The following is a 67,137-nucleotide window of genomic DNA, read 5'->3' on the forward strand; positions in this document are numbered from 1 at the left end:
GCATGTCTCTCTCTATATCTTTCTCTTAGATAGATAGATAGATAGATAGATAGATAGACAGATAGATATACACATACATTTGGAGGCATATATATATATATATATATATGCACAATATCATGCAAACTTTTAAAACTTATTTCTAAACAATATTTATTTATAAAATGTATCCCTACAGAAAAGAATATTTAAAATACTGTTTCAGCAATCAACTTGACAATGCTTTTTAGACCTATAATAATTAGGGCTTTGGAAAGTAAACCCTTTGAGTAATGGGGCAAGTTTACTAGGCTGGATACCTTTCATTTACCCCTCCAGGTTCCATCCTGTTTTCTGCCTTGGGAGGTTAAAGTGTATGGATTACATTAACAGGATTTTGGGCTCTCTGGCTTCTATTTGGCAGGAGATCTGAAGAAGAGAGGAGAATAAAGTTAAGCGGATTATTTCCCTGGACCTTTCTCATGAGGTCAAATTAAGTGGGATGCATCCTTCAATCAAACTAACCTGAAAAGTCTCATCCCTGAATTCCCTTGTTTTCATTAATGGCATGCTTTCTTCAGCTATATCTAGTAACACTAGGTCCTGAATCCATAAGTTGCAATTTTTCTGGAACATAAATCTTCAATCTCATGCAAGGGAGGCATGAGAAGAGCCTGAGCATCGTATTCTAGCTGCAAGACCTGTGGAGAGGCAAACTAGAAATATTTTCCCCTGTTTTTCAGATTAATCTATAAATGGTATCTAATTTTCTCCAGATGTGTTGCCTTCCTGTAATTCTGTAGCAGTGTGACATTCAGGTTGTTTCTTAGTTTCTTCCCTGAAGCAGACTACAAGATAAAATCCTTAATCAAGATTTTCCCACTGGAGCCAAAGGAACGGTTGGATGTTCACAGAGGATGATAATATAGAATAATTATATCTTGGGGCACCAGAGTGGCTCTGTCGGGTAAGCATCTGACTCTTGACTCAACTCAGGTCATGGTGTCATGGTTCATGGTTTCGAGTCCCGGGACAGGCTCTGTGCTGACAGTGTGGAGCTTGCCTAGGATTCTCTCTCTCACCCTCTCTCTCTCTCTCTCTGTCCCTCTTCTGCTTGTGCTCCCCCCCCCCAAACTAAATAAACATTTAAAAAACATCTTTATATTTTGTTGAATGAGAGGTTGCAATTTCAAATTCCATTTCCGTACAGTTTGATAAACTCACAGCTCTAAATAACTTTGCCCTGTGTTAACAGCATGATTTCAAGACCTAGAAACAAAAAAGGAAGCATGTCATATATAGGTGATCATGTGGAAAATGATGAGTTTCAAATCAGTTTTTTCTATTTGGAAACAGAATTTTTACCACAGTCACCACTATTGGCCCAGGGCTTAAAAAAGTGATATAGATCTGGCTCTGGAAGGTAGAGGCTTCATTTAAGGAACAGAAGATATTCCAACTTTTCTTGGCTTCATGTTCTTTTCCCTTTGCCCTGACACAGGGAACATGTTCCTGCTGGTCTAATTTGCCCATGCAGTTCCAGGGGTACAAATAAATCACCTTTAAGTGAGGGTTTCTAATAAAAACACTGGAGCCATGAAATGGCATCCGTGTTATGCTTTTATAGCTGAAATTAAAAGCGAAAGTTAAAGAGCCTCCATTTACTACGCATAATTATTGGATAGTGTTCATTCCAGATTCCATGGATTTCCACAGGCTCTTTGTTTCCATCTATCTACCACCACAAGTAACAACAAAAAGCCTTCTCTTAAGCATTTAATACTCAAACTGGTAATAAATAGACTTTGTACAGCTAATTATCAACCTCATATAGCCCTACAGATTTCATCTTTTCTTCCTAATGCATAAGACAGATTATCTTGGTTGACTGAACAATATATAGAGGGAAATTTCCAGTAACCAATTTCTGTAGAAACAAACTCTGGGCCTCCAGTTCCTCAAGACAAGCATCTGGTAAGTGATTTATCAACTCTCTCTTTAGAGTGTCAATATTTTGTATAAAACTAAATTTAACAACTGAAAAATTAGAGAATTAGAAATGGAAAATTCTCATATGGATGTTTTGCTGTGAAATGGGAACTCTCTGGGGATTCTTAGGTCCAGATTTTCTATCATAAATTCCAAGCATTATTTTTCATATTTAAAATTGTGTTGTCTGCAGAGGTAGTCTGCTCTACTAATTTTAACTTTGTAAAGCTAAAACTAATTTTAAAGGTTATTAATCTTCCACCTCAGTATTTCTGTTTATCTCGAAGGAATATTTATCTCAAAGGAATATCTCAACTACTTGGTTGAATTCTTTAAAAATCTGTGTGTAAGAATATGGAAATCCGATCTAGGTAAAGATACAAGTCTGCTTTTTTGTACTTCTTGAAATTACCAAAGAATTGTATTGTATAGATGTTAGATAAATGCATTTTCCATTGATGACTGCCTTTATTTCCTTTTTCAAAAATAATTTGACTATATGGCATGTGTTTCACTACAATGCATATATGATCTTTTTTATCTTTAAATTAGAGAACCACTACAGTAATGTGTTCTTCAGTTTCTACAAATTTATTACTTTCCTAAAGGTTTTGAAACACGATTATTTTTTCATGCGCATTCTCCTACTGTCACTTTAATGAAAAACTACTTCAGAATGGTCTCTTCTATATCCCTTTGACTTTTACCTTAGATTTATTATTTAAGCAATATTCTAAAAACCCCACATTAGTACAGAAAACCTTAATAAATGAAGAGTCACTTGATATCACTAAATGTTTATTGTAGTAATGAGATTATTTAGCATTGTATTTTAACAACTGATGAAAAGAGCTTAATACATTTTAAACCTAAATATTTGAAATTAAAATGATTCTAGTAAGTCAGATTAATTTATTTGGGCTAATGCCTATGACCAGTCAATACAGGTTTTTTCAATGCATAAATGTTTACAATCACATTTTTTTAAAAAGAAAGATATAAATATTTTCTTCAAGATGTGAAAATTAGAAGCCAATGTTCTGAAAATGTTCCAAAATTATATTTTATTTTACACCATTAAAATAGATTTATTAGCTATCAACATGAATAAAGCTATACTGAACTTTAAAATCACTATATTCCCGACTGAAAATGGGGATAATATAGTTGAAGGCTGTACAATCATATGATACCTAAATTTCCAGATATACTAGAAGAGGTATTTTATATGGTAAAAAAAAAACTCATTTGGGGCACATGACTCATTTAGTGTTTCATGATGGCTCAGAGTATGCAGAGGGTATTTTCAGCAACAATTAGACCCTTTGTTTTCTCTGGAATGTTGGCAAGTGTATCCTTCTTCATTGCATCTAAGAACAACTTCCTGTTGTGTTCTGAAACTTGACAGAAATAAACTTGAAAGAGTTTGGAACTGATTTCAAAAGTCAATAGGAAGTAGCTATCCAAAGCCTTTAAAAGTTTGAACAATACTTTCAAGGGTGTGTGTCCGGGCAGAATCTAAGGCGTTGCAGTTGAAGATGCACACCTGAGTTAAAGTCATCTCCTTCTAGGAAAAATTAAAGCTTTATGAAACTTCACAACGCACACATCTAGCGCTCGCTTTGGCAGAACATACACAGGTACATTCATCTCATTGCATCTCATAGCACCACATCCTGAGAATAGATTTTAGAGAGGAGGAACAGTGGAATAACACTAATCTTTCCTAGAAAAGAGTAATTCTTTGTTTTGGAAAAGGTTTGGTGATAAGAGATCTGACATTGCCCAGGTAATTTTCTTTAGGTCTGATTCATCCCACTATAGGCCACTTTGCCTTTGTCAATGTGGGTTTAAGGCTTAATCTAACTCCAGTTTTGTCAAGTTAGCAGAAGTCAATGTTTTCAGCCTATATAAATATCATTATTTCTCAAAGACATTGAATTTTGTATCTTATTCTCCAAAGAAGGTTGTGCTAAAAGTTACAGTACCCATAGAAATTATAGATGGACAAGAAAGAAAGAAACATATTTTAAAGGAGAATAATGAAATACTTTTGTTAACAAAAGTGCTCAAATTGGTTTAAACATTAAAAGGGAATAAACATATGTGTGCATATATATATATATATATACACATATACACACACACATATGGATTTTTAAAAGGATGAATTGAGAAACAGAGAAAAAATATAGGCTAAGAAAAAGTAGTGTTATTGTCTAATAAGATAGATTCAAAACAAAAAAGATCAAGAGTTAGCTAAATCTATGTTAATAAATATTATATTCCATAATGAACACAATCACAGTTTTATAGTTCAGAGAGCATACTTTCAGAGTAAGAAGAAAAACTCATTTACTGTGTATGTTAAAAGTTTTGAGAGAAATTGATAGAAATAGATATGCAGAGGTAAATCTTACACAACATTAATCTATCTGAGAGGTATGAAAATATTTTGAAGATTCAAAAATATATTGACATTGAATATATTTGTATATATGCATATATAAATACACACATTTACATATATATACAGATTTATACATACACATATATACACTAAATATGGACACTAATAGATATACCAATAGATATAAAAACTACCAATAGATAATACAACTTGCCACAAAATGATCATTTTGATCATTTTGATCACAATCAAATGTAAAATATAAAATTTATGATGTTTGAATTCTCTAAACCAGCAAATTAACATAGAGAATCTAATTAAAAATTGTAAAATAAGACAAGTTAAATTTGCAAATTAAAGCCGAATCAAATACATTTTCTTTATAATAATCTATTGGGTTAGTAATCATATAATTAAATACAAATTATTTAGTAAATAATGAAAACTGGAAATATTTGAGCCTCTTGGATTTGGCCAAAACTGACCAGTGACAAATTCAAAGCCTTAAATGTTTTTGGGGTGCCTGAGTGGCTCAGTTGGTTAAGCAACCAACTCTTGATTTCAGCTCAGGTAATGATCTCTTGGTTTGTGAGACTGAACACCATATCGGGCTCTGTGCTGACAGCATGGAGCCTGCTTAAAATTCTCTCTCTCCCTCTCTATCTATGTCCCTCCCCCACTCTCTCTCTCTCCCTCACTTTCTCTCTCTCTCTCTCTCTCTCAAAATAAATAAACATTTAAAAAGTTATTTAAAAATCCTTAAATGTTTTCATATTAAATTAAAGACAATTATTCAACTGAAAAACAAACAAAAAAAACGAAAAACAAAGAAGGAACAGGATGGTGTCCAGAATCCATAAATCTGTGTATTATTTTTTTGAGTATAGATGACACACAGTGTTACATTAATTTATACACAGGTGTACAACTCAGTGATTTGACAAACTTGCACATTATGCTATGTTCACCATGTGTAGCTGCCATCTGTCCCATCACACCTCTATTAAAATGTCATTGCCTGTTTTCTTTATGCCATGCCTTTTACTCCCATGATATATTCATTCCATAACTAGAAGCCTCTATCTTCACCTCCCCTTCACTGTTTTGCCCAACCCTGCATCTCTCTCCCCTCTGGCAACCATCAGTTTGTTCTCAGTATTTATAGATCTGATTCTGCTTTTTGTTGTTTCTTCTTCTTTTTTATTTTAGATTCCACTTTTGAGTATAATCATATGATATTTGTCTTTCTCTGACATATTTCACTTAGCATAGAGCACTGTATGGTCCATCCATATTGTCTCAAATGGCACAATCTCATCCTTATTTATGGCTTAAAAATATGCCATTTTCTATTGATGGACACAGATTGCTTCCATATCTTGGCTGTTGTAAATAATGTTGCAATAAACATAGGAGGGGATAAGCATATGTCTTTTCAAACTAGTGTTTTCATTTTCTTTGGTAAAAGACTCAGTAGTGGAATTATTGGATCATTTTTAATTTTTTGAGGAAACTCCATATGGTTTTCCACAATGGATGCACCAGCAGTGCACAAGGTTCTTTCTTCTCCACATCCTCACCAACACTTGTTTCTTGTCATTTTGGCTTTAGCCATTCTAATTGGTGTGAAGTAATAGCTCTTGTGGTTTTGATTTGCATTTCTCTGATGATTAGTGAGGTTGAGTATCCTTTCATGTGTCTGTTGGCCATCTGTATGTCCTCCTGGGAAAAGCATTCAGGTCCTCTGCCCATTTTTTAATCAGTTGGTTTGTTTTTTAAGTATTAAGTTGTATAAATTCTTTATATATTTTGGATATTATATTTTATATATATATATTATACATATATTATATATATATATAAAATATTTATATATTTTGGATATTCAATATATTATTGAATATATCACTTGCAAATATCTTCTCCCATTCCATAGGTTGCCTTTTTGTTTTCTTGATGGTTTCCTTTATTGAGCAAACACTTTTTATTTTGATGTTGTCCCAATAGTTTATTTTTGCATTTATTTTCCTTGCCTAAGGAGATACATCTAGAAAAATGTTACCAGGGCTGATGTCAGAGAAATACTGCCTGGGGTTATGATCCTTCACTTCGTTATGTACATGTTGTTTGACTTTGGGAATTTCTCATAACATCTCCAACCCTCAGTTCCCTTTTCTGGAAAATAGGGGTAAATAATATCTATCTCATATATTGCTAGAAAGGTAAATTATTATTATAATTTTTTTGTGGTTAATATTTTATTGATCTTTACTCTGTGTCAAGCATTGTTCCAAGTACTTTACTCATTTAATTCTTACAAGTATCCAATGCGATGAGACATAAAATAATTCCCATTTTACAGATGAAGACAATATAGTCAAAAAAATTTACAAAAATTATTCAGAATCACACTTGAAAGGGCCTTTTGAAAACTGGCTCCAATCCATTGTGGGTGCTCCATAAATGTTTATTTACCCACCTTCTTCCATCTGCCTTTGCCTACTTTTGATCGTACAAAACAGGAAACATTTGCTCAACCTTCTAACCAACTCTGCCAAATATTGCCTTTTTCTCTGCAGGAGAAATCCAAAGCTCCTACTTTTTAGGTGAAGTCATACAGCACCATGGTGACAGAAAAGCCACATTTTAAAGAAAGAAAGACAAAATCAAGTTAAAGAAAAAAACAACCCACATTCAAACACAGACATACACAATTCTATTTTCAATGAAGATACATGCTTGTTATACTATTCCTAACATGTATATCATTTACACTTACAAACAAGAAGGCCCTATTATAAAGCAGAGTTGTATATACTTTCAGGAACTGAGATAGTGATCTCACCAATCTCTTCCATTGCTAGGTATTAGAGAGCTGTTTTCTGGATTTAACAAGGCCCTGGGGATGCCAGACGAAGAATATAATTACCTCTTTACCATAAAATACCTACCTTAAAAGACCCTGACAATAAGAGTGCCTGGTAGCAAATGGCATCCATTACTTCCTGACTATGTACAAAGAATTGCCTGAGGATATGAAATAATAGGGTACATTCATCTTGCGAATATCTGTATGAGATGGAGGAAACAGGTAATTGCAATTATCTCCACTTAAATACTAAAGTTGTTAAGCATTTTTAAAGCTAATGGCTTGCTTAAGACAAATTATAGCGGCATCTGAGTTGCTCAGTCAGTTAAGCATCTGAGTCTTGGCTTCAGCTCAGGTCATGATCTCACGGTTTGAGTTGGACCTCCACGTTGGGTTCTGTGCTGATAGCATGGAGTCTGCTTGGGGTTCTCTCTCTCCCTCTCTCCCTACTCTTCCCCAGCTCCAGCTCTCAAAAATAAACAAACAAACAAACAAACGTTTAAAAAAAGAGAGAGATTATAAAGCAGAGATTAAATATAAAAACTTAGACCATTATCTCTTTTTGTGGGACTGAATCAAAGATAGAGAATAGTTCTCTAGATGAAAGAGAATGTATTTTTTTTCTGGTTTGAGACAGTGTTAAAATTTTTAAAAAGCATGAATTTTGAGATTATGATGGTATAAATGGTGACCATATGGTAACACTTTTAGAAATACATGCCCGACAGTGTGCTGCATTTTCTTTTTCTTTTTCTTTTCTTCCAAGTTTTTATTTAAATTTAAGTTAGTTAACCTATAGTGTAGTATTGGTTTCAGGAGTAAAATTTGGAGATTCATCATTTACATAGAACACCCAGTAGCTTGATGCATTTTCATACACATTATTTCATTTATGATATTCTTTCAAGTTTTTATTTAAATTCTAGTTAGTTTCATTTATGAGCTTATGACAATGACATTGACACAATGACTATGATTCTATGAAATGGATGCTGTCTGGTCAGATGAAGAATTCTCTGCTCAAAAAATTTCACTTGCCCAAAGCTACATAGTTGGTAAGTTCTAGATTTTTCTAGCAGAGGCCTTTCCAGCAACAAAGCTGAGAGCTTTCACTGTTGGATGAGTTAATTTCCAGGATGTGAAATCTGATTACCATTTAGAAGTTTTGTGTTATAGGGCAGGTTGCATAAACTCTGAAAATTTCCAATGATATATCAATTTCAAAGCTATTATTAAGTCAAATGGAGATATATAATATGAAAATTATAATGACTATAAATGCTCATAAATATTAGTATTTTTCATGTATTATGCCTTGGTGTTAATCCATGCTATCTTAGCCAACTAAACTTGATAACATAAACTAAGATCATTTATAGGATACAGTGTGTGGGAAAAGAACATGGGCTCATTTCTATGTAGACAGCAAACAAACAAAAGACAACAGTCAAAAGGCACATAATTGGATAATTTATTACAGACATAAACTGCCAAAAGTCATGTGAAAAATTCAGAATATTGTATGTATTATTTTTGAGATTTTATAAATAAGAAGCTTTTATAAATGTACACTTTGAAGTTTGATAAAAGCAAAGCAGCATTTTAACTAGCAGTATCCTAACAGAATTTTTCAGCAAGAGGAGTGTTGTGGTAAACATGTTCCTTTCTTGTTTCTACTGTTATGACCTAAAACATATAGTTGGGGGGCACTGGGTGGCTCAGTAGATTAAGCCTCCGACTTCATTCAGCTCAGGTCATGATCTCACTGCCTGTGAGTTCAAGCCCCACATCAGGCTCTGTGCTGACAGCTGAGAGCCTGGAGCCTGCTTCAGATTCTGTGTCTCCCTCTCTCTCTGCCCCTCCCCTGCTAGACTCTGTCTCTCTCATAACTAAAATAAAAACATAAAAAAAAAATTTTTAAACATATAGTTGGTAACCAGAGAATATTCATTTTACTTAGAATTGGAGGATGTGATGGGGTACCTGGGTGGCTCAGTCGGTTGGGCGTCCGACTTCAGCTCAGGTCATGATCTCACGGTCTGTGAGTTCGAGCCCCGCGTCGGGCTCTGGGCTGATGGCTCAAAGCCTGGAGCCTGCTTCGGATTCTGTGTCTCCCTCTCTCTCTGCCCCTCCCCCGTTCATGCTCTGTCTCTCTCTGTCTCAAAAATAAAATAAACGTTAAAAAAAAAATTTAGAATTGGAGAATGTTAGGGGTGAAACAAACCAGAGTGACCATTTTGTGCATTTCCCATATTTTTTAGACAGGTAAAACTTGGCTCAGAAATAGGAGGTAAGTAACTCAGGTTTATACGGTTGGTTTGTGAAACAGCTCAAATGCCACACCTCAGATTCCCAATGCTGTGCTTTGAAAAGCCCCACAAATACAGCATTTCTATTGCTAAAATAGTTTAGTCTTTACACATTTAAAAAGGAGTTCATAAAACCTGTCCTGTTTAGGTGTGTTGAATATCGGGGCACCTGGGTGACTCAGTTGGTTAAGCGTCCAACTCTCAATTTCAGCTCAGGTCATGATCTCATGTTTGCTGAGTTCCAGCCCCATGTTGGGCTCCACATTGAGTGTGGAGCCAGCTTGGGATACTGTCTCTCTCCCTCTCTCTCTCCCTCTTTCCATCTCCTCTGTTTCCACTCTCTGTCTCAGAATAAACGCCTTTTAAAAAAGAATCTGAATATCAAAATATTATCACTTTCTAGGGGAATAATGTATTGATTATTGTGATTTTAATATTAACTTTTTTGTGATTAAGACACATCATATCCTTAGGTACAATATTTCATTATTTTAACTCATTAATAGGTATGAAAGCCAATGTTTGGTTTAGGTTAACATGGACTAACATTGACTTTTACCAGTGTGAAGAATATTAGGTAGTTTCCAAGGACTTATAATTATCTTCCAGAGGAAGTTATATTTCAAGGGACATTTTGTTTACATCTATTTAATTTATTTGTTATTAGTAATTATATTTGATTTAAAAAATTTTTAAAAAAGATTATGCCTGGGTGGCTCAGTCAGTTAAACGTCTGACTTCAGCTCAGGTCATGATCTCAGGGCTCCTGGGTTTGAGCCCCGAGTCAGACCCTCTGCTGACAGCTCAGAGCCTGAAACCTTCTTGACATTTTGTGTCTCCTTCTCTCTCTGCCCCTCCCCCAATCACGCTCTGTCTCCCTCTCCCTCTCTCAAAAATAAACATTTAAAATTAATAATTACATTTGAATTACCTACAAAAACTTCATTAAATATTAGACAAAGTCAGCCATTATTCCAGTCTATTCTTTTGGTGTAGTTGACAGACCTTGTAAGAGACAATATGAACTTATTTCACTAGTAAACCCAGGTGGAATTAAAGTTTTATATCTAACGCTGAAACGTCTAAAGACATGTCTGTTTCAATTAAAACATCAACCTTAAACTAACTTTTATATCAAATATTTTCCCAGACCATGTGAACTTAAAAAAAACATGTAGGTTAGTTTCTATCTTTCTGAGAGGTTTAGAAAACCAAATCCTTATAAGCACTTGTCTTCAAACCAACTAAATAGAACTCTTTCAGAAATTAGTTTTAGCAATACCATCCAGAGGTAGAAACATATCACATATTTACAACATATACGAGTGGACATACACCCAAACACACAGACACGTAGACCTTATTTCTTTTTTATTCTCAAGTTACTTAATGTACAGTGTAGTCTTGGCTTTAGGAGTAGAACCCAGTGATTTATCTCTTACATATGACACCCAGTGCTCATCCCGAAAAGTACCCTCCTTTATGCTGGTTCCCCATTTAACCCATCCATTACATTTTAAACGCACAATAAGAGGTATAAATTCAAAAGACAGAGAAAGAACCGATATTCTTCCAAGAAGCACTTTAATTTCTTAAGGCCAATGCTTTACAAGCCTTTAGAGATAAAAAGGGGAAGGCTTTTGTTTTGTTTTGTTTTTTCCTGGGAAACAAGGTTTTTATCTGTGGCTACAGCCACAACTGGGCAGCAGGGGCAGGTGGGAACACCCAGGCTGGTGAGTCAAGCCAAGCCACCCAGTCAAGTTGTCTCCCACCTTCAGCAAACAGAATACAAAGGTGTTCAGGGGTAGGCCAAGGGCATTGGTGGAGCAGTAAAAGCAGCAACACTCAACCTCAAGTGAGGTACCTGGAGGGTCATGGAAGGTCCCTGCAGGATGAGGGAGGACTAGAAACCCGGGGCTGGGACTCAGAAGCCTTAGGAACAGGGAAAGTTTTCCAATGGTAAAGGAATAGGTGAATTCTGAATCGCCTGCACAGCTGACTTTTGTTTTGCAAAAGGATTTGTGAGTTAAGGATAGTTTTTCTCAATCCCTCGAAGAATTGGGTGGTAACTTAATTGACATTATGGATTGATTCACCTATCCAATTATATTATCTTCAATTTGCTTCTTTCCCTCTGCGTACATAGTTTTAATTTTAAATATTTCTGGCAATATTGAATAACCTCCATCAGGTGTCAGATGGGTCCCTAAAGAGAATGAAAAAAAATATTACTTTCTCAAAATCCAGAGTCACTTATAAAATAAGAAAAAAGCAAAGCTAAGCAAAACAAAACCTTGCTGTAACAGGCAGGCAGAAAGCCAAGCACAGTTATGCAAAATGAGACCAGTGAGAAGGCCAAGGCTGTCCCTGGGACAGAAAGGTTCAAAAAGCAATGGGTTTGGATTTCGAAAGGAAGGGTCAATGTAACACTGCATTTTGCAATCTTTAGCGGGCACTACAGAGACTCGGAAGAACTGATTTTGGTAAGAATTTTTACCTTTGGCGGGCTTCTACTGGTTTTTCAAAGATCCTCTCTATTGGCTCTGGTATTTGCCAGAGTCTTCCCTTAGTTGTTTCAAGGAAAAAAGTAACCATTTACCTGAAAAATCTCTCAGTTTTGTCCTGTCTAGGAGGGGCCCATATACGAGCCATCCTTTGGAGGCAGATCTAGGGGTGTCTGTAAGGCCATCAGCTGAGATTTTTGTTTACAGTTACGTAGTCTCTTCAGGAGAAACAATTCAGACAGAGGATCACACTGGGGGAGCAGCAGGAGTTAAGTCAGTCATATAATCTTTTGTTTCAGGCACTTCTTACATCTTTAATTTATTGTTAGCCTTTTGTAATCTTTTAATGAAACTATTTTGAACTTTTTTAGCCTTGTGGAGGCTTCTGCTTGCCAATTAAAAGAGGTATTCAGTTCTGTTTGAGAACCCTTACTTTCAAGTGAGCTTCTTAAATCATCTTATCTGATCGGAACGATCCACGTATGGCCACTTTACTTCCACATTGTCTTTAGTAACATTTTTCCATCTTGCTAAACATCTGGAACATTCTGGAACTATAGTTCTTAGACATAAAATAAGCAGGTAAGCTGGAAGGAAGCACACTCAATTCTCTATATACAGAGGATCCCATTTCTTTCAGCTAGGTTTTGGGTTTCTTGGAGCCAAACTAATACTTAAGAGGGACTTGTCAAGGGGTTGGGATTTAGTGAGGTGTTTTGCAGTGTGCCTCATTGCATGGAAACTTTCTTGAGGTTGGTTGGTGACCTAGTGTCAACCTAACTCATTCTGTGACAAATTTATCCTAACACAGAGTCTTTGAGTCAGGCAGTGAGTGCTCTAACAGCTCTTAAATCCTCAACCTATGCCCACTAAGTTTTGTAGCTTTTTGGCCTCCAAGATCCATGCTACCAATAACTTTTATTTACATAAAACAAGACAAAAAAACATGTGCACCTTAATACACCTGCAGCAACCAAAACATGTCATTCTGGACTGGTCAAGAGAAGGCCCCATGCATAACACAAGCAAACCCCAACGTGGGCTTAACCAGCAGATGCCCTTCAGGAGACTATGGACAGGAAATTTGGAAAGGATTCAACCAGCAAACTCTAATAAATAAGGACCTTGGACTGGAACTGGGGAAGGGATTCCAACATGGACTTGTGGACTGAACCAAGAGCTAAGAACTGGTGTTCTGCTCTGTGAGAGCTTCCTGTCAGAAATCCAGTTAGATCAGTAGCTTGAATATAAGAACAGAGCTAAAACCAAGACTTACCAGGAGCCCTCAGAAAGGACAAGAAAAACAGTGGACTCAAAGGGCTTGTGGGGCATCATACCTATGTTTCTTGTTGCCCCCCAAATGCTATCAGAAGTTCACTCTGGATCCCATGGGGAGCCTGAATGGCTCAGTCAGTTAAGCATCTGACTCTTGATTTCCGCTCATGTCGTGATCTCATGGTTCGTGGGTGTGAGCCCCACATCGGACTATGTGCTAACAGTGCAAAGCCTGCTTTGGATTCTCTCCCTCCCTCTCTGTCTGCCCCTCCCCTGTTCATGTTCTGTCTCTTTCTCTCTCTCAAAATAAATAAATACACATGAAAAAATTACAAAACTAAAACTAAAAACTTAAAAATAAAAGGTTCACTTTGATCCCAATGCTACCACCAAATCGGTTAGGAAACAAAGTTCAACCGATAAATTTTAAGATCTAATTTGTTAAATGATTCATGAATTGGGCAGCATCCCATCTATAGCAAGTAGAGAGGAGCTTTCTCATGTTGTTATGTGTGAGTTTTCTAAGAAGATTTATAGTTAAGGTAGGGCCTAGATAACACAGTAGGGAAAACATATTTAGGAGGAAAGAAATGGCCTCAGATTTAAACGTTTTGAATTTGTCAAACAGTCAAGACATTCATAGAAATGTTCAGAATATATAAGTCTTTGTCAGCCTGGTGATGTTGACACTAATACGTGTAAATCACATATCGAGGGTGTTTACAGAGTAGATAACAATGCTGACACTAGATTTGAAGTTATCACATTTAAGGTGTGACCACTCATTTATCTGTCCTTTATGTATGGATTCTAGTTATCATTTTTCTCTTACTACTTAATTCTTCATTCCTTATCACTTTACCATGTTCTATTTTTCTTCTTGGTACTTATCTCCATATAGTATGTCTATTCTTATTTTATCAAACTCCACATTGGCTCCATAAGAGTAGATATTTCATTGAGAATGCTCTTGTAGTAGCCACAATATGTTGGATAGTACAATACAGACTCTACTGTGGTAGGGTCCCCTCCCTAAGGAAAGAAAAAAAAACAAAACCTCAAGGCAACCTTGCTACTTGACAAAGTCCCTCAAGACCTTGTAACATGAGATCACTTAATCAGACTACAAGTTTGTGTGTTTCCATATATGGGAGACAAAGAAGTAAAAAAGATATAAAAAAACTACACCACGTGGCGTTCTGGGCTCAGTTCTTCGGGTACGAACCCAACTGAGTGGTGCTGGCAGGAATAAAGTTGCTTCCTGGAAAGAAAAGCCTCAGTGTTAGGACGCTCTGTGCGAGAATCCTGCTCCATTACGTGTGGGCTCTCATCCAGGATTTGGAGATGGTGCGTTTCCACCTCCTTTGCCACTAGGGATGCGAACCTCAGGGCGCCTGGAGAGGGGGTTCACCAGGCACCAGAGGACTGCTCGATCCGCAGGAGACTAGCCCTCCCAGCGCACTAGCCCTCCCAGCGCACGGAAGCCAGGACCCTGTGTGGCCAATGGAACCCTTGAAGCCCAGGAACCAGTTCAGAGAATACCCGTCAGACTGGTAGGAACCCGGGTTCATTTTGTCAGACCTGCCCCTATGAGGCAGAAGGGGAGCCTGATCACCTCCCAGACTTGCTCTAGTAGTTCCACAAGGGAGGAGGAATGAAGCTGCAACTCTAAGGCTTTGGGCGCTGGGCAGCAGGTTGGAGTCACCATGTGACTATGTATGGGGACTTGTGTCTCCTTCATTTCCTGTGTCAATGACTATGATAATTAGAGCCAACAGTCTCTGGTTAGTCTACCTCAGAACGGAGACTTTAAGAAATATTCCCAAGCAGCTGCCGAAACTCCTTTTGTTTCAGGGAAGTTCCCTGTCTTCTCCGGACTGACATGGACTGCCTAATTCTACTGGTGAGAAACAAAACAAAAGAAACCTGGAGTCTGCTCCTCTGTCTGAGTTGACAAGATTTAAAACTGGGAATTCTCTTTCTCCGCCTTGTGCTGGCACCTTGTCTCTTCTGCCTTCCCTTCCCTCCCTCCTGCTTCTGCACCACCTAGGGGGAGGCCTGCATAACTGGCTCCTCAATACCTCAGGCACCATCAACTCCTCTTCCCACCCTAGATGTTGAGAAGTGAAGACCACCGAAGACAGATTTCCCCACTAACATTCCAGGTAAAAATTAACCATGGGGAACAAATTGTCTTAAGTGGACTCAAGTAAAGCATATTCAGTGTTTAAGCTAATTTAAATTTGTTGGTTTGAGATAGACAATGTTTAACAACATCAAAAAAAAATTATTCTACCTAGATTTGCTGTAGGTCAAATAAGCTCATGTTATCTCTGTTCCAATTTGTTAACAAAAGGATGACTGAAAGTGATGGTTAATTTTGTCTGTCTCAAAGTTTTCATGGGTAATTGTTAAGATAGCTTTCAAAGTCTTTAGTAACCTAAAACTTTAAAGCTTTGCATGATAAATTGAGATTGAATTCATTGGATATCTAATGAGATAAGAGGTGAAAGCACTAATTACCAGATGTAGGTTTGTGCTTCTGACTTGTTGCAGAAAAAAAAAAAACTAAGGATATTTGGAACTATTGAAAAGCATGCTTTCTACTTAATGGATTCATAAGTTTGCCATCTAAAAAAAAAGTTCTGATGTAACATAGAATTCACAATTGGTCAGTACTTAGTTCACTGGTACCAAGGTTTCTAGAAGTTAAAATTCTGCCACATGTAGTTAAAACTGGTAAAAATAAGACAAGCAACTCTACGTAGACAAGTAAGAGATGTAAAAGAAAGATATAAAAAATGAAAATATATATTTTTTGAAGGTAAAAGAAAGTAATTTTGTCCTAAACGAGACTGGCTATTTGGAGAAAAATGGCTTGAGACAAAATCTAAATGCAAAGAAAAGTTGTAGAAGGCTCGTGAAGGAAAATCTTTAAAAAGAAATTTTTTGTGTGGTCAGGATGGACTAAGGTTAAAATAAATGGATTTTAAAAGTACACAGGGTTAAGATTAAAATTCCTCCTTTGATCCAAAGAATGGAGAAATAATGGCAATACTCTTGGTGCCAGCCTCCAAATCCTCCACATTTGTGTTGTTTCTGTTTAACAGAGGAATGGATGCCTCTGCCATATGAGACATGGATAATATAAAGGGCTTTTACTAAGATACACGGGAGCCATTTTACTAAACTTAGCCCATTGTATGCCAAAAATGGATATCCACATGGCTGAAGCATATTTATGTGGGCATTGTTGGAAAAGGCAGGGGAATAGACCTTGACTTTGGCTCTTTAAGCCCCTCCCTCAACGGCAAAAATCGATATGTGAATTATTGTTGGGCCATAATAGACTTAATGCACCCTATGACAACCAAGAAAATCTTGCTTGGTCACAGTCCATATGCCCAAGGTCCTACAGGCAGGAAATAGGGTGGGGGGGGGAACCCTTTACATTACAAGGTTTAAGACAGATAAAAGGAGATCTAGGTAAACTTTCTGACTGGGTAAGTATATAAAGGCTTTTCAGAATATTACATATGTTTTTGAGTTGACCTGGAAAGATATAATGCTTTTGTTAAATCAGACTCTTAATGAGACAGATGGTTTGGAAAAAAAAAGGGGGGGGGGAATCTAAGACTTAGCCCTTAAATTATGCTAAATTAGCCACTATTTTACAAACATAAAATGGGGAGACCAATGGCCTTCCTACAGAAGTTGAGGGAGGCTCTCATTAAATATATGGGAATCCCCACGACACCCCTAAGGCTGAGATGATTTTAAAGGATAAATTTGTCACTCAATCAGCCCTAGGTATTCAGAGAAAATGCAAAAATTAGCTGTTGGACTTGAAGGGACTCTGAAGGAGCTCTTACGAGCTGCCAATTGGGCATATTACAAACAAAACAGAAAAGGAAGCTTTTAAAAAAAAAGAAAGAAAAGAAAAGAAATATGAAGCCTTAGTTGTGGCCTTACATACTATGTCAGACCGAACTTCCCGAGGTCCTGGCACCAAGTGCCATTTATATGGCCTTTCAGAACACTAAAATGGGAACATCCTCAGACGGGACAACCAAAATGAAAACCCCATAAGCCATGCCCCTTGTATGGAAACAATCACTGGAGATCTGAGTGCCCTCAGGGACCTCTATCTATGAGCTCAGATAACCAATGTCCCTCGAATGAACTAACCAGGTCCTGGAGCTCTTCACGGTGGCTCCCCTAAACCAACTGTCTATCAGAAACCCAGAACATTGGGTAACTCTGAATATAGAAGGAAAACTGGTTGATTTCCTTCTTGACACCAAAGCTACCTCTTCTGTCCTCCTTTCCACTCCAGGCCAGCTATCCAAAGGCAGCATGATAATTAGAGGCATCTTTGAAAAATTTCTAACCAAATTTTTCTCTCAGCCCCTGGGATGTATATGGGGAAACCTAATTTTTTCTCATTTTTTACTGATAATGCCAGAGAGCCTCACTCCCTTGCTAGAAAGGAACATTATAACTAAATCAGAGACTATGTGCTACTAACTCCAGGACAGATAAACAATTACGTGAGTTTTTGAAAATTACTGGATATTGTAGGCTGTAGATCCCAGGGTTCAAAAAAATAGTTTCCTGCTATATTAATTATTAAAGGGGACTCAATCCTACTAGTCTCCCCCACAAAAGTAAACTGGGGTCTGACTTCCAGACACTGTCTCCAGCCCTTGGAATGGTTACAAACAGAGCAGGGCAATTACTATTACCAAGCTCACAGAGCTAAAAGATTATTAAAGCACAGCATCAGGACTTTCATTTCGGGAGGGACAAAACTTATCAAATGGCCCAAAGAATGTTTACGAAAAGAAAAATTGTCAAGGACAGTTCTGCAAGTACTATCAGGCTGTAAAGTATGTCTTAAAAACAATCCTCTCGGGGCGCCTGGGTGGCGCAGTCGTTAAGCGTCCGACTTCAGCCAGGTCACAATCTCGCGGTCCGTGAGTTCGAGCCCCGCGTCAGGCTCTGGGCTGATGGCTCAGAGCCTGGAGCCTGTTTCTGATTCTGTGTCTCCCTCTCTCTCTGCCCCTCCCCCGTTCATGCTATGTCTCTCTCTGTCCCAAAAATAAATAAACGTTGAAAAAAAAAAATTAAAAAAAAAACAATCCTCTCAACCACAAACTTGCTTTCCCAGAAAATCAAGGAACTGGAGACTATCCAGTAAAGACTAACAGGTTTCACTCATCTGCCAAAGTCAAAAAAAAAAAAAAAAAAAAAAAAAAAAAAAATCCCAACATCTGTTTGTGCAGGTTAATGCTTTTACTCACTGGGTAAAGGCCTTCCCCTACAAGACAGAAAAGGCACATAAAGTAATAAAAATTCTGCTTTATAAAATAATACCCAGGTTTAGCTTATCTAAAAATTTACAAATTAATAATGGTAAATGGCTGCCTTGACTCTTTCTCTAGTAGAACTCCTGGTTCTTAAAGAAGTTTTACACATCAAAATAAAACAGACTGTCTGCTTATACTCAGCAAAACTCTTAATAACACCTGATAAGCATTAGATGCCTTAAATTTTTTTTAATTAAGTTAGGGCCAGACTCTTAGAAATAGAGCCACCATTGATTACTTATTGCCACCACTTCTCCATCACCTGGGTTATGAAATTGATTCCCTGACATATGTTGTTTACAAAGTCAGGGTCTCTCCTAGATTATTTGACAAGTTTGGGAACTGGGGGCATTATCTTAAGACGCCATCTTGTTGGTCAGTATGATCTTTACTGTGTGTTTTTCTTTTTATGTCTACTAATGTTTATGCCACTTCATGCCTGTCAGCCTTCCTGTAAAACCATGCTGTGGGCCACTCGACCGACCCTTGAGTAGACTCTGACTGCTGAACCCCTAAACCATCCCTTATCAGCTTGAAGAAGCCAGAGCAGTCATCATCCCTATTTTCTAACAGCAGTTACAGGCCCTATTCCAGGGAAGAAATAAATAGGGAAAGGGTTAACATTAGGCAGGGAGAGATAAGGGCCGTTCAGGAGGCAGACTGCAGCTACAAATGGGAGGCTGAAGAACTAGATGGGGTTTTCCCCTTACAAAATCCCTTATGGGCACCCTCTCCCCATTATCCAGTGCATATGGAGGGATCTAAATGAGGTAGACAACCTAAGCCAATCTAAGGCAACAGATGCGAGCCCTTGGCTGTACCCTAACCACCTTACTCCACTGGGTCAGGGAGCGATTCCCTCTGAATCTGACCACAGATGCTCACCCCTTTAAACCGGGAGATGCAATATAGATAAAGAAATAAACTGTCCACCTCCTAAAAGCTCCCTGGAAGGTCCCGTTCACTGTCATTTTGTCCACCCCTACTGCAGTAAGGTAGGCAAAGTGGGTCTCTGCATTCACTACAGCAGAGTGAAGCCAGCATCTCGAAACTGGGAGTGCATTCCTGATCCATCAATGCCATGCAAGCTGACCATACGGAAGAAGCAATCTGCAACTGTAGAGGCTCTGGGAGACTGCAGCCCTGCTTTAGTCACTCTGGAAGCTGACTAATCTACACATGGCAGAAGCTTGAGGAATCGACAGTCCAGTGGAACGAAAGACTGTCCTTATTTTCTATATCTGTTTCCTTACTCTGATGCACTGTCATGCCTTCTCACTATTATTTTGATTCTTGCTCTACTCTGTGCTGTAGGATCAGCAGAGTCTGGTCTGGCCGGCTGGAAATGTGGTGAGAGGTTTCTGTGAGCACTCACCTTCCTTTTGTGGATAGTATACTTTGTTGGTACCAACATGGGAAAACGATGGCCATAAGAGACTAGAAAAGTAGATCCCCACAAACCTTAGAGTAAAACAAAATACCCCAGTCCTACTGTCGGGGTTTGGCTTCTCAAAAGCTCAATTATTGGGGAAAAAAAAACTGTCTTGCCTAGTGGGGAAAAAGTTCATCATCGTCTCTGTTCAATACTTAACATGCCTAAGCCAAAGCTTTTATAAGTCAACTGCCTGAAAAACCCAATGGTGGGAGATCCCCGATCACCTTGAGCCAGATTCCCCAACCTTTGTCTAACTTCTCTCATCTCTGAGAGACCTGGGACAATGTCAACACAGCTATCAAATGGCAGGCCCCAGGTGGACTATACTAGATATGTGGGAGGACAGTGTATATAAACCTCTAAACCAAGATGATGCCCTTGGACCCTAAATAGAGGGGTCTGAGCACCAAAGGGGGGACTGTGGTAGGGTCCCCTCCCTAAGGAAAGGAAAAAAAAAATCCTCAAGCCAACCTTGTTACCTGACAACATCCCTCGCGACCTTGTAACATGAGATCGCTTAATCAGAATACAAGTTTGTGTGTTACCATATATGGGAGGCAAAAAAGTAAAAAATAAACAAAAAACTACACCACCTAGCATTCTGGGCTCAGTTCTTTGGGTATGGAACCCAACTGAGTGGTGCCGGCAGGAATAAAGTTGCTTCCTGGAAAGAAAACCCTGGGTGTCATGACTCTCTGTACGAGAATCCTGCTACAATACTATAGGAAAACAACAACAACCATAGCAAAACAAAACAAAACAAAACAAAAACCCACAACACTAAAATATCAATGGCTTAACATAATGAAGAATTATTTTTTCCTGTCATGGTCTAAAGAAAGGTGGGAAGATCACCTCAATCATGGCAGGACTAGGCATCTGAACACACAGACTAGAAAGGCTCCCTGGCCATGGAAGAAAGGACTGGAGGGTCAAGGAAAAGTTTTACGTCACCCACAGCCCAGTAACCAAAACTTAGTCACATCTTCCCAATCTAACTACAAGGGAGACTAAAAAATACTCTCTGTGCTTGGAAAGAGGTAAAGGTATTGTGAACACATAGCATTTTCTCTGCCCTGGCCCTTGACTATAAATAGTACCAAAGGTACCCAGTACTTCCCAGCAAATACTATTTTTTTAAAAATCAGAATTTGTTATTTAGCAACAGAGGAGGGTGGACAATGACTAACTATGAACTTTTAAAACTTTACATTTCTTATTCTTTCTTTTCACAGGCAGATATCCACAAAAATTTGCAAATAATGACAGGAAATATAGTAGTACCAATACCATCAAATCATAACCCAGTGCTGTCATAAATTTACTTTTGAGGTGTAGCAAACACAAGAATCAGCTTAATACTATCTATTGTATTGGAACTTTAGGGTATTTATAAATCCTAAGACTTTTGGTAAAAGCAAAATAATAATAAAAAAAATAATGTTTACCTACTCTTAACACAGAGCCCACTTTGGATCCTCTGTCCCCCTCCCCAGCTCTCACTCTCTTTCTTTCTCTCAAAGATAAGCATTTAAAATAATAATAATAATATTTAAATATATACTCCTCCCCCATGATGCTCAGGAACATCTCAGAACCACTAACACATTACCATCCTTTCAAACTAGGTCAGAACTATTGTTAACTCTGTGCGTAATGGCGGGTCAGTGGATTCTCCTATTCTGGTGGAGAACAGACAGAAACGCAGTTATATCCCAGACACATTTAATCACGCAGAAAACATCCTGAAGTCTCTAGTTTCTTACAACATAATTTGGCAAAGTATTTACACACTCCAACCTCATTAACACTCTAGCCTTCTCTCTCCCATTTTAGGGTCTTTGCACGACGTGCTCTTTCCTGGTTGGAAAGTTTTCTTCTCAAAATTAACGCTTGCTCCTTTCTCAGGGGAAACATTTGTAAGCAGCTTGATTCTGTCAGTTTCCCTCTATTTATGGAATATATCTCTGCTTCATAGCACTTACCATCAATGAAAATTTCAATTTATTGGTATGATTGTTTGATCAGTATCTTTCTTTCCCACTCTCTTCGAAGCACCATGAAGATAGCTGAAAGTTTTTATAGTAGTTAGATTCTCCAGTGCAGTGTGTCCCAGATATTAAACAATAATATCCAATCGATAGTTTTGAATTAATTAATTAATTTTGCTCTCACAACATTGTCCTTTATGTTAGTATGTACAAGGGTAGTGAAAATCAAAATAAAACAAGTAACAAAATAATAACACCTTGTTCTAGAAATCAAACAAAAACCTGGCAGCTAGCCAGGCAAGAACTTGTACATTTTGTCCTTTGTTACACTTTGACAGAGTGGAGAACATAGCTGGGATTACTCTGGGTAGTATGGACATTTTAACAATATTAACTTTTACAATCCATGAACACAAAATATCTTTGCATTTATTTGTGTCTTCTTAAATTTATTTCATTAATGTCTAATAGTTTTCAGTGTACAGTTCTTTTACTCTTCGGTCAAATTTATTCCTAGATATTTTATTATTTTTGATGCAATTATAAACAGATTGTCTTCTTAATTTGTTTTTGATAGTTTGTTAGCATATAGAAACACAAAAGTGTTTTATATATTGACTTTGTATACTATAACGTTATAATCTTTTAAAATAAAAAGTATTTGCATGAGGCAGGGTAGGGGTGGAGTGAGGAGGATTTGAAAAGGAAAAAAAGATAAGAAATTGCACATGAGAAAAGGAACAGGTTAAATTATATCCTTTGACTCCGGGTCCGGAGACTTCTGATTTTAATTCTTGAAGAGAAGTTCAGCAGCTGCCCGAGGGCTCAGGAAGCCTGATAAACCCACGCTTGTTACATAGTCTCTGTTTTTCTGGCACTTTAAACAAAGAAAAATAACCCCTTAGGCTCATGCTAAATTGGGAAAACAACAATATGTTTCAGAGTAGTGCTTAGGATATATTTCAAGCTCTTCCACTTATATATGATAGCTAAAGAGAGATAAAAGTACCTTTATTAGAACCATGCTGAGAATATAAAACTACACATGATGTCACTGGTGTTACAAAGTGCATTGGAGCGATGTATCTCCAGTGCTACACCTACCCCAACCTTGTTTCTTTCACCCAGTCTTTTGTTGTCATTCCCTTCTTCTTCCCCGCCCTCCCTCTAGACATACTTTCATTCTTGTGGTCTGTTAAATACAATTTAGATGGAATCATTTGCCAGTCTCATCTAGTAATTTAAAGGAGGGAAGTACTACCTAAGGCCACTCACTCTTCAGTTTCTAGTTTACACCCTGGGTGGCTCAGTCAATTAAGCATTGGACTCTTGATTTCAGTTCAGGTCAGAGTCTCGTGGTTGGTGTGGTTACTCTCCCTTTACTCCAAAGCCCAGTACTTTTACTATCTGTCCCACAAATCTCGGCCTCAATTGTCCAATGAACATGTTGATGGTATTTAATGTATAAACAGCACATATGAAATAAATAGTGTAAGACCTATGAGTTTTTATAATACTTTTTTTCTTCCACTGGTTCATAAAGCACAGTAATGTGATCTAAAGCTGCTGCATCTATAGTAATGAAATACTAATTTAATAAAATATCAATTTATTTTACTTTGATTGCCGCTATTAAAACAGATACTTCTTAACATGTTCCTTTTTGTTTAAAATCTAGTTTCTGAAAAATGGACAAGAAGCTGGATATCTTCAGGAGGGAGTTAGTGGATGTTCAGGGTGTCCCCCTCTTCTGGAGTATTGCTGAGGAGTGGTCCCAGGTGGAGTCATTTGAGGCCCGACCAGATGACCTTCTGATCTCAACCTACCCCAAATCCGGTAAGATCTTTTTAGTTGTTTGTACTCGCTGATTGGTTATCGATCTGTATGTGTAAGCCCACTGATCTCATCACTAGTGAAAGGAACACAGCAGCAGTTGCTGGGACAGTTTTGTCTGAAATCAGATAAAACTCACTTTCGATTCTAAAAGATCTGCCACTGAGTAGGGGCTAATCTGAGGGAAAATTAATACCATTGTCTTATTTTCCTTTTTAAATCCAAACAAAAATGATGAAAACTGCATATCTAAAATGATTTAGGTACATTAGATTATTTACATATTTATATTCCTTCTATGCATTTTAATGTTTACATTATTCATTGTAGTATTTTAAACATATTTGGTAAAATATTTTATTATTTTAAACACTTTATTATTATTTTAAACACATTTAGAAATGTTTTGCTATAATGTTAAACAGCTGCTGACCTCAGTGTTAAAAGCTGCTGACCTTCTCTGATCTCAGAAAAAATAACTTAAGATGACTCAATAAGAATCACTAATTTTTATTTCTCCAGATATTTTTATGACAGTCTTCCAATTCATCCAGTGATAGATATACAGAGAAATATCAGAGAATGAGTTTTTATTGCCTTTTATCCACTTAATTTACTTGAGCCCATAATCAATCAAGTGTTCCAATTGCTAAATTCTCTAATGTCAACTTTCCTTTATATTTCTGCTCCATTTCTTTTTTCTTTTCTTTTTTTTTATAATTTTATCTATTTATTTTTTTGTGAGGGAGGAGCAGAGAGAGATTCCAAGCAGGCTCTTTGCTGATGTAAGCACAGAGTCTGACACAGGGCTTGAACCCACAAACTGTGAGATCATGACCTAAGCCCAAATCAAGAGTTGGTTGCTTAACTGACTGAGCCACCCTGGCAACCCTTTCTGCTTCATTTCTGAAAGGAATTGAGAAAGAGAAGGTTTTAATAATTACATTGACTACTAATTCTCTTTTTATTTTATAAATGTTGAAATTACTTCATAGGGCTATGTGAAAAAGCCTGGGAGGAAACACCTGAGTTTTTGGAGATTCTAATGCCAAAATTATAAACACTGCATGAGAACAAAGAGCTCTTATCAGAAAACAAACAAATGTACAATACAGACCTTTGTAGGAATAGAAAACAAGCCTATTTTGGCAAAAGCTAGTTTTTTCTTTCTTCTTACTACTTACATTGCTCTCTAAGCAATTTAGCAGACCCAAATTGTTTGGAACGAAAACTACTTTGCATTTCCTGGTTGAGGCACAAGTTTAGAAAAGGTGGGGCAGTTACTAAAAATGTACATGATCTTTTGTTTTTGCTATTTAAAAAAATATATTCACAAGCAGAAAACCATTCGGATGATCTTTGGAAGGCACCATTATACAGTGCTTCATTTGTGAAAGTGCTTTTTTTTTTTTTTAACTTTTTTTTTTATTTTTATTTTTTTTTCCAACATTTATTTATTTTGGGGACAGAGAGAGACAGAGCATGAACGGGGGACAGGCAGAGAGAGAGGGAGACACAGAATCGGAAACAGGCTCCAGGCTCTGAGCCATCAGCCCAGAGCCCGAAGCGGGGCTCGAACTCCAGGACCGCGAGATCGTGACCTGGCTGAAGTCGGACGCTTAACCGACTGCGCCACCCAGGCGCCCCGAGTGAAAGTGCTTTTTGAAGCTGGATTTCTTTTGACGTAGTGAAAGCTAGGTGGCTAGCTGGCTACATGTAAAGTAATTGAATACTCTGTGGTCACGTTTTGTCTTTGATTTTTTTTTCCCTTTACAAGCTGTTGAAAATGTGTCTTAATGTTATTAATAGATCAGTTCCCTGTAAATTTTGAGAAGCCAAGCTAACTTATTCCGTGTATGAGGCAAATCATGTGCTTTAAAAAAAAAATTATGGAAAATAAGCATTTCCAATTTTAAGCATAGCAAAAATGGTACTTTCCGTCAGGTCTCAATGGCCACAGTTTGAACCATCCATTGACAGGAAATAAAATGTGTTATATTTTGGAATTTAGGTCTCTTCGTCCCCATGAATCTTTGCTTAAGCAAAGATCAGACAACAAAATTTTCAAGGATAGTATTAATTTGACTCACATTTTTCTTAACACTGTAGTTGTCTGTGTTAGATGGATGAGAGAGATAGTCTCATACTCATGATTCAGGGACAAGAAGCAGAAAGAATTGTCTATAAGAAAGAACTAAAAAGGAGGCCGAAAGTACTCTCAATTATGGAACCAACCCAAAGGTGCATCCTTGTGCTGTGGTAGGGTCCCCTCCCTAAGGAAAGAAAAAACAAAACAAAAAAACCTGAAGGCAACCTGGCTATAGGAGTACATGACAAGAATCCCTCCCGACCTTGTAACATGAGACCACTTAATCAGACTGCATGTTAGTGTGTTACCATATATGGCAGACAAAGAAGTAAAAAATATACAAAAAACTACACCAGTGGCGTTTGGGGGCTGTTCTTTGGGTATGAACCCAACTGAGCCATTCAGGCACTAACAAAGTTGCTTCCTGGAAAGAAAAGCCTCAGAGTCAAGACTCTCTGTGCGAGAACCCTGCTACATTTCTTGGGGGCTCTCATCTGGGATTCGGAGACGGTGCATTTCCACCTCCTTGCTGCCCAGGATGCTAATCTTGGAGCTCCAGGAGAGGTGAGCTCCCCTGGCATCAGCGCGCACCTCGATCCACAGGAGATTAACCTGTCCCGGCGCTCCGGGGCGAGGACCCTGTGTGAGCACAACCGAACCCGTGAGGTCCAGGAACCAGTTGGGGGAACTCCACCCATCAGACTGGTAAGAACCTGGGGTTCATTTTGGCAGACCTGCCACTAAGAGGCAGAAGGGGAGCCTGATCACCTCCCAGACTTGCCCTAGTAGTTCCGCAATGGAGGAGGAATGAAGCTCCAACTCTAAGGCTTTGGGCGCTGGGGCGGCAGGTTGGAGTCACCATGTGACTATGTATGGGGACTTGTGTCTCCTTCGTTTCCTGTGTCAATGACTATGATAATTAGAGCCAACAGTCTCTGGTTAGTCTACTTAGAATGGGGACTTTCTAAGTCCCCTGGGGACCCAGGCAGCTGCCAAAACTCCTTTGTTTTGGGGAAATTCCCTGTCTTCTCTGTACCGACATTGACTGCCTTATTCCACTGGTGGAAAACAAAAGAAACCTGGAGGCTGCTCCCTTGTCTGAGCTGACAAGATTTAAATCTAGGAATTTTCTTTTTCTGCTTTCTGCTAGCTCCTCACCTCTTCTGCCTTCCCACCACATCCCTCTCCTGCTTCTGTACCATCTGGGGGGCAGCCTGCATTACTGGTTACTACTTAGTTTTCACCGGTGACTAAGGCTTCTAAGAGTTAAAATTCTGCTAAATGTAGTTAAGACTGATGAAAATAAGGAAGACAACTCTGTATGTAAAAGAAGAGATGTATAAAAATATATAAGGAATAAAAATACATTTTTTGTTAAAGGTAAAAAAAAGTAATTTTGTTAAATGAGACTGGTTGTTTGGAAAGAAAAGGGCTTAGGTCAAAATCTAAAAGCAAAGGACAGTTGTGAAAGGTTTGTGAAGAAAAAATCTTAAAATTTTTTTTTGTTTGTTTGTGGTCAGGAGGTCTAAGGTTAAACCTTGAAATTATGATAAATTAGCCACTATCTTACAGACACAAGATAAAACCCTGGTGGCCTTCCTGGAAAGGTTAAGAGAGGCTCTAACACCGCTGAGACTGAGACGTTTCTAAAAGACAAATTTGTCACTAGATTGGCCCCAGATATTCAGAGAAAACTGCAGAAACTGACTGTTGATCAGGAAGGCACCCTGGAGGAGCTCTTATGAGCTGCCAATTGGGTATATTACAACCAAGATGAGGAGGAGAATAAAAAAAAACAGAAAAGGAGGCTTAAAACAAAACAGAACAGAAAACACCAATCCCAGGCCTTAGTTGTGGTCTTACACACTATGTCAGACCAAACTTCCCGAGGTCCTGGCACCAAGTGCCAGGTATATGGCTGTTCAGAGCACTAAAAATGAGAATGTCCTCAGAGGGGACAATCAAAACAAAAACCCCATAAGCCATGCCCCTTATGTGGGACAGTCACTGGAGATCTGAATGCTCTCGGGGACCTCTATCTATGAGGGCTCACATAACCAATGTCCCTGGAAGGGACTGATGGGGCCTGGGGCTCTTCATGGTGGCTCCCCTAAACCCAGAACATTGGGTCTATCAGAAACCCAGAACATTGGGTAACTCTGAATATAGAAGGAAAACTAGTCGATTTCCTTCTTGACACCAAAGCTACCTCTTCTGTCCTCCTTTCTACTCCAGGCCCACTATCCAAATGCACCATGATGATTAGAGGCATCTCCAGAAAACATAACTAAAATTTTCTCTCAGCCTCTGGGATACATATGGGGAAAACTAATTTTTTTTTTCATTCTTTCTTGATAATACCAGAGAACCTTACTCCCTTGCTTGGAAGAAACATTATAACTAAACTGCAGACTATAGTGTACTAACTCCAGAACACATAAACAGTTATGTGAGTTTTGGGGAATTACTGGATATTGTAGGCTATAGACACCAGGGGTCAGAAAAATAGGTTGTGTGCTATATCAATTATTAAGGAGACTCAACCCTACCTACTCTCCCAAGAAAATAAAATGGGGTCTGAATCATAGACACTGTCTCCAGCCCTTGGAATTGTTACAAACAGAGCAGGGAAGCTCATAGAGCTAAAAGATCATTAAAACACAGCACCAGGCCTTTCAGTGAGGGAGGGACTTATCAAAAGGCCCAAAGGATGTTTACTGGAAAAAATTTGTAAAGGACAGTTTACCAAGTAGTATCAGCCTGTGAAGTATGTCTTACAAACAATCCTCTCAACCACAAACTTGCTCTCCCAGGCAATTAAGGAACTGGAGGCTATCCAGAAAACACTGACAATTAGGTTTCACTCATTGCCAAGGTCAAAGGAATTCCTACATCTGTTGGTATGGGTTGATATTTTTACTAATTGGGTAAAGGCCTTCCCCTGCAGGAGAAAAAGGCACAAAAAGTAGTAAAAATTTTGCTTTGTAAATAATACCCAGGTTTGGCTTACCTAAACATTTGTAAATTAATAATGGTAAATGGTGGCCTTGACTCTTTCTCTAGTAGAACTTCTGGATCTTGAAAAAGTTTTACACCTCAAAGTAAAGCAAACTGTCTGCTTATACGCAGCAAAACTTTAAATAACACTTCACAAGCATTAGATGCTTTAAAAACATATTTTGATTAAGTTAGGACCAAATTCTTGGAAATAGATCCACCATTGATCATTTACTGCTCCTGCTTTTCCATCACCTGGGTTATAAGATATTCCCTGACATAAATTGTTTACAAAGTCAGGGTCTCTCCTACAGGTTTTGGAACTGGGGACATTGTCTTAAGATGCCATTTTGTAGGTCAGTATAATCTTTACTATGTGTTTTTCTCTTTATGTCTGCTAATGTTTATGCCACCTCATGCCTGCCATCCTTCCTGTAGAACTATACTGTGGGCCAATCGACTGATCCTTGGGTAGACTCTAACTGCTGAACCCCTACACCATCCCTTATCAGCTTGAAGAAGCCAGAGCAGTCATCATCCCTATTTTCTAACAGCAGTTACAGGCCCTATTCCAGGGAAGAAATAAATAGGGAAAGGGTTAACATTAGGCAGGGAGAGATAAGGGCCGTTCAGGAGGCAGACTGCAGCTACAAATGGGAGGCTGAAGAACCAGATGGGGTTTTCCCCTTACAAAATCCCTTATGGGCACCCTCTCCCCATTATCCAGTGCATATGGAGGGATCTAAATGAGGTAGACAACCTAACCCAATCTAAGGCAACAGTTGCGAGCCCTTGGCTGTACCCTAACCACCTTACTCCACTGGGTCAGGGAGCGATTACCTGTGAGTCTGACCACAGACACTGGCCCCTTTAAACCGGGAGATGCAATATAGATAAAGAAATAAACTGTCCACCCCCTGAAAGCCCCCTGGAGGGTCCCGTTCACTGTCATTTTGTCCACCCCTACTTTAGTAAAGGTGGCCAAAGTGGGTCTCTGCATTCACTGCAGCAGAGTGAAGCCAGCATCTCCTGGGAGCTGATCCATCAATGCCATGCAAGCTGACCATATGGAAGAAGCAATCTGCAACTCCAGAGGCTCTGGGAGACTGCAGCCCTGCTTTAGTCACTCTGGAAGCTGACTAATCTACACATGGCAGAAGCTTGAGGAATCGACAGTCCAGTGGAACGAAAGACTGTCCTTATTTTCTATATCTGTTTCCTTACTCTGATGCACTGTCATGCCTTCTCACTATTATTTTGATTCTTGCTCTACTCTGTGCTGTAGGATCAGCAGAGTCTGGTCTGGCCGGCTGGAAATGTGGTGAGAGGTTTCTGTGAGCACTCACCTTCCTTTTGTGGATAGTATACTTTGTTGGTACCAACATGGGAAAACGATGGCCATAAGAGACTAGAAAAGTAGATCCCCACAAACCTTAGAGTAAAACAAAATACCCCAGTCCTACTGTCGGGGTTTGGCTCCTCAAAAGCTCAATTATTGGGGGAAAAAAAGCTGTCTTGCTTAGTGGGGAAAAAGTTCATCATCGTCTCTGTTCAATACTTCACATGCCTAGGCCAAAGCTTTTATAACTCAGCTGCCTGAAAAACCCAATAGTGGGAGGGGGCCCAGATCCCCTTGAGCCAGATCCCCACCCCTTGTCTAACTTCTTTTATCTCTGAGAGACCTGGGACAATGTCATGCAGCCATCAAATGGTGGGCCACAGGTGGACTATACTAGATATGTGGAAGGACAGCCTATATATAGTACTTCCCTCAATCTGGGCATGGTCATATGTGCTGGAAACTATTCATCCATCTTTCTTCCTGCTCCCACTTGCCAGAGGGAAACATTTGGTGGTCAAAGTGTATGGGGACAGGGCGACTCAAATGAAGTGGTGTGCCTTACAAATAGGCGATTAAAAATATAATAAATGGCCTCCCGAGCATATAATCCACTATTATGGCCATGCCACTAGGGAAAGGATGTGTCCTGGGGCTACTGCCCTCCCATTTACATGCTAAACCACATAATCAGACTACAAGCAGTTATAAAAATTATAACCAGTAAAACTCCCAGAGCTCTTAACTTACTAGCCAAGCAGCAAACCAAAATGTGCAATGTTATCTATCAAATATTGCTTGGACTTAAAATATTGCCAGGACCTGCTTGCTTCTGAGGGAGGTGTTTGTAAAAAGTTTGACCTAAGCAACTGCTGCCTACAGACAGATAAGGAGGAAAAAGTCATAGAGGAGATCACAAATCAAATGAGAAGGATGGCTCATGTCCCCATCCAGACCCGGAACAGTTAAAATTCCAGGGAGTTATTTGGAGGATGGTTTTCAACTTTCCAGGGATTCAAAACTCTCATAAAAATTATCCTCCTAATTCTGGGAAGTTGCTTACTCCTACCTTGCTTAACTCCTCTTGTTGTATAGTCTGTCTCCCATTTCACTGAGGCCACGATTTAAAAAAAGACGGCCACTCATGTAATGATGTTACGGAAATATAAACCTCTAAACCAAGGTGATGCTCTTTGACCCAAAATAGAGGGATCTGAGCATCAAAGGGGGGAATGTGGTAGGGTTCCCTACCTAAGGAAAGAAAGAAAAAACAAACCAAAAACTGAAGACAACCTGACTATACACATAGGTGACAACATCGCTCACAACCTTGTAGCATGAGTTCACTTCATCAGACTGTATGTTAATGTGTTACCATATATGGGAGACAAAGAAATAAAAAATATACAAAACACTACACCACGTGGCATTTGGGGGCTCAGTTCTTTGGGTAAAAACCGAACTGAGCCATGCGGGCACGAATAAAGTTGCTTCCTGGAAAGAAATGCCTCGGTGTCACGATTCTCTGTCCGAGAATCCTGCTACAGTGCAGGTCAAACTTCCAACGTCTATGCAGTGCATAGATCATTTAATGTAATTTTTAGTTTCTAACCATGATTATTCAATTTAAAGACTATCATTTATTGCACATTTGGTAAAGAGAAAAGGGATGGGAACAGTTAAGAAGATATTTTTCTCCAAACTTATATTTACTTTCTAAAAAAAATTATTTATTTCAAGAGAGAGCGTGTGTGCATGAGTGAGCAGGGGAGGGACAGAGAGAGAGAGAGAGAGAGGGAGGGAGAATCTCAAGCAGGCTCCAGGCTGTCAATGCAGAGCATGATCCAGTGCTTGATCTCATGAACCATGAGATCATGACCTGAGCCAAAATCAAGAATCCAACGCTTAACTGACTGAGCTATGCAGTCGCTCTGTATTTGCTTTTTTAGCACAGCCTCAAGAAATTGATCTTTGAATGCTTTAGACGATTAAATATCCTTACATACAGACTTGTGATAATTTTACCTTCTTATAAATGCATCATGAGTTGAAAATGTATTTTAAACCCCTAAACCACTAAACATCTTAGCTTACCCTAGCCCACATTAAATGTGCTCAGAACACTTACAAAGCCCGCAACTGGACAAAATTATCCAACACAAGACCTACTTTGTAATAAAGTGCTGAATTTCTCATGTAATCTATTGAGTACTGTACCGGAAGTGAAAAATGGAATGGTTGCCTAGGTACAGACTGGTTGTAAGGGAATCTGTTTTTTACCCCCATTCAGAATGGGAGCTGAAGCTGCACTGTCCAGCATCTGGCCAGTATCTGTAGATATCTGAGAGCATCGTATTGCTGACCACTAGACCAGGAGATCAAAATTTTAAATTCAATGTTGGGTTTCTACTGAATGCCTCTGAGTTTCACACCATCATAAACTCAAAAAAAAATCATAAGTCAAACCATGATAAGTAGGGGACCATCTGTAGTCTCATAAAGATCTGAGTGACTCGATCTACTCTGCTTAGTGAGGATGTATTGTCTTCTATTTATGAGTAGCACACTAGTCACCACAGACACAATTCACAAAGTTCTCTTTGTATCCTCTCTTCACACCTCCACCAAATGTTGAACATTTTTACCTCAAGTATTCTTCAATCCCAAAGCCTAGTAATATCTTTTGATATTAATAAGAAATGTACAAATCGAAATTGGCCACTTCCCTCTCCATTCCACTCAGGAGGGTTTGCTACATAACTTACCTCCTGTCTTTTACATTATCCATGTTTTACTTACTTTTCATGACTTACTTTATAATTATTTTAGTCATATTTACTCTCTCTCACACATCACACACACATATACACAATACATATGCATATGTTCAAGTAGATGGTGGTGTCTCCTATAAAAGGGAGAAGAGAGAAAGGGAATGGGAATGAAGAGCACCTTTCTGTTTCCTCTACCTCTATTGACTCTCTTATACTGTTTTTGACAGAAAAGTGTAAAGTTGTTCCATTTTTTCCCCCTTAGGAACAACCTGGATCAGTGAAATATTGGATTTGATCTATAATAATGGGGATGTGGAGAAATGCAAACAGAACGCAATATACAAACGAGTGCCGTTCATGGAATTGATAATTCCTGGACTGGATAATGGTATTTTCCCTTAATGTTTCTTTTCCCCATAGCAATAAATCCCCCTATTGTTTTTTGGTGTCTGAAGGAGTCATGATGGAATCGATATAGACAGAACTTGGACAGTTGACTCATAAGTGTCTATAATAGAAGAGTAAGAATGCGGCTATACCAATATTATACTCCTCTTGCACCCAAAGATAATATCTGTGTTAGAGGAGATTTTGATGAGAATACTTTTTTCTTAATAGCACAGGTGGAAGTCTTCAACATTTAAATGTTGTACAATCATTATATACAGAAAATTCAGTGTTTGATCCAATATAAAATCATGTCTACTTCTTGTTAGCTGATGTTTACAGATTCAAGAACAGAACAATGGATGGTAATACATTATTAAAATTGTGTTAGTTATGAGCTTCAAGGTTCAATTTGATCTTATAATTTGAATATAAGAAAGCTGGAAAAGGAATTTGAAATCTTCTAGTTCAATTTCCCCATATTGTAAATAAGAAAAAGAGAAAGATAAATGAAGGAAAAATTTGGATATCTTGACATGGACCTGTTGCTGTTTCCACCTCATCGAGGTACTGTATCTGAGGATATTACAGACAGTTATTGACTGTAATACATGTGAAATAAAACACATAAGTAGCCAGAATTTATCAGTTTTGATCTCGTTGCAGATTTTATATGAAGCCATATAGCCATATAATCATTTCAAGCCATATAGTGAGTGGGGTTAAGGTCTACAAAATCTTAGATTACATTGCCATTAACCTTTATGATTCCACATTTATAATATAGTTTAACTTTTGTGCTTGTAGGTGTGGAGGATTTGAAAAAAAAGCAGTCTCCTCGATTAGTGAAAACACACCTACCTGTTCAACTTCTCCCTTCTTCATTTTGGAAGAATAACTGCAAGGTAGCAAATTTTAAAGAAAACAAATCCTTATTTGTGTTGAAATTTCTTTTACTAATCATGCAGAAATTACGATGGGTGATTGCAACCCCTGGATAAATAATTGCAAAAATAATAATGTGATCCCTATACCCCAAAGATTGAAAAAGACACCAGAGGACACCAATGCCATAGATAAATAGACGTAGACTTAGTGCCCAAGCACTGAGACTCTCTCGGGTTTTCTATTCTCTAAAATGCCTGTTTTTCTGTCTAAATCCCTTCACTCACTATCTATTTTTAAATATTTAATATTTAAGTATTTAAATAAATACTTAAAATAAATAAATATCTAATATGTAAATACTCAAACAACTATTTAATATTTAAATATTTAAATAACCCAATAACTGCTTATTCATGAATTTAATATAATTATAATTTACAAATATGGATTTATAATTATATATATACATATATACATATATATAATTATATATACATATATATAATTATATATATATACACACATATATACGTATATATGTATATATATATACACATACACACACACACATATATGGATGTGGATTTAGTTAAGCTTCCTTTTTTAAATAACCATTTTAATTCAAGTATAACATTTAAAAAAAATTTTTTAACGTTTTTATTTATTTTTGAGACAGAGCGAGACAGAGCATGAGCAGGGGAGGGGCAGGGAGAGTGGGAGACACAGAATCCGAAGCAGGCTCCAGGCTTTGAGCTGTCAGCACAGAGCCTGACACGGGGCTCAAACTCATGGACTGTGAGATCATGACCTGAGCTGAAGTCAGAAGCCTAACCGACTGAGCCACCCAGGAACCCCTCAAGTATAACATTTAGAAAAGTACATAAATCCTAGGCATACTGCTTGATGTATTTTTACAAAGTGAGCATACCCATGAAACCAGCATCCAAATCAAGAAATTGAACATTACTAACACCCAAAAACTCTGTTTCTTGACATTCTGGGCAACAATCCCTGTATTCAAAGATAATTACTATCCTAAATGTTTTCACCATAAATTAGTTTGCCTGTTTTGTCTGTAATAAAGAAAGTATGTAATCTTGAATATTTAACTTATTTCATTTAACACCATATTTGTGAGTTCAATTCTTATCATGCTTGTTATCTTGTTTTTGTTTTGTTTTCTTTAATGTAGCCTGCTATATCATATGTCACAAAATGTGGTACCTTGAACAAAAGGAACATGTTAGAGAAGCAAATCTCAGGCCCAATTCAGACCTACTGAATCAAAGACTATAGGGATGAGGTCTAGAAATATGAGTTTTAATAAGACTTCCAGGTGAATTAGAGTCATGTTAATGTTTGAGAACCACTGATATAAGGCATTCCATTACATCTATGTGAGTATTTCACAACCTACTTACCCACAGTATTATTGGTGGTTGTTAGTTGTCAGTAATTAAATAGTACTTCAATGCACATCCTTTTTTTTTAAAGTTTGTTTGTTTGTTTATTTATTTATTTATATTTATTTATTTATTTATCTATCTATTTGTTTATTTATTTAGAGAAAGTGAGCAAGTGGGGGGTGGAGCAGAGAGACAGAGAGAATCCCAAGCAGGCTCCACGCTGTCAGCACAGAGCCCAACATGGGGCTTGAACTCACAACTGGGGAGATCATGACCTGAGCCAAAATCAAGACTCAGTCACTCCTTCAATGCAGATTTTTTTTTTTTTAATGCTTATTTATTCTTGAGAGAGAAAGAGACAGAGTGCGAGCAGGGGAAGGGCAGAGAGAGGGAGACACCAAACCCAAAGCAGGCCCCAGGCTCTAAGCTGTTAGCAGAGGTCTCAATACGGAGCTCAAACTCATTCACTGGGAGATTATGACCTGAGCTGAAGTCCAATGCTTAACCTACCGAGCCCCCAGGCACGCTTCAATTCACATTCTAACAAAAGTTTTCATTACACATGTGTGTACACATTTCTCCTTGGTGTTATATCTTGGGATGGAATTGCTGGATCTAGTGTATACATGTAACCAGATTCAATAGATATTTTCAAACATATGGACCAGTCCACACTTTGACCAGTAGTGCAAGAGTTAAAGTTACTCTACATCCTCATCAACCTAAAATATACCTAAAAATATTTAATTTTAGCCCTACTACTAGATGTATGGTGGCATCTCATTGTGGTTTTTCTTCATATTTCCCTAATGACTAATTAGGTGAAACACCTTTACATAGCTTAAATATCTTCTTTCCTGAGGTATCTGTTCAAGTTCCTTGGCCTTTTTCTTCCTATAAGTGCTTCTTTTTTTTGTTATTAAAATAGAAATTCTCCATATATTCTGGATACAAGTCCTTGGATGAGATCATTGAATTTTTTTATATCCTAATTCACTCTATTTTTTTTTCTTTCCTTAATAATGTCTTAAAGAAGTTCTTAATTTTGAGGTTAGCCAATATATCAGTTTTTTTCTTTATTTTTTATTTTTTGGTGTGTGTATATTTGTTTAAGAGAATGCCTTCCCCAAAGTTATGAAGATATTTTCTCTTCTGTTTAATTGTATTGGCTTTATTGTTTCAGTTATCACATTTAGACCTAAACATCTATTACCTATAAGAAAGATGTTCTTTTTTAAATTTTCTCATGTAATAGTAATTCTCTCTCTCTCTGTCTTCCTCATGCACACACACACACAAACACACACTAGCATTATTTTATGAATGTTTGTTACTGGTATATGGGCATAAATCTTTTATCCTGAAACCTTATTAAATTCACTTAATAGATCTAATAGATTTTTTGTAGATCCCATTCATTGTTCTATGTAGATGCTCATGCTGTTAGTAAATAAAAAATACAAAATATTCTTACTTCTTTTTTATGAATGCTTTTTGCTTATTATTATTATTGTTATTAATTTTGCCTTATTGAACTGGATAAAACCTCTAATACAATACTGAATAGGAGTGGTGAGAGCAGATGCACTTGTCTTGCTCTTGATCTTAGAGAAAATTCATTTCGAAGTATGATGACGTCACCTGTAGGTTTTTTGTATATGCCCTTTACCTGGCTGAGGAAGTTCTGTTCTATTTACTTTGCTGAGTTTTTATCAAGAATGCATCCTAGATTTTGTCTAATGATTTTTTTCTGTACCCATTAAGACAAATCATATGAGGCCACCTGGGTGGCTCAGTTGGTTAAGCATCCAACTTCATTCAGGTCATGATCTCCTGGTTCATGGGTTCGAGCCCTGTGTAGGTCTCTGTGCTGACAGCTCAGATCCTGGAGCCTGCCTTGGATTCTTTTTCTCCCTCTCTCTCTGCCACTCCCCTGCTCGTACTGTGTCTATATCTTTCAAAAATAAACATAAAAAAAAGACCAATCATACAGTTTTCCATTATTTTAGTCTGTTACTATGATTAATTAATTACACCAATTGATTTTTTAAATGTTAAAACAACCTTGCATATCTTATATTTAATTATTGATTGTATTCATTTATGATATGTATTAATTTGGTGTTGTCATATTATTGAGCACAACTTGCTAATTTTTAAAAAATAATTTGTATCTTTGGGAGATATTGAACTCTACTTTCCTTTTCATTGTAATGTCTTTATCATTAGGGAATAACCCCTTCCTTTGGTACTATAGGGACTAATAAGATGAATTGAAAGGTATTTATTCTTTTCCAATTTACTGAAGTGTTTGGTTGGAATTGGTACTATTTCATTCTTAATATTTTGTACAATTCACCAGTGAAGCGATCTAAGCCTGGAATTTTCTTCTTCTGGAAGGATTTTTAACTGCAAATTGAATGTATTTCATAGATTTAGTATTATTCAGATTATATACTTTTCTTTACATGATCTTTGGTAGTTTATGCATTGTAAGGAATTGGTCCATGTCATTTAAACTGTCAAATTTGGGGGGCACTTGGGTGGCTCAGTTGGTTAAGTGTCCATTTCTTGGTTTTGGCTCAGGTCTTGATCTCACAGTTCATGGATTCGAGCCCCGTGTTGGGCTCTGCATTGACAGTGCAGAGTCTTCTTGGGATTCTCTCTCTCCCTCTCTCTCTGCCCCTCTCCAACTAGCTCTCTATGTCTCTCAAAATAAATAAATAAACTTCAAAAAATTTTTTAAAAATAAGCTGTCAAATTTTTGTAATGAAGTTGCTCATGATATTCCTTTAACATTCTTTTAATATATGTAGAATCACATTTCTCATCTTTTCATATTTTTCTATCAGTTATAGAGAGAAGGATGTTGAAATCTGACTACAAATTTTTAATTTCTCCTTGCAGTTCTGATTCAGCTACCTGTAAGCAAAATTCTTCAATAAGCATATAATCAGTAAACATTTATGGAAGTGCTACTGTGTATGTACCAATATTGTAATTGTCATAATAAATGCAAACACAAATAAGACATTCTCTGTCATCTAAGAGCATGTTATTTTATTTAATTTTTATGAATACTATTGAGCTTATACAAGTAAGTCTGTACATGCATTCATGTGTGACTTTCTTTTTTATTCAAACTCTAATTAAAACAAAAAGGAAAAGAAAGCAAGGATATAGTTTATCATCTTAATTCCAAAGGTAAAAATCCTTAGATGTTTCCAGAAACACATGGTCTTGCTATTAAGAGAATTGGGGCATATCTTCAGGATGGCCTTCTATCTATACTGTGAGAAGTGGAAACAGTCCGCACTAAAGAACTTACATGATGATAGAATAAAATGATTGATTTGTTACCATATACTCCTGCTATTGAAATAGGAAGTTATTGGAAATGTTTATCTCAAGAAATTGGATCAGCAATAGTCTCAACTCTTAGAACTCTATACTCAATCTTTTGAAAAACCTCTTTTTACTCTCTCTCTCTCCTTGCCCCAGAATATGAGAACTACTATCAGTGACTTGGGATTATAAAACTTCCCATTTCTTTTTCCCATCAATTGGAAGAGAAGAAGGAAGCTGATTCTAATTAGAGAAAATGAGATTTCTTCCTGAATGCATTTTCCCTTAGAGTTATGTTTACTGCATGGGTGGCTGGGACCTCAGAATTATTAGATGTACTTCAGGGGAAAAGTAGGATTATGGATTTCAGTGGACTTCCCTGAAAATCCAATTAACACTGAGACATAATAATGTCATTTCTTTTGGAGAATATGTTCAAAATTTCTTTTTTCAAGTAGACTTTAGGACTCTATACATAAAATAAATTTAAATCTCACAGCAAATCACTATAAACAGCAATAATTGTTATGTATCCATGGTCATGAACAAAATGAAGAATGTTTAATCATTATTGATTAAATGTATCCTTATAAAAAATTTATTTTCAATTAAAAATAGGGCATTTTTTCAGTTTTAAAAATTTTACTTTAGCTTTCCATAAGTTTTATAATTTCTGTTTCTTTTTACATGTTTTAGTAAGTGATATAGAATAATATTTTAAATTTGAGAACAATATTAGCTCATTTTTGTTAATATAACATTTACTATAATTCTTATTATATTTGATTTTCTGTGTTTTAAGAGATGTTCTTTTCAAAAGCTAAGGAGAAACAGGGTGTGAAGGCCCAAATCTTTGCGTTAAACAATACATAGTTGTGAATATTCCATGTCAGGATATATATAGAAATGCTGAGATCAGGACATTGATAGGAGAAAATAAGCATTCTCGCAAGACAAGCAAGTTTACAAAATATTAAAAAATATAAATGAAATGATGATTTGCCATATCTCTCCACAGATGGTCTACGTGGCACGAAACGCTAAAGATGTGGCTGTGTCTTACTATTATTTCTACCAGATGGCAAAACTGCATCCAGAGCCTGGCACCTGGGAAGAGTTCCTGGATAAATTCATGACTGGAAAGGGTGGGTTCAACTCTTACTTTGCTCAAGGTGTTCTATAGCTAAAAGTCTTTTTTTTTTTAAATAATTTTTTTAATGTTTATTTTTTATTCATTTTTTAATTTTTTAAAATCTGTATTATTTTTGGGAGAAAGAGAGAGAGACAGAGTGTGAGTGGGGGAGGAACAGAGAGGAAGACACAGAATCCAAAGCAGGCTCCAGGCTCCAAGCTGTCAGCACAGAGCCCAACACGGGGCTCGAACTCACAAACCGTGAGATCATGACCCGAGCTGAAGTCAGATGCCCAACCGACTGAGCCACCCAGGCGCCCCTTTAATGTTTATTTTTAAGAGAGAGAGACAGAGCGTGAGCAAGGGAGGTGCAGGGAAAGAGGGAAACACAGAATCTGAAGCAGGTTTCTTCAGGCTCCGAGCTGTCAGCACAGAGCCCAACTGGGGGCTTGAACTGTCGAGCCATGAAATCATGACCTGAGCCGAAGTCAGAGGCTCAATTGACTGAGCCACCCAGGCTCCTTATAGTGAAAAGTCTTTTTGCAAGAAGATAGAAAGTTCAAATATAAATCTGTTATTATAAAACTAATATGTGCCCAGCACTCTACTAATGAATTAGAAAGACTATAGAAGAAACCAAATACATAGTCATCTCTTCCCTTTAAGAACTTTTAGGGAATATGTAACACAGATTTTTCAGTTATTAGTCTTGTTTCATTAGTGCTTAGTGACGATTAAGTGTTTTCATCCCTTGCTGTGCAGCCATCGTATTGTTTTGATTTTACACATATTTCTTAAGCTCTCTTTTCTCTACCAGTCCCTTATTTTTATTACATAGGCTGAAAATTCTTGAGCAAAGATTTTATCCTTAAGGCTCTGTTTCTCTACCTGTGTATTGTCTTTCAGGGAAACATACTTATGCCAATAGTAGTAGCTCTACATATAGTTCTCATACAAACATTCTTCTATAAAAACTCTCTTCTCAAGGCAAGTACATCTCAATGGTGTCTTGAAAATTTTTACTCCTGCTACTGCTTGGATGATTCTCTGTCCATATAATGTCTACTCATTCTTACTATTATCAAAATCCAATTTTTCCTCTTAGATCCAAATACATTCTTCTTTCTCCAGAGCCCTTTCTTAACCTCTCCACCCCTATCATTTTCTCTCCTTCTCTTCTTCTATGAAGTTCCCTGCCACTCCTTTCCAAGTAGATTGTAAATTTAGTGAAAACAGAAGTAATTACCCTATCATCCCAATTTCTTGAACTGATAAGTGCTTTTGTATTGATAATGATGACTTGGAATAATATGTAACAGTTCTTTATGCAAATGGTTTTAATTTTCCAAACATTGTATCTTTCAATTTAGTGGCTTTTGGTGCGTGGTATGATCACGTGAAGGGCTGGTGGGAGAAGAGGAATGATTATCGTATTCTTTACCTATTCTATGAAGACATGAAAGAGGTAAGAGGCAACTACAGTACAATTTCTCTTTTACTTTTTAACGAAAACTAAGATTCATCTTTTTTTATATCACATTTTCCTTTCTTCTTAATCTATAAATATGACCAATCCACTATCCTATTAATTGCACCTTGAAAATTGATATTTTACTCAATCCCCTATTTTTCTACCACTACTGCCTCCTGCGCTAGATCAGACAACTGTCTTGACTTATTTGGAGTACCTCATTTTGCTTCTATTGTCCACTCAGAGAAAATGATCCTCTTGAAAACTCAGACTATGCCCACTCCCTTCTTCAAATCTCTCAGTGGTTTCTGTCCCTACATGAAATACAAAATCATTAAGATAATTTTGAGTTCAGCATTATTTAGTCCCTATCTATCTCTCCAACCTCTTCTGGTATCACCTTTTTCTCACTAAGTGAGCTTGCCTGAAATATTTTTCCCCACTATTTTCAAACTAACTTTTCCTCATTCTTTATGTCTTAAGTTAAATGTTAACTCTCCAGAGGTTCTTTCATGTCCATAATGTCAAATACTTCACCTTGTCTTATCTATTAAAGTCTCTTTTGCAGGGCACCTGGATGGCTTAGTCGGTTAAGCGTCTGACTCTTGATTTCAGTTCAGGTCATGATTTCACGGTTCATGGGATTGAGCCCTGTGTTGGGCTCTGTGCTAACAGCATGGAGCCTGCATGGGATTCTGTCTCTGCCTCTCTGTCTCTACCCTGCATGTTTGCTCCCTCTTTCTTTTAAAATAAATAAATAAACTTTTAAAAAGGCTCTTTTGCTATTGATTTTTTCATAGCATCTACTACCATATCTTTTTAAATGATCATATGATTTTTATCTTTCATTTTGTTAATGTGGTGTATCACATTGATTTGCTAATGTCAAACTACTTTTCCATCACTGCAATAAATCCACTTGATCATGGTATACAAACCTTTCAATGTGCATTTGAATTTTGTTTGCTAGTATTTTGTTCAGTATTTTTGCATTGATATTCACCAGAGATGTTAGTCTGTTATTTTCCTGTGCTGTTCTTATCTGTTTTTGGCATTTGGGTGATGCTAACCTTGTGAAATTAGTTTGGAAGTGTTACTCCCTCTTCTACTTTTTTGGGAGAGTTTGAGAAGGATAGATATTAATTCTTCTCTAAATTTTTGATAGGTAATCTATTCTTGATGTTAGATACGCTTTAAAAAAGGAGATCAAAATTCTGAAAATTATACCTTATGATAATAGTAGCTTGCTTTATTACCATTTGTTATTCTACTGGTTAATTTTATTTTTGAGTGTGAAAGGTTGAATATTAACCCAATTTTGTTTGCATTTTTTGAAACAGAATTTAATCTTCCTTGTAGCAGGTGATTGCCTGGCATAACCAAGAATAGGACATGTACTTTGGAAAGCAAAGTAAAACATACACATAAAAATGTAAAATCATTTTCTCAATCACATTGAGATATGTAGAACCTTATTAAATACATTGCCCATTGCATGACTATGTCTACCTGAAATAATTCTTTTATTTTATAATTTTTTAGGATCCAAAGCGTGAAATTCAGAAATTGTTAAAGTTTCTAGACAAAGATCTGCCAGAAGAAACTGTGGATAAAATCCTCTATTACAGCTCTTTTGATGTGATGAAGCAGAATCCATTTACAAATTATACCACTGTAGCAGGAGTTCGTATGGATCATTCCATATCTCCCTTCATGAGAAAGGGTGAGAAATCATATACTAGTTTGCTAATTACATTATAGATAGGTGGAGAGCTAAGAGCAATGCTGTAGGAGATGGAAAGAGATTGAGTATGCTGACAAGAAAAAAATTAGGAACAACAACAGCAACAAAAACTTAGGGGAAATACGTGGCAAATAAACTCTGTAATTCCTGTAAGCCTATCATGTAAGACAGACCTTCTAATGAGAAATGGTTACTCAAGAGCCTATACATTGATAAACATGAGTCTTGGCATCCATTGTTATGTCAGAAGAATGCCTTTCATTTGTGTGAACTCTCTAGATATTTTTCACATGCCTTACAATTTTTTCTGTGGTCAGTAGCCAGCTTAAATGATGTTAGACATCATTTTTTGTTAACAAAGCTCTTGAGGGCAAAGAATAAAGATTGTGAGACATTGAATTTTCTTCCAGTGACGTTTCTTGAAGCTATTTAAGAGACTATTTCTTTATATAAGGTACTGGAAAAATCCATGGGTATTTTGGAAAACTAAGGAGGACTGGGAGTTTGGGAGTGAGGGATGGAGTTATGGAGTTCTAAAGTTAAAGATTTAAAAATACAAGTGTGGTAGAATTAACAAAATTGATAACATCCTGGCTAGACTTATCCAGAAGAAAAGAGAAAGGACCCAAATAGATATGTCATGAATTAAAGAGGAGAGATGGCAACCAACACCACAGAATACAATTGTGAGAATAATAATATGAAAAATTATATGCCAACAAACTGGGCAATTTGGAAGATATGGACAAATTCCTAGAAATATAGAAACTACCAAAATTGAAATAAGAAATAAAAAATTTGAACACACCCATAACCAGCAAAGAAATTGAATCAGTAATCAAAAATCTCCCAACAAACAAGAATCCTGGGCCAATGGCTTCCTAGGAAAATTCCACCAGACATTTAAGAAGAAATAGTATATATTTTTCTCAAACAATTCCAAAAATAGATATAAAGGAAAACTTCCAAACTCATTCTGTGAAACCAATTGTCTTGATTACAAAACCAGACAAAGACCCCACTGAAAAGGAGAATTAGAAGCCAATATCCCTAATGAAATGGATGTAAAAATTCTCAACAAGATAGTAGCAAATCAAATTCAGCAGTCCATTAAGAGAATTATTCACTATGACCAAGTGGTATTTATTCCTGGGCTGCAGGGCTGGTTCAATATTTGCAAATAAATCAATCTGATACACCAAATTAACAAAAGAAAGGGTAAGAATCATATGATTCTCTCAATAGATGCAGAAAAATCATTTGACAAAATACAGCATCCTTTCTTGATAAAAACCGTCAACCAAGTAGAGATAGAAGGAACATACCTCAACATCATAAAGGCCATATACAAAAGACCCAGAGCTAATATTATCCTCTATGGGGAAAAACTGAGAGCTTTCACCCTAAGGTTAGGAACATGACAGGGGTGTCCACTCTGACCACTGTTGTTCAACATAGTATTGGAAGTCCTAGCCTCAGAAATCAGGCAACAAAAAGACATATAAAAAAAGCATCCACATTGGCAAGGAAGAAGTCAAACTTTCACTCTTTGCAGACGACATGATATTCTATGTGGAGAACCTTAAAAAACTCCACCAAAAAACTGCTGGAACCTGGCATATGAATTCAGCAAAGTCTCAGGGTACAAAATCCACATACAGAAATCTGTTGCATTTCTATACACCAGTAATGAAGCAGCAGAAAGAGAAATCAAGTTGATTACATTTACAATTGCATCAAAAAAACCACATGAAATACCTAGGAATAAACCTAACCAAAGAGGTAAAAGCTTTTTACACTGAAAACTATAGAAAGCTTGTGAAGGAAGTTGAAGAAGACACAAAGAAATGGAAAAACATTCTATACTCCTGGATCAGAAGAACAAATATTGTTAAAATGTCGATACTACCTAAAGCAATCTGCACATTCAATGCAATCCTTTTGAAAATAACACCAACATTCCTCACAGAGCTAGAACAAACAATTCTCAAATTTGTATGGAACCACAAAAGACCCCAAATGCTGGAGGCATCACAATTCTGAACTTTAAGCTGTATTACAAAGCTGTAATTATCAAGACAATATGGTATTGGTACAAAAACATAGGTCAGTGTAACAGAACAGAGAATCCAAAGATGGACCCACAAATATATGGCCAACTAATCTTCAACAAAGCAGGAAAGAATATCCAATGGAAGAAAGACAGTCTCTTTAGCAAATGGTGTTGGGAAAACTGGACAGTGACATGCAGAAGAATGAAACTGGACCACTTTCTTACACCATACACAAAACTTAATTCAAAATGGATGAAAGACCTATATGTGAGACAGGAAACATCAAATTCTTAGAGGAGAAAATAGGCAGAAACATCTTTGACCTCAGCCAGAGCCACTTCTTCTCTACACGTCGCCATAGGCAAGGGAAACAAAAGCAAAAATGACCTATTAGGACTTCATCAAGATAAAAAGCTTCTGCACAGTGAAAGAAACAATCAACAAAACTAAAAGGCAACCCACATAATGTGAAAATATATTTGCAAATGACATATCTGATTAAGGATTAGTATCCAAAATCTATAAATAACTTCTTAAACTCAACACCCATAAAAGAAATAATCCAGTGAAGAAATAGGCAGAAGACATGAATAGATACTTTCCTAAAGAAGACATCCAGATGGCTAACAGACACATGAAAAGATGCTCAACATCACTCACCATCAGGGGAATACAAATCAAAACCAGCCCTGTCAGAATGGCTAAAATGAACAGCTCAGGAAACAGCAGATGTTGACAAGGATGTGAAGAAAGGGAACACTCTTATGCTGTTGGTGGGAATGCAAACTGTGCAGCCACTCTGGAAAACAGTATGGAGGGTCCTCAAAAATAAAAATAAAACTAGCTTATGACCCAGCAACTTCACTACCAGGTATTTATCCAAAGGATACAAAAGAGTGCAATAAGTGAAATAAGTGAAATAAATCAGAGACAGACAAACATCACATGATTTCACTCATATTTGGAATTTAAGAAACAAAACATATGAACATGGGGGAAGGAAGGAAAAATAAGATAAAAACAGAGAGAGGAAAACCATCAGAGACTCTTAAATGCAGAGAACAAACTGAGGGTTTCTGGAAGGGAAGTGGGTGGGGTTATTGGCTAAATGGGTGATGGACATTGAGGAGAGCACTTGTTGGGACTAGCGCTGGGTGTTATATGAAAGTGATGAATCACTGAATTTAACTCCTGAAATAACTATTACACTATATGCTAACTAACTTGAGTTTAAATTAAATATATGTATGTATATATATATATATATATATATATATATATATACATATACATATATATGGTAATTCAAATTAAAACTGATCTAAGAAGGAAATTTTATAGATGTCTCAAATTTGTCATTTTATCTTTCTTTTCAGGTATTTTGGGAGATTGGAAAAATCACTTCACTGTAGCCCAGTATGAGAGATTTGAAAAAGAATATGATAAGAAAATGAAAGGGTCTACACTGTCGTTTCGTTCAGAGATTTAAGAAATACTGTTCTTTCTCCAACTCCTTTACCTAACCCTTAAATTAGAAAAAAAAATCCCTTCAAACATTTAGTGAAAAAAATTCTGCATGAAATATTTCTTTACTTACTAATAGTAGTGTTTTGTAATAGAATATTCAAAGAATTTTGGAGTCTACATATAAAAAATCAAGTCTCTATGATTTAATTAATTAATGTTCTTACTATTCTTAAAGACAAAATAATAAAATGAAGTTTAAAATCTATAAACATACCTGCTTTATTTTTTTAAGTTTATTTATTTATTTTGAGAGAGATAAATAGCAAACAGGGAGGGGCAGAGAGAGAAGGAGACAGAGAATCCCAAGAAGGCTCCATACTGTCAGCACAGAGCCTGCTGGGGGGCTTGAACTCATGAACTGTACAATCATGACTTGAGCTGCAATCAAGAGTTGGGTGCTAACTGACTGACCTGGGTGATGCCTCATTGCTTTTTTTTTTTAATTCAAATTCTGGGTCATTGGACTTGCAAAGAAGATATTTAGGACAGTCTTCAAGATGGATGGATTAGAACCAAAATATTCACTTTAAAAAGGCTTTAATTTCTCTTTGTTACATGCTTAGAATGATACCAGTGTAATATAAGCTTAATGACATTTTTGTGCAGAGAGTTCACTGAAATGTATTACTCTAGAATGGTTTACTATAGATTAAATTTTGGATAGTATATCAATCAGTAGTAGTCTCCTGTTATAGTTTATATGCGCTCAAAGAAATTTAAGCCAGATCAGCACTAAGAAAAAAATACACAATGAGATATGACCTCACACCAGTCAGAATGGCTAAAGTTAACAACTTAGGCAACAACAGATGTTGGTGAGGATGCAGAGAAAGAGGAACCCTTCTGCACTTCTGGTGGGAATGCAAACTGGTTCAGCCACTCTGGAAAACAGTATGAAGTTTCCTCAAAAAATTAAAAATAGAACTACCCTAAGACTCAGCAATTGAACCACTAGGTATTTATCCAAGGGATACGGGTGTACTTTTTCAAAGGGGCTACATGCACCCCAATGTTTATAGAAGCACTATTGACAATAGCCAAAATGTGGAAAGAGTCCAAATGTCTATCAACTGATGAATGGATAAAGAAGATGTGGTATACACACACACACACACACACACACACACACACACACACACACACAATGGAGTATTACTTGGAAATCAAAAAGAATGAAATCTTGCCATTTGCAACAAGGTGGAGGTTATTTTGTTAAGCAAAATTAGTCAAAGACAAATATATGACTTCACACATATGTGGAATTTAAGGTACAAAACAGATGAACATAAGGGAAGGGAAGCAAAAATAATATGAAAACAGGGAGGGACAAACATAAGAGACTCAAATGTAAAGAACAAGCTAAGGGTTGCTGGAGGGGTTGTAGGTGGGGAGATGGGACAAGGGGCCACAGGAAGACACTTGTTGGGATGAACACTGGGTGTTATATGTAGGAGATGAATCACTGAATTCCACTCCTGAAATCATTATTGCACGATATGCTAACTAACTTGGATGTAAATTAAAAATAAATAAATAAATAAATAAATAAATAAATAAGAAAATTAACATTAAAAAGGGAAGGAAATACAGAGAAATAATTGTAAGAACATAAGAAACAGCTACCATACCAGTAGTTGATATTTACTGACAGCTTACTATGTACCAAGCACTGTGCTATACAATTTACATGGCTATACTTTAACTGATCTTCATTCAATTCTTTATTTTTTATTGTTATTTATTTTTTTTGTTTCAAGTTTTTATTTAAATTATAACATGTAGTGTAATATTAGTTTCAGGAATAGAATTTAATGATTCATCACTTACATATTGATCTTCATTCAATTCTTTAAAATAGGTATTCTAATTTTTCCCAATTTTCATAGTCAGTAAACTAACAGTACACACATAACAAATATTCTGTAAAGGCATAAAGAAAGGCCAATTTGATTTCTGATCTTTTTTTATTAACTCTTATCCTCACATTCCTCTCTGACTTATTCTGTATTCTCCCTCTTTCATGTTTTCAAATCCCTGCCATTGTGTGTTAATCGCACTTCATGACTACCAGCTATTTCAGATGTAGTTAAACTTACCAAGATCACTGAAAATCTCTGATGAGGAAAATAACAGAAGTTCTCAAATTTCATGCATTGTGAAACAATAAGAAAAACTGCGTTGCTTCAAAAAACCTCAAGTAGGAATAAATAATAGCTATTCTTGGATTTTATTTTTAACTTTTTTTACTGTGATATATACACATAGTAGCAATTTAATAATAAAATAATATGTATTAGATGCCACAAACTGAGTTTTCAAACTTCTTTTAATCCATATTTATTTTCTATTTTGACTTACCTTAGATCTTGAAGTGCCTCTCACCTTTCTTCACATTATAGATAGTCTTAATAATTATGACTATTTTATTTACTTTATTTTTTTAGCGCTTATTTCTTTTTGAGACAGAGAGAGACAGAGCATGAACGGGGGAGGGGCAGAGAGAGAGGGAGACACAGAATCGGAAGCAGGCTCCAGGTTCTGAGCCATCAGCCCAGAGCCCGATGTGGGGCTCGAACTCACAGACCGCGAGATTGTGACCTGAGCTGAAGTCGGATGCTTAACTGACTGAGCCACCCAGGCGCCCCAATTACGACTATTTTAAAGATAGAGAAAATCACAGAGAATTTAAATTATTTTCCCCAAATCATACATTTAAGAAGTAATGAGATTTGTTCTATAATACAAATGACCAACACCGGTTTTCCAATACATGTCATTGAAATGAACAAGTGGTCATTTCAAATTTCTGCCAATATCCTCTATGTTCTGTGCTCCCTTTATTCAATGAAGATTTAAAATTGTATTTTGAATGGATCAAGATATTATTTTTGGCTTAAAATATGTTAGCATCCAGGGGCGCCTGGGTAGCTCAGCCGGTTTGGCATCCAACTTTGGCTCAGGTAGTGATCTCACAGTTTGAGTTCAAGCCCCACATCAGACTTTGTGCTGATAGCCTGGAACCTGGAGCCTGCTTCATATTCTGTGTCCCCCTCTCTCTCTGCCCCTCCCTGCTCACCTTCTCTCTTTCTCAAAAATAAATAAAACATTAAGAAAAATAAAAATACATTGGCATCCAGGGAATTTTTGTTTCATTTTGTTTTTGGAGAAAGACAGCAGAGAATCGAACACACTTCAGATTTCTAAAAAATATAGTCGATATGCAGATGTAGACAAAACATAATTCCTATTCAATGCAGTACGGAAACTATAAACATGGCATGCATGCTCTGATAAGGAAAACCACACCATGAACTACAGTAACTACATAAGCTGAATTTTCATAATGTCTCTCATTTCAGATACTTTGCCTTCTTTTTGTCATGGATATACAGGTAATTTTCAGACCACGTTGCCAGTATTTTGATTCAGAAAACATTAGTACTGCACTTGTAATTCTTGACTTAGTATAAAAATAACACTTTGGGCATAAAGGTAGTAAATACTGTCTATCTTTAGCACTCAATTGAAATGGAAGAGTTCAAATGCACTTACCTAAAATCTACATTTGATGTAAACCATTTGATCTTCAAATGATGTGAAGCGTTTTCTTATTGATAAATACTATACTATAATTTTATCAACTAGGTCCTTTTCAACTCTCAATTATTCTAATATTATAATAACCATCAAGAGCTCTAATTTGAAGAGAGGAGATCTCAATTTATTGAAATTAGCAGTTGAGTAATTGAACTTGGCATGCATGTTCCTAGGTTTTATTTTAAAATATGGTAGTGGGGTGCCTGAGTGGCTCAGTCGGTTAAGCATCCGACTCTTGACTTCAGGTCAGGGCATGACCTCACAGTTCAGGGGGTTTGAGCCCCATGTTGGGCTCTGAGCTGACAGTGCAGAGCCTGCGTGGGCTTCTCTCTGCCCCCCTCTCTCTGCCCCTCCCCTGCTCATGCTTGTGCTCTTTCTTTCTCTCAAAATAAGTGAATAAATTTTTTTAAAATGTGGCATTTATACTTTGAGTACCTTACATTCACCTGAAACAAATAAGTTGCTCTGATACTATTCTAGACACACTCACATGACACTTTTAAAAGTAAAATGAAGGGGCGCCTGGGTGGCACAGTCGGTTAAGCGTCCAACTTCAGCCAGGTCACGATCTCGCGGTCCGTGAGTTCGAGCCCCGCGTCGGGCTCTGGGCTGATGGCTCAGAGCCTGGAGCCTGTTTCCGATTCTGTGTCTCCCGCTCTCTCTGCCCCTCCCCCGTTCATGCTCTGTCTCTCTCTGTCCCAAAAATAAACATAAACATAGAAAAAAAAATTTTAAAGTAAAATGAAAAAGAATACATACCCAAGATTAAGACTGTAGGTGGTTGCTTTTATGTTGCAGTGAAAGATGTAGTCACTTTCTTTATGCTATTAATTTAGCAAACTAATAACCTCCTGATACGTAATTATAAACAGACCTATTCTAGTTGATTAAATAATTTTATAAAGTGTGAACTGTTTTATAAATTCAGTAACCATATAATATTATATATTATACTATGATATAATAATGTTAATAATTATATTAACTACAAAAGTATAATTCCATATTATTATCTTATGCAATGTTATAATAATGTGTGTGTGTACCAACCTAGGTAATATTTTAGGATGTTTATTGCTTATGCAGAGGCCAAAGAAATAAAGGGAAAAAGTGGAGCTGTTCCTATGGAAGGAGAATATGAATAAAAACATATATGATTTAAATTCATACATATTTTATTCAGAATGGCAATATTCAGAAAAATTAAAACCATATACATATACAGAACTTTAAGGAACCATTAAATGGGACTATTTCTTTAAACCACACTTTCCTATGCTTGGTTTTCACTGGTTTCCATCAACCAATTCATGAACACATGGATCTATGTTTCTATCACTACACTATTCATGTTAGAAACAAACAAATGCTGAGCACATGGCTCTTGTCTTTGGGGAGCTTACAACTGAATAAATCAAAGAGAGACATGGGACTACATATTAAGTGTTACATTGTCTTGTTCAGACATTAAATATCTCGGAAATTCTGATAAGATATTTCTTTCAGCTGTGAGAGACAGAGTACAAATTGCCTGTCAGCACTGTTTTTATCTCTAGAAGGAAAGAGGTGCATTTTTCTTTTTTAAAAATATTTTTTAATGTTTATTTATTTTTAAGACAGGGAGAGACAGAGTGCAAGTGGGTGAGGGGCAGAGAAGGAGGGAGACACAGAATTTGAAGCAGACTCCAGGCTCTGAGCTGTCAGCACAGAGCCCCACTCGGGGCTTGAACTCATAAGCAGAGAGGTGATGACCAGAACTGAAGTTGGAGGTTTAATGGACTGACCCACCCAGGTGCCCCAAGAGGGGCATTTTTCTTTAGAATTTTATAAGTTACAACTTTCTAAACAATTAACTATCACTGGTCTATATGTCAAAAGATACGGACCAGGAAGATGTGGCGAGAATTATTAGAATCAAACAGTAATAGATGTAGATCAGGATTTCCATATTAAATGTTAAATAAGACAAAGAAAGAAATGGTTAAGATAGTTTTTAAAAATTAGTAAGCTAGGAAGAGAAGGAGAGAGGAAGAGAGAGAGAGAGAATGAGAGAGAGAGAGAATTCCATTTTATATATGCCAAGACTACGGCATCCAAAGAGGGAAATGGAAACTTATCTTGCATTGCTTCCAATTCTTTAGGGAGGTAAAATGTTTTATCTTTTGAGCAAGTATAGAATTACATGTGACTCCTTGAACAGTTTAAACCAAAAATAAACTAACCTTATGAATCCTCTCCATTAGTATGTCCTGTATTTCTATTTTTCAAAATGGAAAAAAAAAACCCATAGATAGTATGCTGAAGAAAGTGGAAAAATATTAAATTTTTTCTCTCAACCAAGGACTTTAAGAAAGACCCTATTTATGAAAATAAAAGGGTTTATAACTTCAACAAAATGTATGGGAGAATTCCTGAAAATTTTTAACGAATATAATCACAGCCAGATTTACTTTTTTAAGATAAGAAAAAGTGGACTGTATTTTATATACAAACTTGGTATAATATTTATATATAAAATATATAAAACATACATAATTTATGTATATAGTTATATGTAAACACATATTAATGTATCCATTATCACACAGAGTAGTTTTGCTACCCTAAATATCCTGTTTTGCCTATTCATCCCTTCTTCCCCACTAACCTCTGCCAACCACCAATCTTTTTACTGTCTCAATAATTTTACCATTTTCAGAAAGTCAGATTATTAGAATCATATGGTATGTAGCCTTTTCTGATTACCTCGCTTCACTAGGTAATAAGCATTTAATTTTCCTCCATGTCTTTCTGTGGCTTGGGAGCCCATTTCTTTTGACAGATGAATAATATTCTATTGTTTAGAGTTTAATTATCCACTCACCTACCAAAGGATATCTTAGTTGTTTCCAACTTTGGGTTATTATGAATAAAGCTGCTATAAACACCCCTGTGCATGTTTTTGTGAAGGCATAAATATTCAACTTTTGGGGGGGAAAATGCCATGGAGTGTGGATTAGTGGGCCATATAATAAGAGTATGTTTAGGTTTCTAAGTAACTGCCAAGTTGTCTTCTACAGCGGCTGTGCTGTTTTACATTCTCACCAGCAATGAACAAGAGTTCCTGTTGCCAGGATTTGACGTCTTAATGTTCCAGATTTTGGTCATTCTAATCATTTTTAGTGGCTCTCACTGATGTTTTAAGTTGTATTTCCCTGATGACATAGGATGTGGAGCATCTTTTCATATACTTACTTGCTACTTGTATAATTTCTTTGGTGAGGTGTATGCTAAGGCCTTTGGCCCATTTGTGTGTGTGTGTGTTGTTTGTTTACTTATTTTTGTTTTAAGAGTTTTTTGGTATATTTTGGAGAATAGTCCTTTATTAGATGTGTCTTTTGTAAATATTTTCTTCCAGTGTGTGGTTTGTCTTTTCATTCTTTCGACAGTATTTCAAAGACCAAAATTTTTAAAATTTTTTTAAATATAATTTAATGTCAAACTGGCTAACATACAGTGTATACAGTGTGCTCTTGGTTTTGGGAGTAGATTCCCATGATTCATTGCTTACATACAATATCCAGGGCTCATCCTAACAAGCACCCTCCTCAATTCCCATCACTCATTTTCCCCTCTCCCTCCTATCTCCCATCAACCCTCAGTTTATTCTCTGTGTTTAAGAGTCTCATGGTTTGCCTCCCTCCCTCTCTATTTGTAACTATTTTCCCCCTTCCCCTCCCCCATGGTCTTCTGTTAAGTTTCTCAAGTTCCATATATAAGTGAAAACATATGGTATCTGTCCTTCTCTGACTGACTTATTTCACTTAGCATAATACCTTACAGTTCCATCTACGTTGCTGCAAATGACATGATTTCATTCTTTCTCATTGCCAAGTAGTATTCCATTGTATATATAAACCACATTTTTCTTTATCCATTCATCAGTTGATGGACATTTAGGCTCTTTCCATAATTTGGCTGTGGTTGAAAGCGCTGCTATAAACATTGGGGTACATGTGTCCCCATGAATCAGCACTCCTGAATCCTTTGGATAAATCCCTGCTAGTGCTATTGCTGGGTTGTAGGGTAGTTCTATTTTTAATTTTAGTTTATCAATTCTTTCTTTCATGGATTATGCCTTTCATATCATACCTAAAAAGTTGTCACCATGCCCAAGGTCATCTAGATTTACTCCCATGCTATATTCTAGCAGTTTTACCATTTTGCATTTTACATTTAGATCTGTGATCCATTTTGAGTTAATTTTTATAGAGGGAGTAAGGTCTGTGTCCAGTAACTTGCAATTTTAAAATAAAATTTATATCACTATTCAATGACTTGCTTTTCCTTAGAAATGGTAGGGGTCTTAAAGTCTGTTTTACCTGATCTTAAGGTGCCTAAAATTTTTTTTCTGATTAGCATTTTGCAAGTATATCTTTAGCTTCCTTTTACTTTTAGTCTTACTCTTTCTTTATGCTTTAGGTATTTTCTTGGAAAAGACTTTTACTGAATTTTTCTTCCTGATCTAGTAATCTGTTTTTTTCACTATTTTATTATTTATTATTTTTTCTTCTTCAAACTTTTATTCAAATTCTAGATTGCCAACATATAGTGTAATATTGTTTCCAGGAATAGAATCTAGTGATTCATTACTTATATATAACTCCCAGTTCTCAACATGACAAGTATCATCTGTATTTTGATGATAAATTTAATCCTTTTTTTTTACTACAGTTGCAGATACATTTGGATTTATTTCTGCTATTTTATTTTACACTTTATATTTATCCTCTTTCTCCTCCTCCTTCCCTGTCTCCTTTCTCTTTTTTCCTCATTTCTTGCTCCTTTTGGGTTGATTTTTCCCTATTCTTGCTTCCACTTCTACTGGCTTAGAAGCTTTATTATCATTATTATTGTTTTAGTAACTTCTCACAAAATTTTTCATGTTTAATTAACAAGATATAAAAAATAATCAAAAACTTGACCTCTGATTAATAGAAGGAACTTAGAATCCTATATAACAGTCTACTCATCTCTTCAAGTAATATGCTAATTTTGTATTTAAGTTGCCCCATATATTGTTAATCCTATGATTCACATTTTTTTTAGTTTTATACAATTAGAATTTGTTTATATTTACTATCATGCTTTCTCAACATTCCTTCTTGAACCTCAGAACTTTCTACCAGGATTGCTTTCTTTCTTCTCAAATTTTATTCTTTAATTATTTATTTAATTATTTATTTAATATTTATTTAATATTTATTTAATATTTATTTAATTTGATTATTATTTTCTTTTATTCTTTTCTTGTAGTGAAGTTCCACTGGTGGTAAAGTCTTAGCTTTTAATTAAAGACATAAAATGTTTTTAATTTGGCTTTGCTCCTAAAGAATTATTTTGTCACGCACAATTCAAATTGCACAGATATTTTCTCATAGTGCTTCAGTATATTATTCTACAGCCTCGAGTTTTTATTGTTGCTCTTGAATTTGACTGGCATTCCAATTGTTATTTCTTTACACATCATCTCTTTTCTTGCTTTTAAGATATTTTCTTCAGGGCGCCTGCCTGGCTCAGTCGCTTAAGCATTCCACTTCCTCTCAGGTCATGATCTCTTGTTCCATTGGGCTCCGTGCTGACAGCTTGGAGCCCGGAGCTTGCTTCCGATTCTGTGTCTCCCTCACTCTGCCCCTCCCTCACTGGCACTCTGTCTCTCTCAAAAACAAATAAACATTAAGAAAATTAAGATATTTTCTTTATTTTGATATTTGCAGCTTTATAACTGGAATTTTTTTAAAAAAATGTATCATGTCTGCAATATGTTGTGTATCTTGAACCTGGGAAGTTACGGATTTCATCATTTCTAGAAATTCTCATCCATAATTTCTTTAAAGAACTGATCTCCCCTATTCTTTCTGTTTTCTCATTCTCAAACTTTTATTACACATATGTTAGAATTTCCCATTTTATCTTATTTTTCTACATGTGTGTTCTCTTCCTCTTTCCTTTCTCATTGTCTCTTGCTTTGGTTCTTTTTTAGAACTGTTCAGTTTTTTAGTGTTCAGTTTTACTCTTTTGTTGCTTGCCCATCTATTGATTTTTTTATTTCTATGATTTTAATTTTTTAAATTTTGTTTAGTGTTTTCTTATAGCTGCATAATCATTTTGATAGTTTAATTTGTATTGCTATTTTATTTCTTAAAATATTTTATCATAGTTAATTTAAACTCTCTGTGATAAAGCCAACCCTTAATATGTTGAAAAACCTATATCCCATTAACTTTGTTTCCACAATCTCTTTTTCGTAGTAGATTATTTCCTCCTGTACTGTGGAATTTTATTGGGAGGTAATAATTGTGTGAACTTTATATATTGGAATCCTGAAAGACCCATATTTAGAACGGTATTCATCAGAGAACATTTGTATTTGCATTTCTCAGGCATCAGTGGCCACTACTAACTTGGGATAATATTATTGCAGCTTTAATACTTTGCAGGTCTATGTAGATCATGCACATTTGATTGCAGACCCACATGGTGAAGGCTTATGGTAACAAATTCTAATGAGGTGCTATTAACGTTATCAACTCACAGTCTTACCAGAGAGAAACATCTTTCATTGTGGGGTTTCCCTGATTTCATTAGCTCTGCAATACTTGTTGCAATAAATTCTGTTTTATCATAGAGAGGGTTCTTTGAACATTCTTTTGCCACAGTTAAAAACCCTGGTTTGTGTTTTCATTTTCTCCTTCTGATTCCAAACAGCTGCTGGTGACTGGAGGCTACTACAAAATGGCACCAAGTAAAAGATTTTATGCATTCTTGGCCAAAAAACTGAAAAACAGGGACCATGCAAAACTTTAGGACCATGCGATGTGAAGCAGCCGTGGCTTTGGCACTGTGGAGTTTGGTGGTGGATTGTGGTGGTTCTTTTACAGCAAACAACACTCCCAAAAATGTGTCCATGAAACCACACTCCATTAGTATGCAATGGGAACGAAACTGGGAAAAGAAAAGAAACGGTTTTATATTAAGCCCAAGTTCTAACGAGTATGAATTCTTACTAATAATTATGATGCCATATGCTCTGTTCCACTTTCAGACCACAAACACTCCTCATTTAAGAGAATGTCCAAAAAGAATGACATCTGTGCCTGTATAGTTCTGAGGGTCAAATAACTTGCATTGATAAGCATGCTCCACTTACATCACCTTGTCAGAGATCTGTGAAAGGTTTTAACAGACCTGATACATCAAGACCATATTTTAACTCAGCAATCCATGGTAGATTTTTCTTCGGAGAGCAAATGAATTATCTATAAAACAGAAGTTACAATTTTTATAGCAGTGTCTTTAGTAAGAGTTTCTATGTCCCAAGCACTATGGGGGTTTCAAAATTCCTGGGAACAAATTTGGTAAGAGCAAATGTGAACAGCGTAGGGAGCAATGGTTCCTGTGGATGCCTGTGGTGTGTGAGTTTTGGGGGTTGGACTGATAAAAGAAGACAGTAAAGGGGCGCCTGGGTGGCTCAGTCGGTTGAGTGTCCGACTTCGGCTCAGGTCATGATCTTGCGCTCTGTGAGTTGGAACCCCGCATCAGTTTCTGTGCTGATAGCTCAGAGCCTGGAGCCTGCTTCGGATTCTGTGTCTCCCTCTCTCTCTGGCCCTCCCCCCATTCATGCTCTGTCTCTCTCTGTCTCAAAAATAACTAAATGTTAAAAAAAATTTTTTTAAAAAGAAGACAGTAAGAAAACCAGAGAAGGGGAAGAATTCAAACACACACTGACACTTTAGTTGCAAATATAGGTAATAGTAGCAATACTGGGTGTCCCGACGGAGCTTTCTGAGACAACACAATGGAAAACATAAAACATAATTTCTAGCAACTGTCCTCTAAAGCAAAGGAGATGTAGCATCATTGAGGGGGAAGCCAGCTATGGTTGGCAGTTCCATGGGAATAAAGTTATTCCTGTTGTGGACAAAACTGAGCATAACTGCATCTGGTTTATTAAAAATTCAGTAAAATAGCTCATTTCTGTCTAGGCACTGCTCAGAGGCCATATTCATTGTTCCAGCCTATCCTGCTATTGAATTAGGAAGTGAACACAGGAGAAATAATAAGTTCATACTTGCCTTAGTGCTGACTACCACTGGAGCATGAAACTACTAAGTGTTTCATGAATGCTTTTTGAAATTTGCACATCATCTTTATGAATTTAGCTCAGTATTATCCCCTTTTTACATAAGACATGACTGAAATACAAAAATAGTATGTAGCTTCCCTAATGTCCAATAGAACTGGTATTTGAATCTAGTCAATTCTGCTTTGCTACACAACCCTACCTCATCCTAACCAAAGTTAGTGCTTCATAAATTATAAAATTGGCACTGGAAAAATGAAAAATGTTTCCAGGCTCTCCTGATAGAAAGGGGCAGAGACTAGGTTAGAAAGTACCTTCAGTTCTGACTTTCAGCCCTAAATCTCTAACATGATTGGCTGAAAATGGTGCAGACCAGATAGTGAAGGGGATTTAAAACTAAAGTCATGATACAACAAAACAGAGGTAATTACATCCTGGACAAAGGACACACAGACAATGTGCATAAAGTGAGGGTTTGAGTTGCAATTCACCAATCTACACTTTCTATACTTCTCCCCTTCACAGATTTTTGGTGTAGTCTGGCTGTCCCAGAGAGTTACAGCTCTTCAGGAAAAGTTAAAAACGATACCAAGAATTGCAAATACACGAGCTACCTATATTTACCGAAATTTGAATCACCATTCCATATTTACTTCTTGATGGAATGTCTTTATTTTCTGAGTACATTCAGATATTTATAGGGTGTATATTCAACTTTCTATGTCAGTTAAAATACTGTATATCCAGATAACATGACATTAAGCTCTTTATTTCTTTAGATATATACAAACCCAAAAGGGTCTCCCAGATCTCAAGCTAATCTGAACTTTGGAAAGTTCAATAACTACAACGTATAAGATCACTTTAATTTTATCAAAAGTGAAATGAAAATGTCATTATTATACCCTATAAAAGAAATATATATATATATATAATATATGTATTATACCCTATAAAAGAAATATATATATACAATATATGTATTATACCCTATAAAAGAAATATATATATATTTCTTTTATAGGGTATAATAATGTATATTATTAATGTATATAGGGTATAATAATGTAATAAGGTATATATATATAATTTCATGAAGGTAAAATAAAACCAACCATTTGTTTTGCATTTCAAAGAGTCATAAAGCAAACATCTTAGACTAGTTGCTCTTTCATATGTTTACCTCATCTAGTTATGAAAGTTAAGACTCCTAAAAGTATTAACAATACAACTTCTTCAAAAGCAGTAAATGATAGCAATTATTTGCAAGAGCAAGTTGAATAAAAATCTACAAGGTAAGTGGTTAAGAGGGAGCAGAAAACTTTTCTAAAAACGTATTCAGCTATGAAATTATAATTTCTAAAGATGTTTTTAAAAATTGGTTATATAGGATTTTTGACAAAGTTGTTGACATATATCCAAAGAACTACTTCTCAATCTAAAATAGGCATTACTAAATATTCATTTTTTAAAAAACCTTATACCAAGTGATGTATTCAACAGGGACTCTTGCCCAACCACACACTTTCTCAGGCTGAGGGTGAACAAGGTTCTGATACAGGGCAGGTGTCTCCAGCACTGTAGAGATTAGAGAAGGAGAAATGATGGGCAAAGGTTGAGATATTGAAGTGCAAATTACATGTAAACAGAAAATATAATTTCTATGTTTTGCTGACACAGCTGTAAGGTCTCAGGCCAAAGGCTCATTTCCTTAAGAGAGCTTTTGTTTCTTTTTTCAGGAAATGGAAACCACAGACAGAAGTATGGACAGTGGAAGCAGCTGCTCACCTTTCCCAGGCCTGAAGGAGTAAAGAGCCAACCTGTGTTTCCACTGGCTTCTCTCCCCCACTTGGAGTAAGAGGAGGGAAAGTCTTCAACTCAATACCTTAGCATTATGATGTTAATCCCAAGAGTGGGATTACCCACTTTGTATTTTTGTGAGTCAGACTGTATGCGCCTTGGACTGGTTCCCAAGAAAGCAGCTCTCTTGTCTTCCATTTCTTCCTAGAGAGGAGTGCATGAGTGTGTGTGTGTGTGTGTGTGTGTGTGTGTGTGTGTGTGTTGAAGTTGGGTGGGGTGGAGTGCGGCTAGATGGGAAAGAGACTGGAAATCAGGTAGTAGGTTTTATTTCCTTCTCAGGAGCAAGGGAAAGCCAGGATCATGTACAAAAACCATGGTTATCAAACATGGCTTTTCTCTTTGGCAACTAAGAAACTAAACACTCCTGGAGCACCCAAGATTATAACCTTTGGTGCTGAGACATTCACTTTCCATTGTTCTGTAAACTCACTTTTACTAACAATGAAAAAGAAAAAAAAATACATATCCATACACACAGCCCCAACCTTGTCTTGCTTAATTAAACAAACTTCCCTTTCTTGAGGAAGAAGAGAATATATTTGATTGGTGGCAGTGATATATGAGAATTTACTTTTGTGCTCACTTTTGTTTCAGTGGAGTATACCCCACAAGCAACACGTAAGTGGAAGAATTTGAACTCGTTCATCTTCCAGATACTGAAGTTCATGATCTCTTGCTGTACTATGGTCTCATTGAAGGATGATTACTTGGACTTTGGGCCAAATTAACGATAAACATAAACATAAACATAAATCTAAAAGCCTTTCATTCATCAAAACATTTAACAAGTGCATTCAAAGGGTCGCTAGTCTATAGCACCAGCAAATATAGTTCTTTATGTTGTGCACTCTACAATTCCAGGTCATTCATATTACAGTGCACAACGTGGTGTACTTGAAAGATAATTCATTTATGAAGAGGAATAAGCTCTAGGTTTTGCCATCGAAAGAGTTTGAACTAGGGTTAAACAAGTGAACTCTTTTTTTTTTTTTCAATGTTTTTTATTTATTTTTGGGACAGAGAGAGACAGAGCATGAACGGGGGAGGGGCAGAGAGAGAGGGAGACACAGCATCGGAAACAGGCTCCAGGCTCCGAGCCATCAGCCCAGAGCCTGATGCGGGGCTCGAACTCCCGGACCGCGAGATCGTGACCTGGCTGAAGTCGGACGCTTAACCAACTGCGCCAACCAGGCGCCCCTAAACAAGTGAACTCTTGCTTTTGAAGACATCTAAAGAAAGAAGGTCCAGATTCTGCCAGCCCACTTTTGGATATTTTCATTTAGTTTTCAATGGCAATAATTTTTGTTTCTTGTAGACATTTCTTTATTTTTTTTAATTTTTTAACTTTTTTTATTTTGAGAGACAGAGCACGTGCAGGGAAGAGGGGCAGAGGGAAAGAGAGAGAGAGAGAATCTTAAGCAGGTTCCATTCTCAACATGGACTCTCATGCAGGACTTGATCTCACGACGTGACCTGAGCTGAGATCAAGATCCCTGTGCTTAAACAACTGAGCTACCCAAGCACCCCATATTTCTTGTGGATATTTCTTTACCCAATAATGACCCTTCATTACTGTCATCTTCTTCCTCATTAAAGATGACTGAGGCATACAGGGATGTCAATATTCAGATGAGGGAAGAAGGAAATGAGGAGAAAGCATTTTGGTGACATATGTCCGTGTAACCTGCCTTCACAGAGGGAAGTAGATTCATCTCCACCCTAGTCCCTGCCTTCTTAGGTAGATGAGCTATGATGACACAAGGAATTTCAAGGAAATGACTCTCAGCATTATTTCTATCACAGAAAGAGAGAGATGGCCCTTTGCTCAAGAATTTGTAAGGAAGCAAAATTTGCTAAAAGGATTGGCTTCTCCTTTGGACTCACACATTCCTAAGTAGTGTAAATGAGAAAAATATGCATGCAGAAACCACTGGTATAAAAACAATGACATTTGGAGAACATAGATAGATATTAGGATAGTAAATTGCACACTCGTATAAGGAAAATAAAAACAAATGTCCTCAAAGTGTAGAAGGGAACTAAAAAAACATCATAATGTGAGAAAAACTGTCATCTCTTTTGCCTTGAGTTAAATATCACAAAAATATCATTTCGAGTTTCAACATTTCTTCCCACTTTCCATTTTTGAACTTGCTCTTTAAAAAAATTAGAACATTTATTCAGTATTACTAGGTTCATAATCTGAGGCTACTATTTTTATAAACATGCAGTAAGATATACCATGCACTGTGGTCATTATAAGACTGTGGTGAAAATTTAGAGACCCTTTTCCATACCAATGCAAATATAAAAAGAAAGTATGTATTCAGCATTTCTTTGTATTTGCCTTGCATATGCTATTTTTTTAATTTTATTTTTTATGTTTTAAAATTTACATCCAAATTAGTCAGCATATAGTGAAACAATGATTTCAGGAGTAGGTTCCTTAATGTCCCTTACCCATATAGCCCATCCCCCCTCCCACAACCCCTCCAGCAACCCTCAGTTTGTTCTCCATATTTATGAGTCTCTTCTGTTTTGTCCCCCTCCCTGTTTTTATATTATTTTTGTTTCCCTTGCCTTATGTTCATCTGTTTTGTCTCTTAAAGTCCTCATAGGAGTGAAATCATATGATTTTTGTCTTTCTCTGACTGACTAATTTCACTTAGCATAATACCCTCCAGTTCTATCCATGTAGCTGCTATTTTCAAAAGCATAAGACACATTCTCTGTCTTCACGGAAATTATCTTCTTATAAGATAATAAAAAAACTAAAATTTATTAATAAATGCCAAGCTATTATGCAAAGGCAAATTGCATGCCACAAAAAATGACAACTTTGGGAAATATTTGTTCTATTTATGGAAGAAAAATGGTTACTGTCCTTAACATCTACAGAGTTTTAAAATGACAAGAACATAAATATTTTAATAGAAAAATAGGAAAAGATTAATAATAGTTTACCCACCCCATTAAAAGCAACATTAAATCGAGATAGTATAAAAAAGTCAAGCTCTGATATAATTTTAAAAATGTCAATTAAAACAATGAGATAACTGATCATTTTTGAATGTAAGATTATAAAGTACCATAAAGTTTTTCCAAGTCACTAGAATGAATAAAAGGTCCACTGGTATTCTGTTGATGAGAATTTAAACTGAAAGAGATTTTACAATTACATACTTCTGATTAGCAATTCTGCTTCTAAAAATTTTTCTGAAGAAATAATTTTACTTAATAGTGACATTCAGCATAAAACTGTTATATATAATACAATTTTATTTTGGGGGTAAAATGTGCAAAACTTTTAGAATGTTCTTTAAATACCCAAATATTAATAGTTGTTTCTGTATGTGAAATTTAGAACAAATTTAAATTCATGTTTCTTATATCTTCTAGAATTATTTTACAATATGCCTCTTTATTTTTATAAACAGAAAAAAAGCAAATATTTTATTTATTATTTTATTATCACTTTTAAGAGAAAGAGAGAAAATGCAAGCAGCAGGGCACAGAGGGAGAGGGAGAGAGAGAATACTAAGCAAGCTCTATGCCCATTACAGAACCCGACCCAGAACCGACACCAGACTTGATCCCACGACTTTGAGGTCATGACCTGAGCTGAAATCAAGAGTCAGATGCTTAACCGACTGATCCACCCGGGCACCCTGCAAAAAGCAAATATTTTAAAATGTTAAGTTCCTCTCAAATTTTTTTTTCTCACCTGCCATAAACTAATTTTCTAATTTCTATAACACCTCATAGAATTTATTTATTTATTTATTTATTTATTTATTCATTCATTCGCTTATTTATTTGCTTATTTATTTATTTTACTGGAGAATGACATTGAAAGAATCTAAACTTCTTAATTACTTCTGTTTAGACTGGTTGATGTACACAAAGGACCAATTTCAAAGAAAAAGGAATACATTCACTGTGAATCTTTTCTGTAAGTCTTGTTTTTAAACTAATGTGTATTTTTATTTTGGGGGCAGCAGAGAGAGAGAGGGAGAAAGAGGATCCAAAGCCGGCTCCATGCTGACAACAGAGAGCCTGATGTGGGGCTGGAACTCACGAGCCATGAGATCATGACCTAAGCCGAAGTCAGGCACTTAACCGACTGAGCCACACAGGTGACCCTGTAAGTCTTTCTTAATCTATCTTCCTTCTCTATTATTTTATGTGTTAAGCTTACATGACTTGGAAGTCATAAGTTGTTTTCTGAAGCTGATTTGTTACCCAGTATTGATAAGCCCTTAGCCAAATCATTTAGAATCTCTCAATTTCATAGGTAAAATTTGAGTTACTGACGTTAAGCATGCCTAAATCAATAATGATTTATAAATCAGCAAGGCAAACACAATACCTTTCTTCTTTCCCTGTTATAGTATCTGGAATATGATAGTTTTGGAAACTAAATAAATAAATAAATAAATGAATGGATAGACAGATTAATGGAAGAATTGACCCTGGAATATTGGTGTCTCCTTGAAAGCAAGAGCAAATTTCTATTCATGATTCTCAAAGCATGCTTTCCAAACCAGTAGCATCAGCATCAACCTGGAGTTTGTCTGAATTACAAATTCTCAGGCTCCATCCTGGAGACTGGGGTTTGGGACTCAAGAATCTGTGTTTTATGAAGCCCTCCAATATTCGCTTCTTATTTAAGAATCTCTGACTTAGGTTACTTTTGAATTAGTATATACTGATTAGAGTTTGATGAGTTCATTGATAATGTAGTTGCCAGACAATCCATACACATTTGAATAGAGTTTTTCTGAAATTAACACCTAGTGCCAAACTTTGCAAATTGCACTCTTGGCCATGTGTCATACAAAAGTGTTTATATTTATTTTAATTGGTGCATGTGGTTAGTTGTCCATACTTGAACATTTAGCATTTGGACACTTTTACAAGAAGAATCTAGATCTCTAAAAATTTTGCCCTTGTTTTCTGCATGGAAAAATACGCTGGATCCGGCATCATCATCACATTACTCACCCACTACAGAGACAAAGTATTATCTTTCGTGAATTGTTGTTTTTCTTGATCTCAAGCTATTTCATAGGTTGTCTATGAGGGGCGCCAGGGTGGCTCAGTCAGTTGATTGTCTGACTCTTGATTTCGGCTCAGGTCATAATTTCACAGTCATGGGATGGAGCCCTGTGTTGAGCTCTGCGCTGAGCATGGAGCCTGCTTATGATTCTCTCTCTCTTTCTTTCCCTTTCTGTTTCTCTGTCTCTCTCTCCCTGCCTCCTACCCCCTCTGCCCCTCTCCTCCACTTGCACTCTCTCTCTCTTTAAAATAAAAAAAAATAATTAAAAAAATAATAAATTGTCTATTAATGTATGGGTGATTCATTTTTCTAGTTTGTCTGGGACAGACTCAGTTTATACCTTTGTCCTACATAATTATTCATAGTCTTACCTTTGTCTCCAAAGTGTCTTGGTTTGGATGATAAATTATAGGTCACCCTATTCATAGACATTTGCTTTTGCTACTCCAGACTTGTCATCCCTTCTCAAAGCTAATGTTGAAGATCTTTAACAAAAGACAAAGGTAAATGTGATCCTAAGTGTGGGGAGGGGAAAGCAGACAGGTTCAGAAGTAGAACCCAAATCAAAAATAAAATTTCCTCAAAATATTATATTTCATTTTAAAACCTATGTAAAATTTTATTGCTACATAATATGTATTTTAAAATTAAAAGAAATGTCTTTAAAGTAACAAATATAAGGACAAAATTGTCTACAATCTATTTCAATCGGTTGAAATACCATTGTATTGGGATATGACTCAGCAAGTTGAATCTTTTTCAGAAATTTGGCTGAATCAAACTGGAAAATAATACATATCAGATTAAAACTTCCAACCAATTTAACTTCCATATTTGGCATTATAATATTTTGAGAATCCAGGTGTTTATCAAAATATCTGTAAAAAATTAAAATATCATTTCTGCTAGTTTGGTGATTATGACTAGGCCCAAATATAAATGCCCCTCTCTCCCTCTGCCCCTCCCCACCTTCTCTCTCTCTCTGTCTCTCTTTCTAAAAGAAAAAAAGAAAAAAAATTATGAAGTGTCCTTAACAATCTGTAAGTAAAATGGAGGGTCTTAAGGAATGTGCTAGTTTCCTTCTAGGCTGTTTGATTTCCCAGAACTACATAGGTATAATCTCCAGGACAAGGGCTTGGCAGTTATAGCTGGATCTATCTTGTTAAGTGGCCTTAACTAAAGGATTGATTACAGCAAGCAGACTATAAGCAAATCTTACAGAGTGGTTGAGATAACAAGGGTAGAGAACAGGAGCCTATTTCTGGGGCAAAGTTTCTTCCCCTCCACACATGGCTTCTTGTTTAATCCTTCTTTGTGTATAGTGACTCAGCATATAAAAATAAACTGCTGAGAAGTTGTAGAAATTAGAGTGACAGAAACCAT

At 36.5% G+C, this 67,137-nt stretch overlaps 1 protein-coding gene across 9 annotated transcripts; it reads left to right on the plus strand.

Annotated features, from left to right (window-relative positions):
• Positions 1 to 1,583: 1,583 nt before the first annotated feature.
• LOC101086557 (sulfotransferase 1 family member D1-like) lies at positions 1,584 to 47,315 on the plus strand. Of its 9 annotated transcripts, none has more exons than XM_045056256.1 (9): positions 11,932 to 12,039; positions 15,190 to 15,500; positions 23,809 to 23,966; positions 33,425 to 33,550; positions 34,357 to 34,454; positions 40,207 to 40,333; positions 41,691 to 41,785; positions 43,334 to 43,514; positions 46,966 to 47,315. In XM_045056256.1, exons 3-9 carry the CDS (start codon positions 23,819 to 23,821, stop codon positions 47,076 to 47,078), a joined length of 888 nt encoding a protein of 295 aa, XP_044912191.1. In that variant the 5' UTR covers positions 11,932 to 12,039; positions 15,190 to 15,500; positions 23,809 to 23,818; the 3' UTR covers positions 47,079 to 47,315. The 9 variants fall into 9 exon arrangements, with proteins under 9 accessions (XP_044912195.1, XP_044912190.1, XP_044912191.1 ...); XM_045056259.1 differs by having other exon boundaries at positions 11,975 to 12,039; positions 15,386 to 15,500; XM_045056262.1 differs by having other exon boundaries at positions 12,023 to 12,039; positions 15,450 to 15,500.
• The last annotated feature ends 19,822 nt before the right edge of the window (positions 47,316 to 67,137 follow it).

The sequence above is a fragment of the Felis catus genome, chromosome B1 (genome assembly GCF_018350175.1).
Source record: "Felis catus isolate Fca126 chromosome B1, F.catus_Fca126_mat1.0, whole genome shotgun sequence".
Lineage (NCBI taxonomy): Eukaryota > Metazoa > Chordata > Mammalia > Carnivora > Felidae > Felis > Felis catus.

Coding starts and splice junctions, on each gene's coding strand:
- LOC101086557 (XM_045056260.1), top strand. CDS start 23,819: ATGGACAAGAAGCTGGATATCTTCAGGAGGGAGTTAGTGGATGTTCAG. Junction 33,551..34,356: donor AATTCCTGGACTGGATAATG/GTATTTTCCCTT, acceptor TTGTGCTTGTAG/GTGTGGAGGATTTGAAAAAA. Junction 41,786..43,333: donor TCTATGAAGACATGAAAGAG/GTAAGAGGCAAC, acceptor ATAATTTTTTAG/GATCCAAAGCGTGAAATTCA.